Source organism: Artemia sp. Qi Xiang Cuo, chromosome 19 (assembly GCF_049724085.1).
Source record: "Artemia sp. Qi Xiang Cuo chromosome 19, ASM4972408v1, whole genome shotgun sequence".
Classification (NCBI taxonomy): Eukaryota; Metazoa; Arthropoda; class Branchiopoda; order Anostraca; family Artemiidae; genus Artemia; species Artemia sp. Qi Xiang Cuo.
In genome coordinates, this window is record NC_142812.1 from 35,167,116 (window position 1) to 35,228,847 (window position 61,732).

Consider the following 61,732-nt stretch of genomic DNA (forward strand, 5'->3'; position numbering starts at 1 on the left):
GAACTCCTAGAGTTGAAAGATCTGGTGAAAGATATCTGAATATATCTAATAAATATGAGGCAATCAAGCCAGTAGCTCTGTAGCCCACAGAGTGAAGCAAAAGGAAAAGGGCTAAATAGTTTTACTGAAAAGCCCGCCTGCTGTTAAATAGAAGAAGAAGAAGCTTTAAAATAAAAATAAGAACCGTTTTGTGTAATAAAAAGGGAGACACCTCCCTGCATCACCCTTAAACAAAATCAAAATGCTCTTATTGCATGCTGGTTGTCAAAAGGGCATATCAGCATAATCTCGGAAACAGCTGAGCATATTCAGTTGAAGCTTTCAGTGAATGTTGAGGGGAATATTGAAAAGTGACTGGAGGGCAACCACCTCTACCCCCTTTTAAAATGCCTGTGTCTGTACCAATCATAATTTGGAGTTAGCCATCTTGTTGAGAATAGTGAAAAGTTCCTATTACTTTGTCTACACAGATGACATGACCCCCACAAGCTCTAGGGCAAGAGTTGTAATTTATGCAATTTGTACATTGTTTATATATAGGATTTAATATTGAAAAAATGAAGTAATATTCGGTCCTTGGTGGGTCCAAACAAGCTAAGGGCATTAAGGTTAAACTTCAGGAAATGTTGAGGGGATGTTGAACTAAGTCAAACGACTTTACTGATATGTGCACCCAGATTACTACTGATCTAGACAGATATAGTTTCCTTAAATTACCTCACATCACACTTGTCAGCAATACTATGATCCTGTAGTTGCTAGTCAGTAAAGATAGTATGCTGACTGATCAGGTGATTCCCAAGCTAATAGCCAGTTTTTGTTGCACCATTCCTTGTCAACTGATGATTTAAATGATTCAATACTGGCAGAAGAGACTGTATGGTCTAATGAGTTCCATTGACTCACCACCCAATTAGAAAAGGATTTGCTATGCAACCTTGAGTTGGCATGCTTCTTCTCTTCTTCTTCTTCTATTTCACAGCAGGCGGGCTTTTCAGTTGATACTATTTAGCCCTTTTCCTTTTGTTTCACTCTGTGGGCTACAGAGCTACTGACTTGGTTGTCTCTTATTTATTAGATATTCTCATATCTCATATTCAATATCTTTCAGTAGATCTTTTGACTCAAGGAGTTCAAATATAAGATGATAGATATCGATGTCTGTGCTGTGTGCAGGAATAGTCGGCTAGGCTCTTGGCTGATAGTGAGATTTTATGGTGTTTGAAGCACTTTAACAGTTTATAATGCAAGGTATGCTGTGCAGACGTCAGCATATTACATTCAAATAGGCTGTGGTCAATTGTTTCACTATTCATAATACAATACCTGCAAAGAGGGGACAGGGGAACTGAACCACTTGAATTAGGAAACTGATACGAGAATGCCAGAAAGTTTAGTCCATTTGTTCCAGAACAAATTCTGTGATAAATTTTAGAAAAGTACTTATTGGGAAAGGGGGAAAGAGTAGGATTTTTCTTATTAAACATAATATCTGATAGTCTCCATCGGTACATATCTCTAATGGGGATTGGTCCCCCACTTGGCTGGTCAATATTTATAGCATTTTTTGCAATTTCATCAACCTGATGATTACCACTTATACCAGAGTGTCTAGGAATATACTGAAGATAAGTTCTTATGCCACTTGAAGCAAGATTATCTATAATACTAAGACAATGATAAGTGTCAATATCAAGCTTATACTGAGGAGCTGAAGACAGCAACTCAAGGCTTGATAAAGAGTCAGAATAAACTATAATATTGTTTGAATTAGCAATCAAGGGTTTATTTTCCATAAGGTGTTCTAATGTCATGATTATGGTAATTAACTTCGCAGACATTATAGATGCTTTGCTTTGCGATTCGTCAATTATGGTAATTTTAAGGTGAGGAGGGAAGGCACCACTTGCTACCTTCTCTTTAATTTCGGACCCATCAACAAATATTTGCACATGGTTTTTATAAGTTATTGTATTAAGTTCAGCAAATTTTTTCTGGACAAAAGCAATGGGGGTTAAATCTTTAGTCCACTTTGAGAAATCAGTATTTATTATGGGGATTGACCAATTCCATGGAGGGGATTGGGGGAAAGTAGGTGCAATAGACTTTGCGGGTACATGGAACTTCTTCTGAATATTGGCATACTCATCTACAATGCCTCTATACATGGCTGGATTTCTTAACCAATTATGTAGGGTGTGTGAGCTATTTGATTCAATTTTTGTAAGATGTATTATCAAGAGAAAGCTACGTCTCTCCCTTATTGTTGTTAATCCACTCTCCATAAGCAGAAACTTGGTGCTTGTGGGTTTCCTAAGACCAAATATGAGACTTATTATATCGTTTTGTATTGTTTTATTTGTTTGCATCTGGGTCTTTGCAAATGCACCATAGACGATGAGCCCATAGTCAATATGGGGTCTTATATGTGATTTAAAAAACTGGAGTAAGGTTTTCTCCTTACATCCCCAGGGTCCGGAAAGAAGTCTTTTTAGTATTTCTATAGCATTTTTTTATTGTGTTTGAAATGTGGAGGTGGAAATTAAGTTTTTGGTCAAGCATGAGACCTAGGTAATTAATATGATTATCTTCTGGAATAGTTCCTTTTAGAGTTAGTCTTGCATTAACATGATTTCGCTTTCGGTGAAATTGGATTATTTTTGACTTGGTAGGTGCAATGGGTAAATCTGAATGTTGAGATTTTTTCAAATTGGAAAACTGACTTTTCCAGCTTTGACTGTGCAATCTCAAAGATGTTGCCAGATGGGAATAGTACCAGATCATCAGCATATTGTAGATTCGTGTCTGGGAGATTCATGTCCCAGAGATACAGGGCATAAAGGAGGCAGCTGAGGACTGCTCCCTGAGGAAGGCCTTTGGTTATTGTCTTTTGGGGTGAAGAGGCTGAACCTATACAAACAATGAAACTTTGCAATTCTATGAAAGATTTTATAAAAGATACTAGCTTGGGGGGCAGGGTTACCAAAACTTTTAAGGACAAAAGTGTCCAAATCAGTCAAAAATGGACACTTTTAGTGTCCCTCTAGAAAACTAGTAAATATACAGGGTTGCCGCTATGAATTTTCAAAACCTGTGAAAAAAGTGCCAAGAAATCTGTGAAATTCGTCCTTCTTAGTTCCGCTACCTCTCGGTCTGTTACCTGCATGAGTTCTGCAAGTATTTCCATCTTTGTCATTAACGCTACCAATAAATTAAGATTAGTACTAGTTCAGTTTGAAGATATGTTATAAAAAAATCGTCATTAGAATGCCAACAGAACGAAATTTTATATGGATTATCAATACCGCTACCTATCTTATTCGAAAAGTAAAGAACCAATCATAGAGATTCATTTTCACTTCGGCATTTTCATAAATTATGCGAAAAAGACGCGAGTCTTTGATCTTCGGTAGCTATTAAGTATCTTTGGGTGCGACAAGGTCCAAACGGCTGTAGCAACAAAATGTCTATTTTGACCTACATGGTTTTAAAGTTCAACAACATACGTCAATCTCCTTAACCACTCACTAAACTGGTTGGTCAAGGGGTTAAAATCATTTAACAACTCCTATCTTGTCGTTTTCTGAACATTTAGAATTAGCCCGGAGAAAAAATGACGTTTTCGAGAACTAAAAAAGTGAGAAGACAAGGCCAATGGAAATAAATTCGCTTGAGTTATACTCTGTTGAAACTGACGACAACAGTTAGACAAAAAATCACAGCTGAAAGTATAGAATATAAAACAGAAACATTCGCTAGCGGCTACAAATAAAATTGAGCCGCAACACAGCTTTTCTGCGAAACTCCTTTCTTTCTATGACAGCAGTATAATAACAACCTTGTGCTTACTTGTACTTGTTGCACGTTAAAGCCGTAACCAGACTCATCGCGGCGCCCAGCAGATGACGACTTGTCTCCTTCCATAGGTTTCGCTCGAGAGTGGCAGGCTCCACCATTTCAAGCCACTGGCGATCCCAGCGACGGCCGTATTTTCGGAATCCTCCAATTGGCTCCACATCCGACTTAACTATTGCTAGCCAGGTCTTCTTTAAGCCTCTTACCCTCTTCTTCCATTCCGAAAGTGGCAGACCTTTGAGACATATTTTGCTTATATGGTCATGTGGTCTGCGGATTGTGTGGCCAAACCTTCTCAGTCTCCCGTTCTTAACAATGTCAGAGACAAGTGGGCGATCCCAAATCTTCTCCTTACTTCTTCATTCGGTATTCTATCTGAGAGGTGGATACCAAGGACATAGCGCAGGCATTTGTGGTTGAATATATTTAAGCTCAACGCTTCGGCTACTTCAAGTGACCATGTTTCACATCCATAGAGGAGGACAGAGAGAACCATTGCTTCATACTCTCGGAGCTTTGTATGTGCTAATATTTCGCTCTTCTTCCATGATTCCGTAGGCTAAGGAAGACACTACAGTCTGAGGATACGCCGCTCTGGACTTCTTCTGAAGATTTGCCGGCAATGTTTACTATCAATCCGAGGTATTTGAATGACTGGACGTCCTCTATCTGATTACCATTTAGGGAAAAAGGGGTTTCATCCATCCCATCTGTTCGCATGTATTTTGTTTTTGGTAGGCTTATTTGGAGACCAGTCCAGAGTTCCTTGACTGCCATGTCATTTATCATAGCCTGGGCTTCTGTAACAGATTCAGCAAGCATTTCCACATCGTTAGCATAGTCAAGATCTGTGACGGAGGACGGGCTCACTGCAATACCTTTATACTTGTCCAGGACCCTGAGGATCCAATCGATGACAAAGTTGAACAAAGATGGTGAAAGGACACAGCCTTGACGCACACCTTCCTTGATCAGGATCAGATCTGAAAGATGGCCATTGACTCTTACCCAGGCCTTTGTTCCAGCATAGTATGCCTTGAGCAGATTGATTATCTTCTCAGGCACACCGTCCTCTCTTATTGCTTCCCATATTGCATCACGATGGAGCAAATCAAACGCGGTAATGAAGTCTATGAAGATTTGGATTGTTTCCTGCTGGTGTTTAAATCGGTTTTCAAGGAGTTGTCACAGGCTAAAAATCTGGTCACAGCAACTCAGCCCCGGCCTGAATTCTGCTTGGTTAAGGCCCACTCGTTTGTTCCGGGTGTCTCTGAATCTATTTAAAGGTATGATTACGAACAGCTAGGTATCAATGGGGATAAGGGATATACCTTGGTAGTTTTTACGGTTTATTAGGTCTCCTTTTTTGAAGATAGGGACAATTATTGAGGTCTTACAGTCATCTGGGACGTATTCATTGTCCCAGCCTTCAGTTATCACTCTATGAAGTTTATCCATCACCACCTTCACCACCTACCGAGCTTTCAGTAGCTCGGCAGGAATTCCAACTATACCTGAGCTTTTATGGGTTTTCAAAACCTTGATCGCCTTAATAACTTCATCCCTGGAGGGTGGGCCCGTAAATACAATTTCATAGGTCTGGTTGTATGGGAGGTTCTGTAGTGCTGTAAGTGGTTGCTTTTGATTACTATTGTGTTCTGGTCTCAATAGCTCTTGGAAGTGAGTACGCCATCTTTCGATATGCTCCTCGCTGCTTGTGAGTATTTTCCCATCTTTCACCTTTAGCGAGAGGATGGTAGTTTGCTTCTTCTTCCCGGTGCATTCTCCAAGAATCTGATAGAGTTTTCGTGCATCGTTCCGTTATGCGGCTCTTTCCATATCACTGGGAGCATTAGACCAGTAGGCTTTTTTGTCAGCTCTTCCCGATTTGTGACATTCTTGTCGTAGCACTTTGTATGTGGGGGATTTCTTGTTGGTCATTTCTTTTTTCTTGGCAGAGTTTGAGTGTCTTTTCTGAGATCCATTTCTTGGTTTTATGCTTGACAAACCCAAGTATGTTTGAGGCAGCTTCATTGATGTGGTCCTTGAGTTTGCTCTATTTCTTCTCAATCTTTATCTTGGGGCAGTTGGGGCACTGATAAGTCGGGGTTGCCTCCTCGGTGTCATCTTGAAGGACAACGAATCGGTTTGAGAGTTCTAGGACAAACGCTACTCGGTACTCATCAACTTTCAGGTTCAACACGTCTATTTTCTGGTTCGGCATAGTAGTCTTCCTTGAGCTAAGTCTGTACTTTAGCCTTGTCTTCAGCAAGAAGTGGTAAGATCCATTTTGTGATTCCGTGTCAGCACCTCTGCGCACTCTTGAGTCCAACACAATGGATTTCTATCATCGGGATACAAGGAGATAATCTATTTGTGCCGTTACTCTTCCATCACGAAATTTCCATGCATACGTAAGACACGATTTGTGCCTAAACCAGGTGTTAGCCACAGCGAGATTGTTCTGCATTGCAAACAGCAAAAGCCCGTTTCCATTTCTGCACCGGTCTCCGAGGCCGTGCTTGCCGATCGCCTGTTCCAAGTTATTCAGCTTTCTGCCGATTCTGGCATTGAAGTTGCCTCCAATTAGGAGGATATCTTTCCGGGGAATCTTATCAATGACTGTCTGCAGGTCACCGAAAAACTTATCTTTTCGCTGTTCAGTGGCATCTCTTATTGGGGCGTAAACGCTAAGGATAGTCAGATTGTTCGTGCGACCTATAATTCTTGCCCGTACAACTCTCTCAGACACATGCTCATATTCGATGAGCCCAGTGATTGCTTTTGGGGGACAACAGGATACCTACTCCTGCCCGGACAGATCCATCTAATGGTCCCGAGTTAAAAAAAAGACCGCCTTCCCAGCCGAGAATTCAAGGGCCAAGATGTTATGTCTATTTAGTCTCGTGTCAGAAACACACAGATTACCAAAGTCATAAAGATAATATTCATCAGCTAGAAAATATTGTGTCAGTAAACATTTAATCGAGCACGGGTTACAGCAACCGATGTTCTGGTCTTGCCTTCTTGATAGAACGGTAGCTAGCATACTTTTTGACGAGAACACCATTCTCGTCGCATTGCATAATACCGGGGGTGCCGTAGCCAAACTTTTAATCATCATATTTGTCATCATTATTGAGCGTTTCTTGGGGATAAGGTACATCACAAGGTCCCCAGTCTTGCGGTCACCCAAAGCGGGTTGGCCATCACCTTGCTCGGCGTGGAGCTCGGTGATGTTTACACCCCTTCACCACCTTGAGGTGCGCTAGCGGACTTCCTATGCAGCCTTGGGACGGAGAGTCAAGCCTCATTGCCTGGATGCCCACCACCGCCGTGAAAATTTCCAGGCTTAGCTACCCCTTTGCTCCCACTTAGAATCAGTAATAGGCTTCAGAAGGCTTATAATGTCAGCCATATGCACACGGCTACACGCCAAAGGGATTTACTCGGAACATTCTTGCAGGGAATGGCCATTCAATTCCTCTTTCATGCCTTCTCAGTGGCCTTGGTGATTTTCCCACCAGCAGTAGGTAGGTCCTTGAAGTTGACCGACTTGACGACAAACGTCAACCGTAAGATAGAAGAAGAGGATAGATTTGATAGTTCTAGCATACCACATTGATTTAGACTTAAGGTCCTTTTCTGTTAATAAATGGTGCTTCCGCAGGGCACAAAAACATGTAAGAAAAATACTCAAGCTGTTACAAAAGCTTAGAAGCGAAGAAGTAGTTAAAAAAAAGTAAAAAAAAGAAGGAAATAAAGACATTTGATTTTTGATTTGGAAAAATGTCCAAAAAGTGTCCTTTATTTCAAAAAGCTGCCTTTTTTGATCCAATAGTGTCCCGGTTTCCTTCAGAGTGAAAAAGTGTCCAAAAGGCACTAAAAGTATCCATTTGGCATCCCAGTTGGGGGGTAGTCCAAGGTTTGCAAGTTTAATTAAAAGGATTTGGTGGTTCACATTGTCATATGCCCCTTCAAAATCTAGGAAAGCTGCAACTAGGACATTATATTTTTAGAATGATTCCTTTATTGCATTTGTTAACAATATGAAAGCATCTGTTGAGGAATGGTGTTTCCTGAAGCCAGTTTGCATGTGAGGGAACATATTATTTTTTTTCCACAAACCAGAGGAGTCGGTAATAGATCATTTTCTCCATTATTTTCCCCATCACAGGAGTAATTATTATGGGCCTATAGGACTCAGGGTTATTTTTGGGTTTATTTTTCTTTAGGATTGGTAAGAGGGATAACATTTCCAGATATTGGGGAACATAGATGAAGCCCAAGCATGATTATAACAATTTAGAAGTTCCTGTTTGTATGAAGGGGGGAGATTCTTTATCCATGTATGGTGTATATTGTCATAGCTGCCGCTAGTCTTAGTCCTAATATGATGGATTGCATTGTTCATTTCCTGGATTGAAAATGGGCTGGTTATATGCTCGGATCCTGGGCGAGGTTGGTAACTTGAGTTCATAGGAATTGGGGGTATTTCGCTACAGTTCTTTGATGTTAGCTTATTAACAAAAAGAGTGGCAAATAGCTTAGCTTTTTTATTATCATTGTTATAATGGGTATTATTATGTATAGCTCATACAGGAGTGGGTTGGGGGAAGTTTTTTTCCCACAGATGTGGCTTATGACTTTATGTATAATTGGCTCATGTGTTGCTCTGGAGAGATTATTTGCAAAATTATTCCACTAGTTATATTTAGCATTTATTATGGTCCTTTTTAGATTAGATTCTGCTTGTAATTTTTTTTTAATATGTAGTAAGTGATGTTTTTTTTTAAGAATGTTCTCCTAGCTGCCTTTTTTGTTCTCCATTTATTTTGGCACTCATTTGTCCACCATGCTTTGGGAATATGTTTAGGGAAGGTTTTCCTGGGTGTTGTCCTTGGGATAGCATGATTAGCTGTATTTATTAGTAAAGATGCCAAAACTTCAGCATGTGTGTCAGCTGTTGCGTTTGAAATGCATGAATTTTGGGTGAAACTTGCAATTTCATCATTTAGCTTATTTTGGAACATAGTTCAATTTGCTTTAGTGTTGATATATATATTTGGAGGTATAATAATATATATAATATTTATTGAAAACCCGTCGTATACAATAAATGTACAATGACAGAGTATGTGATAGGGTTTCAGCAGGTTCGTTTAGGGAGCAAACTATGGCAAAGTGGTCAGTACATAGACGATCAATTTTATTTATATAAATCTTATTTAAAATATTTGAAGACACAGTTTGTAGGTCAATTGTAGAGAAACTGCCACTTTTGGGGTTGAAATATGTATTCAGGTTTGGAGGGGTAGCAACAGCTAAATCAATATTATTTGAAGTCATATGTTCAGTGAACTTACCAGCTTTATTTGCTGGTTTATTCCCCCACAAAAGGCTGTGGGCATTAAAGTCTCCACAAATAATAATATTTTTCAACATATTAGAATTATTTATATAGCTGAAGAAATCCATGGCATCTGTAGTTTGGCCCATTAGGGTTATAAAAGCTTATTATGTAAGTTTTTGTATTATTCAGCCAAACACTGATACCAATTGCATCAACATCATTTACAAAATCTGGAAATCTGATGCCACAGAATTTTATATTATTATTCTTAAATATTAAAGTAACTACGACTCCTTTTCTCAATTATGATCTATCCTTTGTCACGATATTGTAACCTAGAGACCTAATTTGTTGATTTTGGATTAAATGAGTTTCCTGAAAGCACGCAATAATGATGGAATTATTATTTATAAAAGATATTAGTTCATTTAACTTATGTTCTCTAAGGGATCTTACGTTCCCCTGGAGTATTGATATGTGTTGTGTTGTTGTTTTATTTGGCATATGACTGTGTATCAATGTTGAGCTTTTTTAATAGTAAAGCAAGATCTTTTTTTGCTTAAATCAGCATATGGTTAGGGATATGGATTTTTGCCAATTTATCAATGACTTTTGTTTGCTGTTGTTGTATATTCATGGCCTTAACTGCATTGCGTTTTAGAATGAATAAGCATATATTTGGGGGTTGCATGTTTGGCTGTGCATCCAGTTTGTCAGTTAAGGGTTTAATTCCTGGTAGTGTTTCTGGTTTGTTTCTTGTTGGGAGGGGGTGCCAGGCCGACCTCATCTCACTAGGCAAGGAGGCTTGTTGGCTTGGTGATTCTTTCTGATAGAGATGTGAGCTGGGGGGCTTAAAAGATGGTGTTTTGTATGGAGTACTTGATGCATTGGGAGTGTTTGACTTGGGGGTTTTATTTAATTTCAACACGAGTTATTGGTGTGCGGTTTGACAGTATATGCTTAAAATGTTGGAAAACGGTACAAACTGGCCTTTTTTATTTTTATTTAATCCGTTAGTACTCGTGTTATGCTTACAAAAGCGCGTAAGTTAGTGAGAGCTTTAGAAGGACCTTTACAATTGATACCTGTAGGCTGAGTGTTGTTGCATGTTGTCAACTCTTTAGGATGGGAGCCTTTACAATTACTACGGGCTAGGAGAATTTCATTGCATTTTTTTGTTGTGTGTCCCAGTTTCAGACACTTCTGACACTGGATAGGCTTTGGCTTGTATTCCTTGTGCGGTTTGATTTGCCCAAATAGGAATAACTTTTCCGGGATATTAATTTGTTCCTTCGGTGTAAATAAGAAAGATCTACTTGTTTTTAATCTATTAGAGTTGGGTTTACCCAGTTGAGTGACATCTTCTACAGGGATTGTGTTACCAGCTCTATCTGAGAGCCCTTCTTTTAACTCCTGAATTGATATTTCTAGGGGAACATTATGTACTATTATTTTTGTTGGGGATTGTTTTGGGTTCCATTTAGATGAGTTAATTGGGGTATTCAGAAGAGATATTAGATTAAGTATTATATCAGCTGATTTCTGATCTTGGACAGCTATTAACAAAGATCCATCACGGTGAATGTTAAGAGAAAACATTGATTTTAACATTTTGAAAATTGCAACCCTTATTATAGTAATCTTTGTTATTTCAAAGGGGGTATTTGGAGAGATGTTGAGGTAAATTCCTAAGTTTTGGAAAGGATAATCTTGGAAAGCAGGAGGGGAAATACTTTTGATTGGGGATGTTTTTTTCCTTTTTTTGGAGCTCCTAGAAAGGACCTCTTGAAAGCCATTATCATCTATAGTGACATTTGCTCCAACACTGATCATTGTCCTATTCTCAGAATTTCAGCTATCATGTGAGGCACCAGCCAGGATGGGGCAAAAATGGATCAAATTCATTAGTATTTGGGGTGGGATCCGGAGGGACCTTTTTTAAGGGGGAGTTCTTTGCATTGCCTTTTTGAATAAGCTTTAAGCTGAAAAGGAAAGGATAATAGTATGATACCAGACCGTTTGCACTCTACAGTGGGGAAAACTTCCACAAAGGAAACACCACAGTATGGCCCTGAGGAGGATTTTGAGCACGAGGGGTTCAGTACAGCTACTGATTAATCGAGACAATAATTCACAAGAAACTTATTTTTAAAATTTCTTGAAGTGTTGCTGTTGTGTGTGATTGAAACGAAAAGTTCAATGAAAGTTTTCTGCTACTTTAACTAAGCTCGGGTGGTAGGAGTTTCAGAAAACAAGCTCCTCTAATCTTTTGTCTTGAGCTAAGCAAAAAATGAATGGCAACTTTCATCAGCCGGGAATAAGATTTTCTCTGCTTCTTCTAATTTGAAAAGTTTTTGATCATGTCTTCTTGTTCTTGAAGAAGTATCCAGTTGAAAGATGTTTGGAATAAGTTTTTTTTATGATTGAGCAGCTTGAATGTCATAATCATATCCCCTTTCTTTTAGTGATTAAATAAAAAAAAAAAAAATAACTGAAAGTAAGGAGTGACGTTAAAACTTGAAAGGGGCTGTCCCCTCCTAAACGCCTCACTCTTTACGCTAAAGTTTTTTATTGTTTTAAAGAGTAGAGTTGTGACAAAGAGTCAAACTATAGCGTAAAGAGTGGGGCATTGAGGAGGGGACAGCCCCTTTCACATACAGAATAATTTCTGTTTGTTTTAAGTTTTAATGTTGCTCCTTACTTTCAGTTTAAAAAAAAAACTTTTTTTTTATTTAATTTCTGATTATTTTTTAAATAATACTGGGGAATCCAGCACCCCCTTCATGGAAAATTCCTCCATGGAAAGATCCTCCCATGTAATCTTCTCCTTTAAATTGTTGCAAAGAATTCTTTTTGTAAATTGTGAAAATGATGACCCTATAATTAATTGTTGATATTATAACCCCCCTCCTTCTCCTGATAAATATTTTGAGGGGTGTATTCTTCAGGAATGGTTATCATTCTGTTGTTTTGAATCTTTAAGCTACAACTTTTTCTTACTTTCAGCATGCAAAGGCAGAGCAAGAAGAAGAATATATTAGCAATACATTAATGAAAAAGATTCATTCATTGAAAAAAGAGAAAGAGACTTTGGCCTTGAACTTTGAACAAGAAGAAGAATGCTTGACTAATGATTTGTCAAGGAAGCTTATGCAGGTATTTCTCTTTTATCTGTAATGTTTAAAGAAGAAGAATATCATAAATTTAGAATTTTAATATTTACCTAGTTTTTGCAGATCTATTAAGTTCTGGTAGAAATAAGCAGACAAAGATGCAAAACCAGTGGCCTTTTTTGCTCTTTTAAGGGGTTTCAAGAGACTAAGGAAGCATTTTGCCATAATTACCTTTTTTATGTTCATAAGACAAGGCATGCATCTATGTTTAAAAAAATTGTTTTTTTTTAGGATTAATTTATTATATTGAGGTATCAAACTAGAAATAAAGTCTTTTTTTATGCAGGGGAAGAGTGACTGAAACCTACAACCATAAAAATTATGATCCAATTGAGGTGGTTGATGTCTGTCTCAGTTGCTTATTAAGCATAATAGGATGTAAGCAGCTTTTTCCTTAAAACAGAAAGAAACTGGAAGCCTTTGAGAGATACACTTTAATCTATAGCTTGTATCCATGCTGTGTTTAATTTTTGCAATCTTAGTATCATAAGGAAACGGCAAATTATATCTTGTTACTCATGGTATATAAATTGTTTGGGAATTATTTCGTCTCAACATCCAGGAGCCTTTATCAATTTGAAAAGAATAAAAATAAAGTTAAATTAAATGCAACATAAAGGGAGACAAAACAGAAACACACACAAAAAAAGAAAACAGGTAAATTAATAAAACTCACAAGTTAATAACGTCCAAAATACTGCAATCACTGTAAATAGTCTGAAGAAGCACAAAGGAAATGACAAATAATTCTGTTACACCAGATTGTCTCTTGTATAATATCAGTTTGGGAATGAGATTGAGCAAAAATGAAATACTACACTTATTTGAAAGAATTTACCCTTGATTAGTATTACAAGGTTAAGATTATTGGAAGTTAATAGGCAATCTAATGTTATATGTAGCAACAGGTCAAAGAAACGTGTGTATTATATATTGAATAGATTGTTTTTTGCTAACTTTCCTGCATTGACTTCATCCCGACTTTTGCCCACAAGGTTGACACTTGTTTTGGGAGTTTGGGACTATTATGTAACACATTACTATTTGAAATTTTGACCTTCCCCGTAATTGGTGTAATCACCATTCTGGCGTACTAGAGACAATCTTGTCATTTCTGTATGCTTATTCAGACTTTTTACAGTAATTGCAGTATTTTGGAGGTTATTAAGATGTGTTTTTTATTTGTTTGTTTGTTTTTGTCTTTTTCTTTATATGTTGTGTTTAATCTAACTTTAATTTTTTTTTTTTTTTTTTTTTGATAAAGGCTCCCACACATGGAGTCGAAATATTTGGATTGTTATTATTTAAAGTCTGTTGTTGTTGTTGTTGTTTTTTTTTTTTGTTTTTTTAATACCCTCAGCCATTCCTTAGATATTGCTGATATTCCCTTTTCACAATCAGCCAAGATAAAGTGTGTTTTGATTGTGTTTGGCATCCCTATCAACATTTATGTCACCGTAATACTGTAAGTTTTTTTTAGATTCAGGAACAAACATACCCTCTTCTCTTGACAAAAGACCTTATATATTAACAATGGGCTACTTGCATAACTTACACCCCTTGCACCGGGGTCTTAGGGGGGGGGGAGGGTGTCAACCTTAGAAGCATAGTTTTTGGCCTTTGGACTATTTTGAACAAAATGGCATTCTCAAAATCTAGATCAAATGTATTTGGGGGGAAAGGTGGGGAAGGGGGGGGGCTAGGTGCCTCTTATCACTTTTAACTCTTAAAAAGGGCACTAGAACTTTTGATTTCCAATCAGTTGATATCCTTCCAAAATTTATACAGCCACCTTTTCCATAAAATCTTCATATGTTAAAAATGGGTAACTAGCATAACTTATAGCCCTTGCCCTCGGGGGAGGGTGTCAACTCAGAGGCATAGTTATATAGCCTATGAACTATTTTTACCAAAATGACTATTTCAAGATTTTTATTTTATCCATTTGGGGGAAAAGGGTGTGGGTGTGGTGACTGGTTGCCCTTTGATCACTTTTGACTCTTAAAAAGGGAACTAGAAATTTTGATTTTCAATTAAATGAGCCTCCTCCAAAGTTTGTACCACCACCCTTCCATAAAAACCTTATGTGTTAACAATGGGTAACTTACATAACTTACAACCCTTGCTCTGGGCTGTGGGGGATTTTTTTCAACCCCAAAGACATAGTTATTTGAATGTTGGATTATTTTGAACAAAATGACTATCTTAAATTTGATCAGATGCATTTGGTGAAAAGTAAGCGTAAAGGGGGGGGGGTCTAGGTGCCTTCCGATCAATTTTGAATCATTAAAAGGGCAGTAGAACTTCTAATTTCCAGTCGAATGAGCCCCTCCGAAGTTTAAATGACCCCCCCCTTCCATATGAAGTAGCTCTGGGAAAAAATTATAATAAATACTAGTAATAATAAAACATTAAGCTTTATGGCTCTTTGCTATTGGAAATGCTACAGCGTTGCCTCTGATAATTGAGAAAGAAAACAACATGATTAGTGACTCAGATTTCTTTGATCAGATGCTTCCACACATACCTGGAATAGTCACTACAGTTGCCACAATTAACGTTTTTTTTTTGTGTTATTTCTATTTTAAATCTACTGAAATCTACTATATCTTAAAACCTTTCTCTTTGTGAAGTCGCACAGACAACTATCTTGATATCTTGTCCAAATCGTTAGTTGAGTTTTTTTTTCAAATTTCATGGTTTAAATTACTTGGAAATTTTGGAAACTAATCTCTTTTATTTAAAACTTGAAAGTAATATTGAATAATTTCTTATGTGACATGCTTATCCGTGGTGAAGGTCTTCGTTTTAGTGGCTGGGAATGAAGAAAAAGGTTCAGTGTGCTAATACATTACTTGTGCAATATTATTTGCTTGTTGTCTAAAAATATTGCAACTATCTTTTAGCTGCGCCATGAAAAAGTGGAATTGGAGCAGTCACTTGAACGTGAGCAAGGACACATTGTGAATAAACTAATGAAAAAGATTGAAAAGTTGGAAGCCGAAATTAACTCAAAGCAGAATATATTAGAGCAGCTTAGAAGAGAAAAAGTTGAGCTTGAGAATACTTTGGAACAAGAACAAGAAGCTCTGGTAAACAGACTTTGGAAACGAATGGAAAAACTTGAAGCAGAGAAAAGGTTTAATGTTTATTTTTAATTTTCTAGTTTGAAGTCCCACAAGAGTGTAAACTCCATTTTATCTCTAATATGACCTGATATTTAAGTATATCTATCAATAAATAGGGTACCAAAAGCTCTAATGGAGCTAGATTCACAATATTGAGTAAAAATATATAACGTATAAACATAGAACAAAAAAAAAATTGAGGAAAAGCCAATAAAAGAACACAAAATATTGTTACTTGAAGCGGAAAACTGATAAACAGGAAAATGGAAGATCAGTTTTAAGCATAACTAGTAGAATTCTGTATGGTTGCCATTAGCATAAAGAAAAGCCTAGCAAATTGCAAACTTGCATTGAAAGTTCTTTTTTTTACCTAAGTTATCATACTCTAACTAACAAACTTTGTATAAAGAATCAAATAGATTTGTTACTGTGGATATATTTTAATTGCCACAACAAAAGCAGTAATATACCATTGCATAGTTAATTCCATGGATAGCCCAAAGATCTATCACTGTTTAATGAACTGTTGTTCATTAAACAGCAGTTATCATACTCTAACTAACAAACTTTGTATAAAGAATCAAATAGATTTGTTACTGTGGATATATTTTAATTGCCACAACAAAAGCAGTAATATACCATTGCATAGTTAATTCCATGGATAGCCCAAAGATCTATCACTGTTTAATGAACTGTTGTTCATGCTAGCTAATGGAAAATGTACCATTTGATTTAGCTATTCCAACTGTCCAGGCTTGCTCTAGCTATGTAAATTCTGGATGGTTGGCTATCTATAAGCACAGCACTTTTCTACAATAAAGATGTTTTGACAGGTTAGGGTTTCAAGCTAATTTTCTATAGGATGTAATAGAAATCATTTGTCTCTACCCAGAATAAATACAACTAAAGAGTTTACCAGTCATCACTGTATGGAAGGTAATTGTCCGTCTGTGCTAATCATAGATTCCAAGTTAAAACTGACTTTTTGAAGTAACTCAGTTTTGATTTTGGCAGTCAAAAATCATCAGGATAACAGACTGACATTACCACCTGACTTATAACAATCTAGATCAAATCCTTTGCATAAGCATGGGGTGCCAAAATCACCAAAAAATGTACATTGAGCAAGAACTTTTTGGTGGGGGTCCTAAGGACCAAACGCTAACGGGTGTGCCCGACAGTCCGCTTTTCCCCCTCACATATTTGTTGATATGCTTAAAGCGTACTTAGAACGTCAAACTATAACTAGAACTTCTGTCTATGGATGCTGGATTGGACACGGATTCCCAAACATCTTTTCGAAGAATGACTTCCCTGACCAGATAGGTTGTAGTTTTAGCAGTTTGATTACTTTTACTTCCTCAAGCTATGTTATTGGCTACCATAGAAAGCCTATGACTATCTACCTTAGTTCTGCCCTAGGAATGACCTATGGATGGATGATAAATAGACTTATATATCAAAAAATAGCATGATATAATTTTAATACGATCCTAACATGGGCTTATCCCAGATTTGCCTCTCAATTACTCGGACTATCTATCTTGGCTTTTTCTACAACTAGCCATGTCTTGATACCTACTGCAAAATACTTGATTTTCAATTCAAAATCAATGGTCATTTGTCATTGTAGAATTGCCATACAGGGGGGCCAGTGCATAACTATTTTTGAACAAGGACAGACTTTCAAAACTAAAAAATCCTGGAATTTCAGAGAAGGTAAAGTGGGCTCTTATAAGCGCCCTCTTTCCACGTGTATACATGACTGGGCAATTAGTTAGGACTTCACCTCTGCAGAGTGGGGAGGTGAAACTAAAATATTATCTTGAATTTACCTTTTTGTATTTGATTTAGACATTATAGAGGATATTCAATCTATTCCAAAAATTGTTTTTGTCTTTCTTTATCCTTGATTTTATTTTATTTTTCCTTTCGTCCTAGGAAAAAAATATGGTTGCATTGTTCCAGGGCATCTACATCTTCATTGCTTAAATAAAGTGGCAAGTTCAACTGTATGCTATGAAAGTATGGGTAGCTTTTAGATAATTACAGAATGGTGGTACAGCTAATTTGTAAAAACGTAACAATTTGTGCTAGGTTATTTTTTTGTTTTTCAAAAGGCTCAAAATAATTTTTTTCCAGGAAAAAATTTACCATGGTGAAAAGTTTTTTAATACGTAACGGTTTTTGTGTTAGATTAAGCTATAATACAAAATGCAAATGAGTAGGCTATATAATACAAAACATTCAGTACCTTATCATAATTCCTGGATCTTTGCACAATCATTTTTTAAAAATATTAATTTAAATAATTGGATCAATTGGAAAAAATGTCAGTACAAATATGGTCTTTTCTAGGAACCTGCAGATTAAGCTAGACCAGCCAATCTCTGCTCCAGCGTCTCCTGCCGGATATTATGGTGAAGCCACTTCAGCTACCAGTGGCTCTCAGCCTAGTGAAGAACAAGGTCTCTCAAATACAGTCAAAATTCAAAGGGCCCCTGAGCAGCTGACTTCACATATTCAAATGCTACGTTCAGAAGTATCTAGGTTGCGGCGGCAGCTTGCAATTTCCCAACAAGAACGTAAGGTTTATATTGATCTTCCCTCCGTATTTTTTGAAGTTAAGAAGTAAAGGAAAATTTTTAGTTGTTAATGCAAAACAACTAGTAAAACTGAACACTAAATTTTATAAAAAAAAATGGGACATGTTATTAATTGTCATAACCGCACACAGGCCTAATAACATGTGGAGAAAGAGAATTTTACTTTTGTCAGAAATGGGAGTAAGGGCCTTTTTGAGCCACTATTTGGATATATATATATATATATATATATATATATATATATATATATATATATATATATATATATATATATATATATATATATGATGATTTGAAGTGTACTAAGCTGTACTAGTACTAGTGTACTAATACCGTGCCTTTTTGGAGCTTAATCATACAAGAATATTTCAATGTGTGTGACTGGTGGCAAATACAGAACTTGTAGCTCTTCCAAGACCCCCCCCCCCTTACCACTAACTTTGTAGATGAAAGGCTGGCATGTTTTTGTTTTTCCTTGATCGGTTTTAAAGTTATGGGTTAATTAAATTGGGTAAATGGAATAGAAGAGTGATGATTTTTAAAGGTATGCTTCTGTACTTTTGCTTTTGCGCGAAAATAGTTTGCTTAAAACTTGTTGGGTAACGGAATTTTGGCTATGGGGACAGAGGGAATGGATCCACCTACCTTTCGTTTTAGGGTCTAGATTCATTTTAAATTTGGTGGGCATGCTTCTGCAGCCATGGAAACTAAAAGCATGACATTTTAGACCACTGACCATACAGTGCAGTTGTCAAGTTTCTTTCTTCAAATATTTCTCCTCTATCACGGAGTGAACTTGTCAGCAAGAATTGTAAAGCATGTTTATTTTCAGGGGTGAAGGATGACATGAATGTCCTTATGCACTTTTATTCATTTCTGGTACATTTTGGGCTTAAAAACTTTGTCTTCTTGAAAGTGGTTTAGCAAATATTATAAATAATACTGCTAAACAGTGACATAGTGTCGTAATTATAGTAAAATGTGTTGGTGGAATTAATTGTTGATGGACATAATCAAATTCTTCTTACCACCAAGTGCATCAGAAATAAACAATAGACGTTATGCTTTAAGGCAATGTAGCCATATTTGGGCTATCATTTATATTTAAATAAAAACAAAGATTGGGTTAGTTCTTTTGTTTTGGGTAAATAAATGCAACTTTAGCCTGTATAAATGGAGCATTTTAAAGTGTCAACATTTATTTGGTGTCAGGACTTAGAGAAAAAAGTTCGTTTTTAGTAGAAATAGTGTGTTTTTTTTATAAAATAAATCTTTTTTTGACATACCGTTTTGAAACTTTTGGGTTAACATCACTGCGTTTAATTGATGACAAAGAAGCACAATCAAAACATTGCTCCCGTCACATTTTTCTTGGCGAAGCCATTTAAAAGTTGCAGTGGCCCTTGACATTGACCAAGCAATGTAAATCCAGTTCATCTCTAAATGCTACTATGCTACCTTGACTCATAAATTTCTTGCCTTTAGGTGGATCATTAGCTGGGTTTCATCCACATATTGCTGGTAAACAAACATATTTCTTTTCAAGGTTCTGTTTGATTCGCCAAGGGTATTAAATTTGAAGCCTAAAACTTGGGTGGCCTTGAAGGATCATAGAGAACTTTTTGACGTCTGTTGTTTTGATATGTTAAGATTAGAACCAAACCAGACCGAAGCAAAGTTTTATTTGAAGCCTTGGGTGTGCGTGTAACTGAACCACCGTGTAATTGGACAACCGTGCAGCTGAACCCTATTTAACTAAACCCCGTGCAACTCAACCCCATTTGACTGAACCCCCGTGCAACTGAATCACTGAACTCAGTTTTTCAGTATTCTAAAAATATGAGGCAATATCATTGGGTAAAACAGAAGTTACAATTATTACATTTTCAACCTTATTGGAATTGTTTGTATCTTAAAGTCTGTTGTTGTCAAGATCATTGTTGCCTGTCAAGATCATTCATAAAAAAGTTGTGTTTTATTTTTGCAAAAAAAAAAAAGATGAAGATCCGATGTCACAAACCCTTAAAGCGGATTCATTTCTCTTTTTTTTTCAGATGAATCAGACCTTTCTGGACGTTAAGGAATGAACATATGTGTTTGAAATATTTGACCTTTGTGAATCTAGATAACGAATTTTGATCAGATGTCTTTGAGGAGATTACAGCTAAAAAGGATATGGGAGGGGACTGGTTGCACTCCAGCCTTTTTTTTTTCAATATTCCTTCAGCATGCCCTGAAAGTTTAAACTTCATACTCTTAGATTTGTACCCTCAACTGTTCTCTACACATTGCAGATGCATCGTCTTGTAAAACTGGATGCACAAAGTCCCTCTTGATTTAGTTGAAGATGCTCCTAAACATTTTCCAAACGATGTGAGGGCCGATACCATCGGCCATTGTAGATATTGTCGGTATTTCCTTTTCATAACCAATAAAGGAAAAAATGTCTTTTGATTGTGTTTGGCTTCTTGACATTTCCCTAAGGTTTTACTTTAATGCTCCATGCTTTTTTTATTTATTGGATCGAACATGCCCTCTGTTCTTGATTAAAAAAAAAAAAAAAAAAAAAAAAAAAAAAAAAAAAACTGGTATTTCAACAATAGGCAACTTGCATAACTTACAGCCATTGCACCAGGGGCTAGGGATTGTGAACCCTGAAGGCATAGTTATTTAACCTTTGATCTGTTTTAAACAAAATAGTCATCTCAAAATTATCGATCGGATATATTTGGGGAAAAAAGAGGGCGGGGTGGAAACCCTTCGATAATTTTCAACTCTTAAAAAGTGCACTGGAACTTTTGACTTACAATTGAATGAGCACCCCCTCCCCTCAAGTTCATACAAAAAACATTTCTATAAATACATTATTTGTTAACATAGAGTAACTAGCTTAACTTACGGCCCTTGCTCCAAGAGCTTCTGGTGGGGTTTTAAACCCCAGAGGCATGGTTATTTGACCTTTAGACTATTTTAAAAAAAAACCTTTTCTTTCTTTCTTTTTATTTGATCGGATGTATTTCGGGGAAAATGGCGGTTAAGAGGGAGACGCTGATTGTCCTCTGATTACCTTTGATTTTTCAAAATTGAACTTGAAATTTCAATTTCCAATTGAATGAGCCTTCTCCAAAGTTTGTATGACCATCCCTTCTATAAAATCCTTAAATTTTAATAATGGGTATCTTGTAATAACCTACAGCCTGTAATAACCCTGTAGACTGTGGGGTTTTTTGTTAATCACTTTTAATTGTTCGATGGAAATTGAAAGTTTTAGTGCCCTCCTTAAAAGTAAAAAGTAATTGGAGGACAACCAGCCCCCCCCCCCCCCGAGAAAAGCACCTCTTGTGGAAATTACCTCCAGGAAATACCACCTCCCGGAAAATACCTCCCATGAAAAATCTCCCCCAGAAAAAAAATCTTGTGGTTCGTTGGCATCCAATCACTTTCGACTTATAAAAAAAAATGACTAGAACTGCCTGGGGATTAAAACTAATTTCTACCTCCATCCTCATCTTGTCTCTCCCCTAGAGCTAATGCTGTATTTATCCGAATGTTCAATGAGAGTTGAGATGTTTTGGCAATGCACCCTTTGTGGTATCTCTCTCTCCCGAGCTACAAGACAATCAGAGAACCCCATTGCAGATGTTTAAGCACCTTTTTAAGTTTTGTAATTTGTCCATTGCTTGCAGATAGTGTTTGTTATTGATTTTCCATGAGATCAACATTTTTGCACGGGGTGGGGGGGGGGGGTTAATACTTGCACTTAAATTCCTCTTTTCAAATTTCCTTAGCACTTCTCAGCTAAACTAAAAAATAACAGAATCCAAATAAAATATTCCATTTTAAAAAACCATATTTTCCGCGAGGGGGTATTTTTCGGGCGGGGAGGGTTTTTCCTTGGGAGAGGGGGGGAGTAAACGACTATACTCGTAGAAAGTGACAGGGCGAAGCGAAACCCCATTAACAGACATAAAAAAAGAGAAATAGATCTGGCTTTAAGAGTTTGTGATGTCTGATTTTCTTTGTTTTTATGACAACAAAACAGAGCTTTTTTTTTATTAATCATCTTGACAGTCGTTTACATTAATACTTTAAAAAACAAACAATTCCAACAAGGTTGAACATGTAAAGATTCTAACTTGTGGTTTACCCAATGTAAGTACGGTGTTTGAGTTGAATGAGAGTTCAGTTATACAAGGGTTCAGTATCACGGGGGTTCAGTTGCACAGGGGTTTGGTTAAATGGGGCTGAGTTGCACGGGGTTTGAGTTGCACAAGGGCTCAGTTAAATAGGGTTCAGTTGCACGGTGATTCAGTTGCATGGTGGTTCAACTGCACGGTGGTTCATTTGCAATGGAACCGAAGCCTTTTCATTGATCGCATCCACAGGATAGGGACAAGTGGCTTTTGTATCGACACAAAATCTCAAGATGTTTATTTTTGTCTCACAATTTCTGAGATATCTTATCATATGATCTGTCTCTTTTCAGTTTTTTATTCGAAGTCTTATTTATATTGGTTCTATGGTTGTAGTATTAGATTGAATTGGAATAGCTATCCAGATCTATGATTTCTTCCAGAAGTGTCTATTTCTAGTTTTTTAATTGTCTATTTATTTGTGTGTTTTTTTAGACCTGCAAAAAACGAACCAGTTTCAAAAGGAAGAGCAGACCATCCGTGAAGAGAATCTTCGACTTCAGCGGAGACTTCAACTTGAAATGGAACGTAGAGAAGCGTTGTGTCGTCATCTTTCTGAATCTGAATCAAGGTACAGCAGCATCGTTCTGGGTTACATGAAGGGTTGGGAATCCTTAAGAATATTTGCTTTTCATAATCTTTATTATGCTGACGCTTGACTCTTTGGTGTTCGTATTTGTCACCTTTCAGAATTCTTTGGTTTGCAATATATTTTATGTACATCCAGTTGAATTTTTGAGATGATTGGCCATGAAAGGGTTGAATGTATAAGTACGCATAGCCCTGAGTTTGGAAGAGGGAATGGGAGGGCTACTAGATATTTTTCCAAACAAGGTTGAGCTTACGAAAATGTGCGCTTTCAGGTTCAGATTCTATTATCGGAGATTTCGGATATTACATGAAATTTTATATTTAAAAAATCACAGTCACTTGCTTAAGCCTGCTTAGTTAAAAAATTTCCAAATATGCGCCCATTACAGGTCATGTTGTTACCCTAAGGAAAATCGGTCTCAATAGAGAAGGCTCTTAAGTTTAAGAAAGTCAAAGCTCGCCTTTTTTCCTTCTTTTTCAGGGTTTTTAATTCTTCTTTTTTGTAATTTGAAATATTTTTCGGAAAATCAGATTTTTTTGGTTCTTTTAATTGATATTTATGTATTTATTAAAACAAAACTGCTGTAAGCCAAAGGCTTTCGCATTCTCTGATGAGAAAGATTTATTATGATGTAGAAATTCCACATATATAAAGACTTCTTGATTAGTTCATTGATATTTATACCTCTATGGCTTCTGTCAATCTTGTACTGTTTATTTATAGTTTGGAGATGGAAGAAGAGCGTCACTATAATGAAATGCACGTCATTCCTCCGGTAGGAATGCATCCCGGTGCTACAAGAGGAAGGAGTACCTCCTCCCCTGGTCCCCAAGTCAGTTTGAATCGATCGCCTAATTCTTCTCGTCCTCACAGTCCAGGTAACAGTTTTTTTAATCATGCAGAACCATACCTTCAAACTAAGATTCGAATAAAAATAAAACATAATATCAATAACAGTATATATCCTAGAAGTGAACTTGTTAAGGACCATAACCTTTAGACCCTGGGTCTAAAGGCCCACTCAGAGTACCAAAAGCTAAGCTTTCGAGGGCATGCTGCTAAACAGTGACTTAAAAAACGCTGAGTGTTTAATGAAATAAACGAATTTATTTTTAATCTCTTATTATAAGAGTCGATGGGGGGGGGGGGGGTTCAAGCCCTGAATTGAACACCAGCAATCCAGCACGTATACAAAACAATACATTTCATAACCCAGAATAGTGTACTAACTGTAATTTTTCTGCTTTTTTCTTTGTTGCTTTAAATATTCAGTAACTCGTCCTACTACTTCACCTAGAATATGGTCATTACAACACATCCACACAAAAAGGTAGAGGGACACCTCTTTAAGTTTTGTTTTCTGAAGGGGGGGGGTTCTAAACAACAAATAATGAACATATTAGAAAGAGATTGTAAAGTAGAATTGAGAAAAGCTTCAAATTTTCTTTTTTGATTGGGGCAGGACTGCTACAAAGTCCCTAAAATCGAGTGAAGTTGGTCCCTTAAATCGATAAAGGTCTCGAAAGTCCCTTTTCTTGCTTTGGTTTAAAGCTCTATATCCTGAAGGCTACTAATACCTGTGAGTACACGGTTTTCAGAATTTTTGTTTTGATTGAGATTCTTAAAACCCGTTTTTGCTTTTCTAAGAAAGACAAATATTTGGTTACATAGGCTACAGCTTTACTGTCTGGATACAGCAGACAGGCCAGTAATGAAAAGGAGTGATCCTCTTTACCTCTGGAGTCAATAAGCTAGAAGGCGACAGGGTTCGGTTCGCTTTGTTAAGTACATAGAAAACTCTTTTCTGGGTGTCACGGTTACATACAGAGAAAAGGAAAATGAGAGAATGGCTCCAAACACAAAATACGAAGGAGGCGGTGTTAAAACCAGGATCCTTGTACTGAGCTTACTTTCATTTCTCGAACTATTAGACTACTTCCTAGCCCCCTATTTTTATTTTAATGCATATCTGATAATAGCCTATATATTGTTCTACTAACTTCTTTCCTTTTTTTAAGGTTTAGCGTTTGAAGTTTCAGTTTGAACAAGAATGGGAAAGTGCAAATTCAAGGAGACTTGGTTGGAAGAGAAAGATGCAACGGAACACCAAATGATAGAGTGGTGCAGGACCGTTCAGGGAGATCTGTTCTCTTTTTACTGTTCTATCTGTAATACATCACTTGTCTGTCATAAGGGCTCCTAATGTTTACTGCAGCACGCCAGAACTATTTAACATAAGAGGAATGTTACCGTAAAGCTAACGCCGAATCAGCTTCGTCTCTCGGCAGCATCTTGAATGAAGAGCGGTGAACCGGCAAAACTGCCCATGCACTTAAGTGCTTAACTAGTGCGGGATGAAACAATAGTTGCAGAAATTACATGGGCTCTGAAGATGATTGAGTCTTACTATTCTGGGAAATCCACAGACAGAATAGTAGATGTATTTGGAAAAATGTTCAGGAATACAATGGTCAAAACTTCTCCTTTGGGCGAACTAACTTTGCTTATTTTTTAATCAGAGCTCTTGACCCCATTTCTGGAAGAAGGCTTTTGACGAAGTCGGCAACAGTTATTATGTTGTCGATTTTGACGAAACGACAAACTCAGATAGTAAGAAAGAGCTTCAAATGAGGATCCGGTTCTGGCATGAAAAGATGAAACTAGTGATAGAAAGACATCTGAAAACTGCATTTATTGGACATGCCTAGCTGAAGTCAGAAATAGCCAGAACGATCGATGAGACTGGTTTATCTATCTCTAAACTGCTAGCTTCAATTTGTGACGGTCCAGACGTGAACAAAAATCTTCTGGCTGATTGACAGTGAAAAAATTGAATTGACAGGTAGCGAAGGTCTCGTTGGTATTGGTACCTGCAAGATCTATTTGGTATCCAACTTTTTACGGAAGGGTTTGCAGGAAATTGGCGAGAATTTTTCCGATCTGATCATCAAAGGTTAGTAATTTTTAGTGGCTGCTCGGCTTGACAAAAAAAAACTACGGGAAGATTCAAGAGAAAACTGGCATTCCCAAGTCCCGCTTTTTGAAACACGTACCCACCAGATGGTTAACAATAGGACCTGCCGCTTTGAGGCTAAGGGAACAGGTGCCAGCTCTCTCTAAGTACTTTGTTGGCTGTATTCCAAAGAAAAGCCCTAGTTTTATGAAATCAAATGCGTAAAAAGAGATCACCCGGCTGATAAAAAAAAAACACCATGAAAGCTGAGTGTCAGTTTGTTGTTGATAGTTGGAACCTCTTCACACGTTTCAACGGGAAGAGTCCCTAGTGCATGAACTCTATACGGAGCTGAATCTGCAGGTCTTGACACTGGCTGGACGAGTTTTAAAACCCGAAGCGACCGAAGAGCTTAGGGATGAACTAACGCATCAGCCATTCGAAGATGAAGAGAACTTTGTGCCCCTGCTACAGACAGGTGTGAGTGACGAGATTTTCGACTGTCTCGAGTCAGTGGACGAGCTTCCAAAACGCTCGTTCAAGCAGCGTGTTCAGAAGCATTATTCTGCGGTCGCAAATATACCATTAAGCAAATACTCGGCGGAGATTTTTGGAGTTCTTGAAAGCGTTAATTTTTGTGCATCCCAATGAAGTTTCAATGCCAGTTTCTGCTCAGAGTCTATTATATGTTGCCTGGAAGTTACCCATCGCGACGCAAAAGGACGTGCTAGTTGATGAGTTTAAGCTAGTCTAGTTATCTGGAATTCCACCGGAGCCGGGTTGGATCGACGACAAGTGGAACACCGTGATTCAGGGAGGGAAATATCCAAACTTGTCTGAAGTCGTAAAAAATGCTTTGACCATTACACACGGGTCTGCCAGTACTGAGCGGGGTTTCTCCCTTTCCGGGTGAGTTCTCAGCAAAGAAAGAGCCTACATGAATGAGCGAACTTTGAATGCAAAACTGTTTGTGATAGATGGGCTGGGCAGATTTGGAGGACGTGCGCAAAATGCTGCTATCCCCGAAGACTTGATAAAACTAGCCAAATCCGCTAGAAAAAGCTGTGATTTGTACCTACTGCAGGAAAAAGCCTTGTAAGAAAAAAAAAACTGAGAAAGAGCAGCAGGATCTGGAGGTAAGAAAATGAATGAGAGAGATTGTAGATCACTGAAACCTCTTTGAAAAGACAGACAATAGAGACTCGAAAAATCGCTCAAAAAAAAAAAAAAAATAAGCGGTTGGTTCCCATGAACAGGCCGCAAACGACTTGCTGAAGGAAGTATTATAACCGGCTGAAAAAAGGCATTGAAAAGAAGGGCATGATCGAAATACAGATACAGCTAGATACAGCATGCTATGATAGATGGGACTCTGTCGATGCGTAATGAACAAAAAAAGGTAGCTGCCACTCTTGAAAACGCCCAGCAGCAGTTAGAGTCAAAGAAACAGTTGCTGATCACATCTCTGTTCCAGCAGAAGGCAGTACAAAAAAGGGAAAAAAATAGGTTTTGTGTTCTAGTTACCGTACCCTTATCTCTTTTATCATATTTTTGAATCTGATTTTCTGTATTCGAAAGTAAAGCGTTCAGAAGGAAAAAAAAAGGAAAAAACTCCTCCCATGACATGATGATTCTCAGGTGGTCGGTTTCTTAATTATTACTTGGCATCTGACCACGGAGAGATGTCTGCAAAAGATCATTCCCATTTTTTTTTCTTAGTCAAGTGCCATTAGGTGCTGTGTCACTTCCTTTTCTTTCAAAAGCCTTCTGAAAATTGAGTTTTGAGGTTCATTTTGCGTCCAGACTGGTCCCTAGAGAGGTCCCTAAGCTGCTATTTTTTATCACTGAACCTGTGGCAGCCCTGATGGGATCCAAGGGCTACTCTAGAGTGTATACCTGGGAGAAGGAGCATGTTCTCCCCTTGTAAACGCCTGAGCGCTCTTTTTGGTTCAGTTCTGTAAAGCAAGGTTAAACTATCACCTTTGTGGAAGTTAATTCCTAACTCTCCTGGTAAAAAAATTTTAAGTAACCCTTTTGCCCTTTGAACTTATTAAGAAAAATTCTAATAACTCCTGATCTTCTGCGCTGGATTTTATTCCTACTTGGTATACGTCATCAACGACAGTAAAATTAACGTCGAATCTTCTAAAGGTCTATGGTAACAAAAAAGCTAGTAATTATTCTAGGTAATAACTTCCGAAACAAAAGCCTGGAGTTGGAATTTCATGTATTGCCCACGGATTCATTTCCAATTTAAAAAACTTGCTTTTACGATACGAAAAAAAGGGGGAGGGGGTGGAATATCTTATGGACTAAAGCTCATTTACCTAAGCTGAAGTAATCTTAGGTTGTCAGTAATATTCTAGGCATTATTGAGCAGCTTGGCAATGTAATAATATTAATAGTAAGCCCTATATTTTGTATTATGACAAAAGAAATGCTCCAAAATTACCAATTTGCTACTTTAAAATACATCCATTATTGTACTTGCTGTTATTATATTTTAATTTTTATTAATTTTAATTAAAAGTCGCCCCACAATAAAAATTTTAAGTTTGAACCGCCATTTGCCACAATCCAAATAGTGTCCATGTTGGGGATTATATGTTATGCTGCTTTTCTTTAAATAGGCCCCACTAATTCCTGAGAAGGAGTATCGCTGGTTGGTGCATTGTTGGTTTTCCTATTTGTCTTATTAACACTGAACTAGTCTCATTTTATAAAATTAGGAGTTCGGGTTAAAAAGGATCATTTTGACCTTAAGTCTGAAAATATTCTCTCTGTCTATAACCCATTTTCTTTTTTGTCGAATTTGATAAACGTTTGAGATTTTAATTAACTTCCATTATTTTTCTTCGATGTATTCTACTCAGTTTTTTCTAAACTTATCGCTTTATTCTTATTGTTTCGTTGTTAGACTTAATGGACTGTTTTGAAATTTTATGTCCTTGTGTTTTATTTTTCTCCATTTTGAGGGGGGCAAATAATAAATATCACAGCTGTGTTTCAAAATTCAAGTTAATGTCACTAATGGATTGGTAACTTCAAGAACCCCTCTATACGTTCATGTCCCACCGCATTAAATCATACGGGCTCGACTATTCCACTTTATTTTCAAGTCAGGTTTTAAGATCCCAGCAATTTTACCTTTTTTAATTTTTCTTTCTTTGTCTTAAATAGTTTTAGGAAAATTGAGTCCTAGCCACAAGGGCGCATCTAGGATTTTTTTGGAGGGAGGGGGGCTAGAAAAAAACTTATAACCCATCGAAATTCGTTTATATGCATTTTTGTTTCGTATTTACGAGTCGGGCAAACTTTTTTTCGGGGGGGGGGGGTCAAACCTATAACCTGCTACCCTGGATACGGCCTTGCCTGATTAGCCAAGTAAAAATAGCTCAAAAAAAGGCCCAACCTCAAACAAATTGCAACAAAAATGATTTTTACACCAAAAAATGCAGAAAAATCAGAGAATAACATACTAAAACCCCACCAAAATCCGTGGCAGGGGAAAAACGGGGGAACCAGGGGAAATTTTGCAAAATCCAGAAGTGTTCAGATTGATCCAAGTCAAGATGATTTCCGATGTAATTTTTAACGTAGAAACCAAATCATGCATAAGCACCTCGATTACTCTGTCCCCTGAACATTTATGAGGGGGAAAGGGGGGAAGAAGGGGAGATTTTGGTTTTCCAGGTCATTGCGATGTTAAGATACGACCATGCAGCTAGCAGGATATAGGCCTTACTTTTTGCCTGTGCACATCTTACTTTTTGCCTGTGCTTTCGAAGATACTGCTGACGGTCTAAGAAGTAAACCCGCACCCCAAATGGTGAGCGCAGCCAGTGTTTATACAGAGCTGACATCCGAAAATATTTCTATTTGCTGGAGACGCAGACCTTTCTGCGTCTCCAGCGGTGGTTTCACTTTTAGAAGAAATTGAGCAGGCAAAGAAGGAGCTAGTTGGCGAATCTAAGACTGCGAAACTGTGGCTTGAGCAGTATTCTGAAATGAATAAAATTCTTAGGATGTCAGTTCGCGCTGAACGGACTGGAGATTTCGACCTGTATTTTGAGAGCTGGTTTAGTATGCTTCCTTATTTCGCGGCATGTGGTCGAACTGCATATGCTAAATCAGCCCGTCTTCATTTACAAACCCTTGTCGGTTTGAAAGAATCGCAGCCAGAATTATACGACAAGTTCCAAACTGGTCACTTTTTTGTTAACAGAACCGAACATTCATGGTCAAGACTGGTAGCAGACTTTTTTATAAACGTAGTCTTCATGAAAACTCGGAGGACCGCCGGCGTTCTTCAATCGTGGGAGAGTTTTAAAGGAAGCGCAGAGTTTGATCTAAACTGTACCTATGCCAATGCGAGCTCAAATGAATGTAATCAAGTAAGACCTAACCGGATCTGTTTACCAGACAAGCGACAAGCACATTGGTACATCGGGATCCAGGATATTGAGAGACAGCGAAGATTTGCAGAAGTTGCTCAAGTTCCTTGAGCCTTTGCAGCCGTTCAACAGGAGTCAAGAGCTAATGAATGTTGCTACCGAAGTGAATGCTTCACCATTGGGCAAGGTCGATGAAGCAAAAGCCGTTGGCCTGTACATGCGGCAAGGTAGGTTTGGAAAGCCAGTAAAGACTTTTGTACTCAAAAGCGAAGGTAAAGTCGTACCTATGGCTGCAAATTTGGCTCTGAAGCTTGATGGTGAGCCGGTCGAGATTGACCAAACGTTATTGTTCTAGCGACTAGCGGCTGTAGCCACTGCCGACGGTCAGGATCTGTCGGATACTCTTGATTATGAACTTTGCTCTTTTCCTCCTGCACTTTTCGAGTCACAGCTGAAAAGGCTTTCCTCTCAAATGATCTCTGGAAAATGATTAAAAGCTGTTTTGCAAACTTTTCAGCGAGTTAAAAATATGTTATTGATGTAAGATAACTCCTACATAAATTGCCTTGGACAAACGGTGCTAAATTCGGAAAAATATGTCTGGCCTACGCTAGCTAAATCAAAGCTCATTTTGGAAATTCTAAGGTTGTGTTCGACAGATACGAAGATTCACCGTCAACAAAAGACTAGACTCACTTGAAAAGATCGAAAGGCATAAGATCTCCTGATATCGACTTTACTGGGACAAAAACGGTAACCCCCAAAAAAGACTTTTTCCTGAACAACCTGAAGAACAAGGGAAAATTCATCCTCCTGCTTGGTGGAGTGCTAAGCTCATCAGGATGTCGCGTGGTGTATGCTTCAGGTGGTGCAGATTTCACGATTGCGACAGCCGCAGTGACAAGTTGTTCTGAGGTAGAAACCTGTCTTGTTGGCAATGACACAGACCTGCTCGTCTTGCTTCTTCACCATTGCCAGCCAGGAAGCTACCCACTTTTCTTTCGAGCGGAGACCAAGCCGGGACCATCCAAACTCTACAACATAAGAGAACTAAAAAGCAAGCTTGGGGAAGTCGCAGAGGTCATACTGCCCAACCACGCTTTCCTGGGATGCGATACGACCTCTAGGTTCTACGGCGTAGGAAAGCCAGTGTCACTTTTATTGGCTGAGATCAATGAAGAATTCCGAAAAAATGCGGCGGTTTTTTGTCGGAAGAACTCAGAAAAGCATCAGATCATCAGTGCAGGCGAAAAGTTCACACTGCTTGTTTGTCGGGCTAAAGCTGATACCAACCTTCAGGATTTGTGTCACACCGTGTTTGTCACAAAACTGGCTTCTTCGACCTCGTTCTTCCGCCCAGAAAGCTTGCCTCCGACATTGTCAGCTGCGAAGTTTCACTTCTTCAGAGTTTTCCTACAGGTCATGGAATGGATGGGTTGCTCAGCTGATCTGGACCCATGTGACTGGGGTTGGCGGCTAGACAGAACCAAGTACGTACCTGTAACGATGGACTCGAAGCCAGCACCCGAAGCACTACTGAGAATGGCACGATGTGCTTGCAAGTCAGGTTGTGAAATAAAGCGTTGCAGTTGCAAAAGAAACGGACTTCACTACACAAAAGCATTTGCCGAGTGTCATGGTACCGACTGCCAAAATTCAGAGAGCATTGACCTTGATGATTATTTTAACAACAAAGTTCCTGTTTTAAGTTTTTTATTTTTTTATCTATTTTCTATTTCTAATTTGCCAAAATAGATTCAATCTACACCAATTTTATACACCGTGATGATTCTTAATATACTGTGATCGAATCCTTGTTGAAATGAGCTCTACACCAGTTTCGTTTTCGAAAAGGCCTCGGGTGCTTTACCTTCTTGCTAACATATTACTTGATTCTCATCTCTCGCGAAAAACTTTGATCTTAGGTCAGTATGATGTCAGGAGAGCTTTTGAATCTGGGATTCATGCCCAGATTATAGTAGAGCTGTGTAAGCGAGGCGTGCGTTTTTCTATTGTAAGGTCACTATGTGATATGTATTAATTAAAAAAACTGTTTCCACAAAATAAGTTTTTCAAAGAAAAGTAAAGAATTCCATTAAAGAAAAAATGAACGAAAATAAAATCAAATAATCTACCTAGCTCGAAACTACTACAAATCAGCATCGATAAATAAATGAAAACCAAAACGAACAGAAATTACAATAAATAACCGAGTAAAACTCAAAACGAACAGAAATTAACATAAGTTGGGCGAAAAACCCCTATGACTTCCCAAGGCCAGAACAAAATTTGCACTTTACTGAAAAAAATATAAATGTTTTTACTTTTATAACTTCAATAAGTCAAATAATTTTAACATTTTGATTACTAAATATCAGTATATGTATATTAAACTGACAATGCACATTCATTTGTGCATCAGCCCTTTCTATTTTCAATCGAATGAGCCCCTTTCGAAGTTCCCACGACAACTCCCTTCGATACTAAGTGCCCTGGTCTAAACAACAATAACAACAAAAAATATTACTAATCACTTTCGACTATTAAAATTTTGATTGAATGTCTTTGGCGAAAAGATGGGCGTGAGAGGGGGATTTGTTGCCCTCAGATCACTTTTGGTTGTTAAAAAGGGTACTATCCTTTTGACTTTCCAATTGTATGAGCACTTCTTGAAGTTTCTACAACAACTTTTTCAATAAAAACCTTATATGCCCGCAGGGCACAACTTATAATCCTTGCCCTGAGGGTTGTGGGGGAGTGTCCTCCTCAAAAATATGTTTTCTATCTGGAAATCAACTATCCTGAACAAAATGGATACCTCAAAATTTTTATTGGTTGTGGTGGGGGGAAGAATGGGTGTGGGGGTGGGGGGCGGGTTGCCCTCCAACCACTTTTGACTTATAACAAGTGCACTAGCCCTTTGAATTTCCTAGCGAATGAGCTTTTATTGAAGTTTCTACGACAACGCCTTCTTTAAAAACCTTATATACACCCAGGGCATAACTCAAAACCCTAGCCCTGAGGGATGTTGGGGAATGTCCTCCTCAAAACCATATTTTCTATCTGGAAATCAACTACGCTGAACGAAATGGCTATCTCAAAATTTTGATTGGATGTGATTTATAATCACATCCAATCAAATTTTGATTTTTAAAATTTTGATTTATAACTTCAATAAGTCAAATAATTTTAACATTTTGATTACTAAATATCAGTATATGTATATTAAACTGACAATGCACATTCATTTGTGCATCAGCCCTTTCTATTTTCAATCGAATGAGCCCCTTTCGAAGTTCCCACGACAACTCCCTTCGATACTAAGTGCCCTGGTCTAAACAACAATAACAACAAAAAATATTACTAATCACTTTCGACTATTAAAATTTTGATTGGATGTGTTTTGCGAAAAGGTGGGTGAGAGAGGGGGGTTAGTTGCCCTCAAATCCCTTTCGGCTATTAAAAAGGGTACCGGCCCTTTGAACTTCCAATCAAGAGAGCTTTTCTTGAAGTTTATAAGTCAACGCCTTCCATAAAAACCTTATAAGCCCTCAGGGCATAACTTAAAACCCTCGCCCTGATGGTTGTGGGGGAGTGTCTTCCTCAAAAATATATTTTCTATCTGGAAATCAAGTACGCTGAACAAAATGGCTATCTCAAAATTTTGATTGAATGTGTTTTGGGGAATGATGGGCGTGGGGCGCTAGTTGCCCTCCAATAACTTTCGACTATTAAAAAGGGTACTAGCACTTTGAATTTCCAATCGAATGAACCTGTTTTGAAGTTTCTACGACAAGCGACTTCTATAAAAAACCTTATATGCCCCCAGGGCATAACGTAAAACCCTTGCCCTGAGGGTTGTGGGGGAGTGTCCTCCTCAAAAATATATTTTCTATCTGGATATCAACTACGCTGATGAAAATGGCTATCTCAAAATTTTGATTGGATGTGTTTGGGGGAATGATGGGCGTGGGGGGGGCTAGTTGCCCTCCAGTCACTGTTGACTATTAAAAAGGGAACTAGCCCTTTGAATTTCCAATCGAATCAGCCTGTTTTGAAGTTTGTAAGACAACGCCTTCTATAAAAACCTTATATGACCCCAGGGCATAACTTAAAACCCTTGCCCTGAGGGTTGTGGGGGAGTGTCCTCCTCAAAAACATAACTGGAAATCAACTACGCTGAACAAAATGGCTATCTCAAAATTTTGATGGATGTGTTTGGGGGAATGATGGGCGTGGGGGGGGGCTAGTTGCCCTCCAATCACTTTCGACTATTAAAAAGGGCACTAGCTACTCCAATTTCCAATCGAATGAGCCCTTTTCGAAGTTTCTAGGACGACTCCTTCGATACGAAGTGCCCAGGTATGGAGAAAAACAAAACCAAACAACAACACATTGTGCCCACATCGTTCTTTACTTAGGCAGCGCTAGAGCGCTGCCTATGATAGTAACCTCAAGCTTCATGTTCATTTGCAAGATGGTGAGCTTAGTGGGGAGGTTTCCGTACATACGGGAATTAAGCAAGGGGCTATAACGTCTCCTACTTAGTATAAATGATGTACAACAGGTTATCTCTCCGAGTTATATTTTCAAGCATATTGACATGTCACTTCTGGGTTTTGCAGATGATCTTTTAAATCTATCTCGGTTACTTTCTTCATTAGAAAATAATTTCTCGCGTCTTGAAAAAAGTTATGCGGATAATGGTTTGCAGTTTAATGTAGAAAAGTTTGCTGTTTTGTTTTTTAATTGCCCTGAAGATAATGCTACAGTCAGGCTTGGTGGAATTACCGTAACACCGTCTAGTCATATTACGTACCTTGGCCTGCCGATTGATCGTAATCTTCGAGAAACCCAGTTTTTGCTTATTGAACACCTTTCCAAAAAAATGCGCATTGGCTCTGCGGGTGTTGTCACTAGCCGTCGCAATTTAAGCCGTAAGTATCTGGCTCGTCTTTATAATGCAGTAGCTTTGCCTTATGTCTTGTACCTGTCTCCTTTTTGGAAGCTTCTGAGTGCACAAAACAAGAAAGACAAGAGGTCGGTATTTTTCAAGTATCCCCGATATTTGCTTCAAGTGCCGCCTTTTGTTAGAAACCGCCATATTGTTGCGAAATATAGAATTGCTGAGGCTCTGAGTGCCGTGGAGGAGGTAATTCAGAATTACGTGAAAAAACTAGAGCTGCTGGGCCACGATTGGCTCAAATAGTTACCTTATTGTGTAGTTCTTTCTGTTTGTATTTGTTTTTCTTGTCAGTTTTGCTTTTTCTTTCTTTTCTTGTCTGTGTTCCGTCTTTTTCTGTTGATTGTAAGGTTATTAATAAAATTCATTCATTCATTCAGGTTTTTTTACTCTTCTCAAATCATTGTGTCTTATTTATTTGTATTTTTTGTAGTTTAGGTTGTGCGGTCTGCTGTATGTTAGCCTAAAGAAGATATACTTTTAATTGAACCTGAGTGAGAATACTTGATAGCCTCCATTCATATTCATGAAAGAATACGAATCTCCATTCATGAATCTGTTCAAACTACTAGGGTTTTGTACCCTAACCTCCTGAAGATTTATTTTGGCTCACCTTAGTCGGCTAAGTGCTGAAGGAATAAGATAGCCGGATCTGAAATCTTACTAAGTTAATTCAAGCTTAAACATACGTTTCGTACCATTAAAAGTTAAATTCCTTCGAAATTCAAAATTTCAGGCAAGTTGCAGAAAATCGAATTTTATTGACTATTGCTTGGATTCTTGTTCTTCTGTTGATATATTAATACTACCTACTATAATAATATTTAGTTCCAAATAATGCCAGTATTGAATTATAGGTGAAGATTTTAGTTATCTAATAAGCTTATTTTATATTTCAAGAAATAGGTTTAATTGATTTTTACATTCTGGAAAACTTTTGACAATATTTTATTGACTCTCTTTCCCCTTCACTCGTCAAACGTTCAAGCTAAAGCTTAAAATGGGTGTTAGTTAGCTTCACCGGGGGAGCGAGAACTTCAATCCAGACCGTGTGCTGGTTCGTTCAAGCGATGGCTCTCCAAATTCATATAGTCTAATACTGTAATGATTATACTGACTGAAAGACTATTGACAACAGTGGCGTCAAGTTGCGAAAATGTAGAGGGGGTAAAATGTATTTTTTTTTGTCATGGATAGGGGGCGGGGTTGTTTATTGGGGACAAATACCTCCCTCCCCAATTGACACCCCTGATCGGTATATCAGGCACTTGAATATGCCTGTGCTGGGAAATATGTAAAGAAGTGTTTCATCAAAAATAAGTTTTTTCATCTTTAGCCCTAAAAATTCAGTTTTTTTTTACCATTACTCTTACATGGCCTAATTACGTTTTAACTGCTATAAAAAATAGCCTTATTACGTTTTTTATTTGGTTTAAAAAACTACTTTAGAAGATTTTCATGATCAATCATACAAAGAATTAACCTCAAGAAACTAGCGCTAATTTAGCGCTAAATTCATAATCACATAAAAAATACTACCTGTGGTTCTTGTAAAAACCATCATGGAAATTTCTTATTTTACTCTTTTTTAGCTCTGTATGGCAGAGATGGAGCTGGTGGAATGCCTATTGCCTATGATAATATGAACCCGTCTTCACCTATTAGTCGATGTTCTACTTGTGGACAAGCGACCCCTACTATGGTGTCATCATCACCACCACAATTGGTAAGTTGCAGTGTCTCTTGGGTTCCCTTTGGTTTTGATTTTTTGGTTTTGGCTTCATTGGACCTACCACCTGATCTTGCTTTTGGCGAAATGTCAGATTATTATTTTTTTTAGATGGATGGTTTTTTAGAAATGTGTAGGGAGTGTTAAACAAAAAAAAAAAAAAAAAAAAAAAAAAAAAAGATTTATTAATAAAAAAAACAGCTGAACTGCATGGTAAATGTAAGAAACAACAAAGAATCTGTTGGAAACCGACGATTACAAGTTCTAGTTCGAAACCGGCACAGACGGTGGCTACAGCATGTTCGAACGTTTTGCAGTGCAGATACATGTTCATGGTTGCAAACCTGACAAGAATCCTGTCTTGATGACAGGATTTCAATACAGATGACAGGCAAACAGTAAATTGTCAAAATAAGACAGTATTTAATAATCTAGACAGGTCTCCCGCCTTATTTTGAGAAATGTGGGGGATTGTTTAAAACCTAGCATTCATTTAGAGCAACAATAACTTCAGTCATTCCAGCTAAAAAGGTAATTCGTACTATTGTTACATTGAGTTGTCGTCTTTTACAACCTGTAATGGAATCTTAGGTTTCATAGGTTTTGGCCCTTGCACCGTTTAACCAAAGATTATGGCTAATCGAAAGGCATAAAATTGCCCCAAAAACGGACACATTCCAATTATTTTAAGTGCAGAAATGACTATATAGTTAGACATTTTTACAATTTATGAGCATACAAATGGGTGAATCTGTTGTAATCCACCATTTTAGAATGAAATTAGGTGTATAAAAAAAAAATTGTAATTACCAATGATTACTAGCAATTTTCGAGGGAATATAGATGATTCACTGGGACTTTCCTTTTCCGAGCTTAGGCGATAAGTGAGTTGGTTACACGGTTAGCTATTTCCAGTCTCTTTTTATGAGCTGTTAGATAAATACTTAAAGCCACGAAGAAAGAAAACAACTATTACCCAACTAATTCACCTATCCTGTGTCTAAATTTACATGCTTTCTAGACTTCCTCTCTCTTTACCCTGGCTAGTTTTAATTCATTGGAATCTGTACACTAGTTTAATCTACGATGGTTTCGGTATTTAAGCTTTAGGAAAAATAAACTTAACCATGCAAATTGGCAAGTACTCATTTTTTAATCAGTTGTAATTTGACTTAATCAAATCAAACAAGGCAGCCCTAAAATCATTAAGGCCTTATTCAAGTAGGGCCTTAGATGGGACAGTTGACGTTATAGTTTCTCTATTGGTATAATTTTGTTCACTTTTGGAAGAAATGAGACTGAATTGGAAAGTGAGAACATACTTTCCAATTCGTATGAACATATCATATGAGAACATGCTTCTGAGATAAAAGAAAAACTTCTCTTAGAATCTGAAAGTACGCCATTCTCCACGTTTTCAAAAGATCAACTTTACATCAAAGATCCCAAGGTCAAATCTAGATCGCCTCTCTTTTAGTTTTCGGCTGTACGTTTCGTGGATTTTTGGAATGGTAGTTCTTTAACCTTTTCACTAAAAGAGAAAATTTATTCTATGGGCTGAGAGGCATGGTAAATTTTGAACTGCTACTTTTATATATTAATTCGGTTGTAAATATTAATTAAATTAGTCGGTTGCTTAAAGCTGTGTCTTGAGATCAAAATATTTTGCAATGTTTCGGTTCTTTGAAAATTATACTAAAAACTGTTGATTCCTTTTTAACTTTACTCTCTCCCAATGAAACTACCACTTTACTGATTGTCCATACATATGTCCAGATGACCAGACAGATGTCCAGACAGACGACCTGATGTCCAGGCAGATTTTCCTATGTTGTATTTTTTTTTAGACCGCACTACCTTTCTAGTTATAATTAAATTGAAAAGAAAACACAATAATGGCTAAAAGTTTTAGCATCCTAATTGTGGAGTTCGAAAAAAATAACACTTCAATGCGAATGCTAATAAAAGGCCGAATATTTTCAGCTTCGTCTTCGGAAGCCTTTATAAACGGGGGAAAAAGAGAGAGGAAAAAAAGATTCAATAGGTTAGTATATGCTAGAAAATAACCTAAAAGGATGAGAAAAACACATAAACCTTATACAAAAAAAAGGAGAAAAAGTGAATAGAACTTGCATATAATTAAACTATATTTTTTTCACATCCGATATGACGTTCAACATATTTTTGCGAGTTCTTTTAAACACATTTCTTGTGAATTCCTTTCGTTTTTTCTTCTTTTTTTTATAGCATATCTGTGTTTTCTCATCTTTTTATGCTATTTTATATTGTGTTTTCATTTGCTTGGGCTAATTTTTGTTTTCTGTTTTTGTGTGTTAATAAAGGCTTCTGAGTATGAAGTGGAATTCTAGGTCTTCTGTTAGTATTTAAAAAAAAAAAAAAATAAGTTCACTGTCTCGATTATAAGTTATATCCGCCATGACATTCATCGAAATTAAACTGCTGCTTTTGCGCCTCACAACAAGAGAAAATCAATAAATTAAGGAGGTTTTCTTTGAAAATGTATGGATTCCGAAGTCAAACAAGGCTTATAGCAATTTACCCTTCCCGTGGAGCATGAAAGTAGCTACTGACAACAGTAGAAGTCATATTATGTACAGTAATGAGTGCGTTTGGATCCTGAGGTATAGTGAAGAACATCTACCAACCTTCGCAAAAGTTTTCAACATCCTTCAGATGTGATTATGAAATTAATCTACGTTACTACAGAAATTGCGAAAAGTACTCTAGAGTAGTACCAGAGCTCCGAGGCAAGTGCTCAGAGTAGCTGAGTCTTGCTATTGGTAGGAGTGTAAAGCACGTGGAGTCAATTGTAGCTTCCACAGTTAACTACGTTTGATAGTCAAAGCACAGAATGTGAGGCCAGTACGTCAAATGACTGGAATTTGGCTAGAAATATGACAGGCTACCCGCTGTATTGCCTAAAGTGATTCTTTTAATATTACTTATTTGTTAGGTGCTACGGAAACTTACCAATTATGCAAGTTGAAAGTGGTGGATTTGTGGTAGGAAATATCCTATTCAATGACATTTTTATCACTGACAACCACATTGGCATTTTTTATCATTGACAAAAGCACAATGACTTGTGTGCTTTTGTTTTTCTTCTTCTTTTCAACTAGTCAGGTTTCCTATCCTTAAAATCAGAAAACGTCAATTCCATTAGTGACAACTCTGCCTAATTCCTTTATACTAACACATACATTTTATTCGAATAAACTGACTTATGATAAGATAAGATATTTATTTCAAAAAATGACTATCACAAGCCCCGAAGGGCCGAATTGGCATTTAGGGGTCATATAATAAAAAAATACATAGAAATAGCACAACAGCTAAAAAGCTGGCTAAACAATGCCAAAAACAACAATATCAGAAAGGCGAAGCCATTCATTAGTCTAAAAAACAAAAAGTGTCAAATGTAAGAAAGTTAAAAAGGCACAAATTAAAACAAAACCAAAAAATAAAATTTATATAAAAATAATGTTAAAAAGGTTCAAAAGAGAGTATATAAAAAGGGGCGGGAACGGAAGAGCCAAACGGACACCATCATGGGTATCACCAGTAAAAAAAAAACAAAAAAAAAAAAAAAAAAACTAGTGGTTTATTTGATCAGTAATGAAGGGGACAAAGGTTTTTTCATATCTGGAGGTTAAACAACGGATGGGGGACAAGATAGGGATGGGTTCAGATACAGTACGTGGCAGGCGGTGTCAGGATGGGGAGTGCCTTTTGGGGAAAATGTTTTCCGTGCGAGGGTTTATTATTGCATTTTTTGCAAAACGGAGGCACAGCATTCCTCTCCTGTGCTCAAGAGTTTCCAGCTTGGCCTTTTTTAGAAGGAGTGAATATGGTACCATAGCTTCTTTAAAAATTATTGTTAGGGCTATTTTTAGAATAGATTCAATTTTATCTGATTTATCACGGGAGATGCCAGGATGCCAAACTGGACAAGCATATTCAAGATGCGGGCGGACAAAGGAAGTATAAATCCTTAAAGAATGGGATGGGGGGATGTTAAATTTATTCAAGAGCTTAAGGAGAGACATGGACGCATTAGCTCTACGGACCATATCTTTCACGTGGATATCCCACTTTAAATTAGAGGAAATTGTAACCCCAAGTAATTTAAAGGAAGACACAGAAATATCTGGGGGGATAGGGTCAAGGAAGGCGGGAGGAAGATTTCAAGAAATTTATCGTCATTATATTTGATTTAGTGGAATTTACTTTCATATTTAGGTTCTTAGCTTCATCCGAAATGTGGGATAGAATTTCAAGGGGGTCACTTTTAATATTCCTGTGACATACTTCGAGGGTCGTCAAGTCATCCATCCACGTATTTCCACCTTTGGGGGAAGTCCTTACCAATATCGTTAATCATGACTAGAAATAAAAGTGGTCCCAATAAGGTTCCTTGAGGAATTCCACAATATATAGGGAGGGGGTTAGAGAAAATAATTTTGTATTTAATAACTTGGGATCTATTTGAAAGAAACGATATAACAATTTTTACTAACAGAGGATCAAGTTCAAAGTTAACCAGTAGTAAACGAATTAGGGTGGTGTGGTCCACCAGGTCAAAAGCTTTTTGGAAATCAACTAGGACAAGGTTCAGCCAAACATTTGGTTTATCAAGGTTACTTACGATGGTATGCATTAAGTGCACAAGGTAATGGGTGGTGGAAGTTTTCCTTAAGTTACCAAACTGCCGGGTGTCAATACGTGGACAAATTTTATCCTTAAAATAACCAAGTCACAGAGGAAACCTTCATAAGGTTTGGAAAAAACAGAAGTGAGCGTAATGGGGCTAATGTTGGCGAAAGTCAGGCTGGTGCATTTTTTAGGGACAGGTGTTATTAAACCTTGTTTCCAGCAACTTGGGAATTTACCAAATTTTGTGATATGGTTGAAAATATTTGATAAAGGCTCAGAAATTTTGTCCGAAAAGGCTTTAATGAAGTCAACTGGGATGTCCAAGGGGCAAATACTTGATTCTCTAAGCTTTAGGATTTCTTTTATAACATCAGAGGGAGAAATAAGGGGGGAGGAAGTATTGGGAGGAATAGTTTGACTTGAGCCAGTGAAATGGGGGAGACTTTGAACGATGGAATCAAGGTACAAGTTCAGATCGTTGGCAGTCTTACTAGGGGGTTCAGGGCAATGAAAATCAATTTCGGAATAACTTTTTCTGCTTATTTCTTTAATTTTTCTGTATCATTGCTTGGGCTTGTTAGCATATAGATCTTTGACTTTATTATTATAATAATTAGAAGCTGCTTTTCTTAATTTTTTCTTTAGGAACTTCCTTAGACTATTAGACTCAGTATAATACGACCTGCTTGGAAAAAATTTGATTTTTTTTCTTATAAGTTTTTCAAAATACTCAGTAACATAAGGCTTATCTGTAGAACACGTTTGAAATTTTTTCTCAGGGAAGTGGAATTCATAATTACTCCTCAATAGATTTTGGAGGGATAAAGCCATGCAGTCTACGTATTTTGATTTATACAGAGTGTACCAATTTCATTATTAATTCAGGACCCTAATTGGAATTGTTCTTTTTCTTTGTTTGTTATATAAGCGTTTAATGTTGTATAACACGACTGTTTAACTTTAGCCAGTAGAGATAGGAAAAGGTTAAAGTGGTAACTAGCCCCTAAAGGGGGCAGAATGGAAACGGGTTTGTAAAATTTAGAAAGATTAGTGCAAATTAAATCAAGAGTAGAATTGCCTTTTGTAGTAGGGATATTAACGACCTGTTTTAAATTAAAAGAGTATGCTACGTATCATGGATGCTTCCCTCCTAGTCTAAGCTGTAAATTTTTCCCTTTTCTGAAATGCAAGGTCTTTAAGCTTTGTCTCCAACCAATTGTTGTGACCACTTAGTGAAGAATGACTGTCATCCCTTTTAAGCCAGATTTAAACTATGGCTGGGAGATTATTGAGTAACAAAAAAAAAAAAAGAAGAAAAAAACAGGTCGGTGGGGTTCCAATATTTTTTTTGTCTCCCAAGAGACAAGCCATTGCCAGTAATGGAGTCGCCATTACCGGTAGTTCTCACAAAACAGATTGTATGACTTTGTAAAAAGAACAAATCCCACTTCTCTGGTTTCTGTCACAAGTAATCAAAGAAATCGATATTTTTACTGTTGAATCTATCTGGAAGGTAGTTTCAAAATTAATGTGCACATTTTCTTTATTTTTTCTGTGTTTTATTTTAATGTCCTCCTAATCAGAATTATTTAAATAAAAGTGGTTTAGGACAAATGTAACAGGCGTTGCAAAACCAATTGGGAATTATTAAGCGAAAAAAAAAAAACAGTTTCATAACACTGTTTTTCTCTAATTGCATGCAGCCGTATCTCTCTCCCCCTCTCTATCTTTCGTCTCTCTCTGTCTTTCTTCTCTCTATCTTTCTTCCCTCTCTCCATCTTTTTCTCTCTCTCTTTCTCGCTCTTTCTCTTTTTTTCTCTTCTTCCTCTCTCTCCCTCTCTTGCTCTCTCATTCTCTGTTATTCTTTTTGTATTTGTGGCTTATAATGTTTTTTAATATGCACTTAATATTTTATTCAGACCGGAGTTCAGTCCCGTGGTCTGCAACGTGGAAATCAAGAGCGCTTCGTGCGACCTGCCCCACCCGGAGGACCACCTAGCCCTGGTCAAGCTGTTGGCAATTCTAGAAATCAATCTGGCGCTGCTTCGCCAATGGATACATCGACTAATCGGTTATGAAGATGGTAGCATCTATCTTAAGCTATTAAGTTTCTCATCCTAATTGTGATCAATTCGCTATAAAGCAAAGAAAATGATATGCTGCTCGTGCTGATAAAACTTTATAGAATATCAGTGTTTGTGTGTTATTGACTTGTCGTAATTTCTTTTGGTGGTTTATATCAAGGACCTTATATTACTAGAACCTAGTTCAACTCCAACTTAAACTTAAAGGAAGAGGTGTCAGATATTTTTATTTTTAGGGTTAACTTTCATTATTACATGGGGCTCATAAGTACACCTTAAATGAATATACGGTTACTCATGTGTACTGGTTTGACCATACTCCAAATATAGTTAAAGATGAATTACTGAAAATTGATGGGTTTTTTTCTGGAAGCATATGATTGGCTTTGACCATACCCATTGAGACAACAGAATAGTGACATTATATAATCATTCACTTTGGTTTCGTTCTTCGGAGTGTATGAATCTGTAGACAATTGTAGACAGAGAAAGAAGGCACAAGGCCGTCACACGAAGTATAGGGTTTATGCTGTCTTTATTATAAAGGTCTTATGTAGCATAAAAGTAGTATAAGGTCTTTACTTTATATTTATGGTATAACCAGACTCCTCTATTTAGCCTTTTATTTTCTTGAAGCATACCGATGCATTAAAGCCATTTTGATCGGCTTATTAAGTGAGCCAACTAACAATGGGTCACTTTTCCGATGACAAATAAAGACTTCGAATTGCCTGGGAATTTCTGTTTTTATTTGGGCTCAATCTAGCTCATTTTTTTGTAAGCCCCAGAAGTAAGAAATAATATATAGAATTGCTATTTTCCTTTCTTATTGCTGAAGGTATTTACTAATCAAATCTCCTATGTTGGGGACATGATAGTAAATTTTTGTATTATTACAAGAGCTATACTTGGGAACTAAAGTCTATCCAGAAGTATGAAAGAAACTGGGAGTCAGATATTCTAATAGAGATGTAAGTTTTTAGTAGTTTGACCATACCCAATGAGAATACATAAATAAACAAAAACGAGTCTATAGTTTGTCATTAACAAAAACAAAATTGGACAGCTGTATATGAGGAGAGTCTGAGTGGCTCACTCCTTAAACGTAATTCTAAATCTTGTAATATACTCTACAGAAAAAGAACCTTAAATTGCAAAGGTTGATTTTTATGCTTTTCTTTTAAATCATCAATCGAACTCAGTGTTTTGTTTCTAATATTTTTTTTGGGGAAATTTTATTTTTATGCATCATGGTCTGTGTTTTGTTTTCTGAGAACTAGTTTGAATCTTAAAGTAAGCTTAAATTGCTGTCTAGCTTATTTTTTCCTGTGTCATTCAGTTGTTGAATGGCTTTTCTGTAGCGTATGCCAAAACGTATTATCACATAATTTGCATAGTCTATGGCTATTTGCCTACACTTTCATATTTATGTTCATAAGGTTTAGGTAATCAGTATGTATCTGAACTGTATATACCATTTGTTATCCCGATAATTGATATATGTTGGAATGTGCATTTCATTGAATATCCATTTCTTTTTCTGTTTTCTAATAAGTTTATTTTGCTGAAATTATCCTTTTCTTATATATACAATAAAATAATAAATCGCTGAAGTTCATCAGGTTGCGGTTGTTGCCTGAAGAGCGTGGGAAGAATCCATTTTACTTATTTTTCCATTATGTTGCTAATATTCAATGGACAAAAAAAAAATCTGAATTTCTTTGTCTTCATACTCGTAGAAAATATAAGTCAAGATTTATGAATGATCCGTGTTTTTGTCAGTTTTAACCTCACACTTGTATTTAATTAGCAGAAAATTGACATGGTCAAAACTTAGTTTGAAAATTCTTTATCAAGACCAATGTGTTTAGAATTTTGATTAATACATATTATGTATATTTTGCATTCACCTTACATATAGGAAAACTGCTTGTCAAAAATTTAATCTTTTTCAATTAAAAAAAAACTTAAATTTTCACTCTTAGTGGTCAGTCGTAAATTTAAAGTTGAACATAGCCCAAATTACCAAATTCTACATGAGGAATATTATGGCGCCTTATTCGGTCTTGATTTTGTTATTACTCACAGGTGTGACTGCTGTGGGGGAAAAGCCATTAATTCTTACTAATATGAAACTTGATTGTTTGCTTATAATTTAAGAGCAAACAAAGTACTTTAGCACTGAAGTTAAGCAGTTTACCAGTTTAGCTTTTGAACAGCTAATAGATGCAGTAAAAAAAAAATTATGCATTGGTAATTAAAAGACTGGTAATAAAAGTTAAACTGAGGTCTTGGCAATAGCTATGCCTTATCTTGCCTTGTATTTTGTTCTTATCCAGTTTGATGCGAATTATAAATTTGAAATAAACCTGAACCTATTAACTTCTTTCGAAAGTCTGAGTTTTAATCACCATTATCATCACCATTTTATTTATAATCCGTCACCGAAAAAACTAAGCACGGCCCAGAAAAAGACAGAGTAAAAATAACATAGACTAAAAAAGTATCAACAATCTTAGAAAACTACATCTAAAACAGAAAAAAGCAAGTGTCCAGTAGCTGGCAATGAGCTTGTATGAATGCAAAGACTTAATAAACCTTACATTGCAAGACACCAATTAACGCCATTTTAAGTGATCTCCATTCGTCTTTTCTTTATGGCGAGCACGCAGAACCCTAGTAAATATAAAAAAAAATGAAAAGAACGTGTTTTTGGACATAAAAATGCCATGTTTCAGACCATCTTTTGATTCGCCCTCCGCTGTCTCCTAACCTCTAAAGGGTTGTTCTAGCCTCTCATGGAAAATCTTGCTTTTCTCGGCTTTCCTAATGTAATTACACCAATAGTTGGAAACTAGTTAGTATAATGTCTTTGCTTCATGCTAAAGAGAACAAATTGCTAAATACAGTAAAACTTGAGACGTCTAAGATAGAACCTACTTATTTTTAATTACATTCATTGCTGATTTAGATTACAACTGTAACTGTTTACGCATCTCTTGCTAGAGAAAAAAATTGTTCGGTAATAAAATCTTGGGGGGTTTGAATATTCTTTTTTTTTAATCTCTGAGTCAATTTTTTTCTTTCGTCTTATTTCATCCGTTTCACTGGAATTCCGTGCTTAATAATTTACTAACTGACTACAAATGCTATAAATCGGCCGTTGATAATGCGTCCATTTCGAAGTAAAAACAAAAAACCTAATGTTGGCTGGTTGAAAAAAAAAATTTAATTCAGTAAAACCAATTTATTTTGTGAGAAGCTATCTTACTTTCGGGTGCCAAAAATTTTTATGTTTGAATTCTATTATGGTGTAAACATTCGGCTTTTTTTCTAAATTGCCTCTGATCCTTAGACGGATGGAATGGACCAATTCAATTGAAAGACATCAATGTAAAGTCATGTGTGAACCATTTAGTTTAAAAAAACAACAGCGTGAATGTTTGAACTCTTCGGGTATTCTGAAACAGCAGTTTAGAATTGAAGGTCGATTTTTCTCTACTGTTTGTTCTTCATTTCTGCTTCTGAAAAAGAACACGTTGTATGTTGTTCGTTTGGTTTTTCATTAATTTGCTTAATGTTCGTTCATTTTAAACTGTTGAAAACAGATCGGAAAGACATCAGAAAATAGAATAAGGTTTATTTTCACAAGGGCATTGGCATGTATCATATAAAGTAAGCTGAAGTTTAAATAAAGAAGTATTTTCTCTGTTTATGCTGCTCTCTGGGAAGTCGAGTCTTATTCGAAAAGTTCAGTGGTAAAATGAACCAAAATTCGTTTGTCAATTCCACAGTACAGATGCCCCAATATAATGTCAAGTCAGTATCTTTAGGACTCCAAGTAACTAAGTTTTATTAAATGAATTAACTGAGATGAAAAAAGTTGTCACAATGCTTTGAAAATGTGATTTTTCTTTTGTAGGAAAATTTAATCAAATCTACTTTATTACTGCTTTAACCAGAAAGCTATCATGCCTAATTTACTGCTATGCTTGATTATTTCTCATGGTTTCAGGGTTTCTTGTACTTTAAAAATGAAGTTACTGCTATTCATACTGCTCTTTGTACGTTGTATTGTCTATGGCGAATATACTGTGTTCGCTTTCATAGAATTTATTTTCGCTGCGTTACGTCATTGTCTAATCACAGCTTATAATTAAAAAAAACAATAAAGGTGTTTCTCTTGTTTAGTTTTGTTCATACTAGGATTTAAACTGCGCATTTCATTCAAAGTATTGTCGTAGTCTTATCATCATCAGTCGGTCCTATAGTTGTCTACATCAAGTACAGAATCGATATATATATATATATATATATATATATATATATATATATATATATATAAAAGACGTGTTTCTTATGAGTATGTATGTGCGTATCTTTTTTTTTCTGTATTATCTTGTAGATGGAAAGAGCGTATAAGGCTGGGTGAGGGCTTGCTCGATAAAAAAAAAAGTGGAGCCCTATTGCCCCTTACCCGACTAGACGCGCTATGCGCACCTAACCGCCCTTTGAATAGCATCGAGTAAAAGCATCAAGATCGTCATTTTAATTAGAATGTTTGAAAGGTTTAAAAATTAAACGGCATAGTAAGATTTGCTGCCAGCCGCCAGAAGGTCATAGCGCGAGATTATTCAATTTGAAAGTGAGGCTTCAAATGAACATTAAATAGACAATTAGGTAAGTGACAATTTTTTTTAAATCAAAAATATATGTCAAGACTGGTTATCTATAGCTTACGGGCCCCAACTGTGGCGTTAAGCTCTGAGCCACCGCAACCCGTTTGTGCTAACATGATACACCTTTAAGTCAGTCATTTTTGGAAACGACCTTTCAAACCCAGGCTCCATAGATGCAATCAGTAGAAAGGTATACATGTTACGTCACATTGAATTAGTATCATCTCACGATTGATAATTTGTTTAAGTTGAAAGGTCTTGAGAACCAAGCCTGTCTTTATTGAGGGAACGATTCCTGAATGAGTATTTCTCACTTACGACTGTATATATCATAGCTGCATCGGTAGATACAACCTAGTAGGGTACGAAACGAACCATGGCCTATAGTAACCAAAAAAAATGCATTTAAAAACTGGCAAATGAGGAAAAATTGGCATTCCTAGCTGATTCGGGAATGGTAACTATCATCGAAATTAGTCTTGATAGTAAAATTTTAGTCTAAAAGCCAATTTGAGGGAATTTCGAAAAATAGCTTTATACCCCCTAAAAATGGCGTCAGGCCGAAACAAAAAGTACTCCATTGGAATCGCCATGGCCAAAAATTCTATTCAGGAAATTTTAAAGTTCCCTGGCTTGAATAGCAAAGAAAATCTTTTTTGCAGGGTAGCACTGAGGTTTCCTCTTTGGCTCTAGGCGTTTACCCCCCGTGTAAAATAAGGCTTTCCAAATTTGAGAATTTTATTTGAGTTTTTTTTTTATTTCCGTGGGGGGAACACATTTTGGTACTTGTGTATTATGCACCACTCATTCAAGTTTGCGCTGTGTAAAATTCGAGAACACACCAGTTTTTTCGTTATTTTAGAAATAAATTTTGGCTATAGATTTGCATATTAGTTTGGTAAAGTTATTCTGCATATTAGATAGATAGATAGAGAAGTGTATTTTAAAGCCAAATATACGGTCATGAACATATAACAAGGCACAAATAACATAAACTTTGATCAGCGTTCATCATAAAACACTTAAATGAAACACTACATTAACATATCAATAGTACTTAATACTTGGAAAATCTGTCATTGAAGAAAAAACTCTTAAATGAAACATTACATTTACTTTTTTACTGAGATTTTTTTTTCTTCTAGATACCTCGCTATTCTTCTGTAATTTCTTAGTGGCCATACCTAGAAGGAATTGTTTTCTGACTTCAAACTGTCCAAATACTTTACCACCCCCCCCCCCTATGAGCAAATATATCCAAATAATATATTTACCATCTATTATGTCACTTGTATTTGTCTTTTTTCGCACTAATCTAAAAAAAAATAGCGAATAAACCGGTTTATTCTCGAGTTTTACATAGAATTGACTCGAGTGAGTGACACATAATGTCTACGAACCAAAATTACTTCTCCCTATGAACAAAAACTCAAATAAAACTCTCAAATTTAAAATGCCTTATATTCCACGGGGGGGGGGGAGTAAACGCCGGCCACCGTCCTCTTTTATTTTCTGGTTTTTGTTGTTTTCTCATAGGCAACGCAATAGCGCTGTCTAATTAAAGAAGGATGTTGGCACAATGTATTTATTTTTTGGTTAGTTTATTTCTTTTAGACCAATGCACTTCGTATCGAAGGGGTTGTCGTAGAAACTTCGAAAATGGCTTATTCGATTGGAAATTGGAAGGGCTAGTGCCCTTTTTAATAGCCGTAAACGATAAGAATCCTTTTTAATAGCCGATAAGAAGGCAACTAACACCCCTTCCACGCCAACTATTTCCTCAAACACATCCACTCAAAATTTTGAGATACTCATTTTGTTCAACATAGTTAAAAGATCTGGAAATTATATCTGAGGAGGACACTCCCCCCACAGCCCTCAGGGCAAAGGTTGTAAGTTATGCCCTTGGGGCATGTACGCTTTTTACAGAAAGCTTTTTCGTAGAAACTTTAAAAACGGCTCATTCGATTGGAAATTGAAAGGGCTAGTGCTCTTTTTGATAGTCAAAAGTGATTGGAGGGCAACCAACCCCCTCTCACACCCGCCAATTCCTCAAACACATCCGATCAAAATTTTGAGATAGAAATTTTGTTCAGCGTATTTGAAATTTCTCGAAATTAGTTCTTTGAGGATGACAGCCCTCAGGGCAAGAGTTGCATGTTATGCCGTGGAGGCATATAAGGTTTTATAGAAAGCGTTGTCGTAAAAACTTCCAAAAGGACTCATTCGATTGAAAATTTAAAGGGCTAGTGTCCTTTTTGATAGCTGAAAGTGATTGGAGGGGCAACTAACGCACCTCTCACGCCCACCATTTCTCCAAACACATGCAATCAAAATTTTGAGATATCCATTTTGTTCAACGCAGGTGAAAGTTCTTGAAATTAGGTTTTTGAGGATGATAGCCCCCTCAGGACAAAGGTTGTAAGTTATGCCCTGGGACCTATAAGGTTTTTATAGAAAGCGTTGTCGTAGAAACTTCAAAAAGGACTCATTTGATCGGAAATTGATTTTTAATAGTCGTAAGTGATTGGAGAGAAACTAACCCCGCTCTCACGCCCACCATTTCCCCAAACACATCCAATCAAAATTTTGATATAGCCATTTTGCGCAACGTAGTTGAAAGTTCTGGAAATTATGTCTTTGAGGATGACAAACACCCCTCACGGCAAGGGTTTTAAGTTAAGACATGGGGACATATAAGGTTTTTTTTTATAGGTAGCGTAGTAGTAGAAACTTCAAAAAGGGCTCATTTGATTGGAAATTGAAAGGACTAGAGCCCTTTTTAATAGTCGAAAGTGATTGGAGGGTAAATAACCCCCCTCTCACGCCCACTATTTCCCCAAACACATCCAATCAAAATTTTGAGATAGCCATTTTGTTAAACGTAGTTCAAAGTTCTGGAAATTAGGTCTTTGAAGATGATACTCCCCCTCCCACAACCCTCAGGGTAAGGGTTGTAAGTTATGCCCCGGGGGCATATAAGGTTTTTATAGAAAGGGTTGTCGTAGAAACTTCAAAAAAGGCAGATTCGACTAGAAATTGAAAGGGCTAGTGTATTTTTTATTAGTAGAAAGTTATTGGAGGGCAACTAACCCCCCTCTCATGCCCACCATTCCCCCAAATACATCCAATCAAAACTTTGATATAGCCATTTTGTTCAACGTAGTTGAAAGTTCTGGAAAGTAGGTCTTTGAGGATGACAACCCTCAGGGCAAGGGTTGTGAGTCATGCCCTGGGGGCATATAAGGTTTTTATAGATAGCGAGGATGACAAACCCCCCAGACTCCTCAGGGCAAGGGTTGTAAGTTATACCCTGGGGGCATATAAGGTTCTTATAGATAGCGTTGTCATAGAAACTTTAAAAAGGGTTCATTCAATTGGAAATTGAAAGGGTTAGTGCCCTTTTTAAAAGTCGAAAGTGATGGGAGGAAAACTAACCCCCCTCTCACGCCTACCAATTCCCCAAACACATCCAATCAAAAATTTTGAGATAGCCATTTTGTTCAAGATAGTTGAAAGTTCTTGAAATTAGGTCGTCGAGAATGACAATCCCCCTCCCTCCCCCACAGCCCTCAGGGTAAGGGTTGCAAGTAATGTCCATGGGGCAAGGTTTATTGTAAAAAGGGTTGTCGTAAAGACTTCATAAAGGGTTCATTCGATAGGAAATTGAAAGGGCTAGTGCCCTTTTTAATAGTAGAAAGTGATTGGAGGGTAACTAATCCCCCTCTCACGCCAACCATTTCCCAAAACACATTCAATCAAATTTTTTATATGGCCATTTTAACGTAGTTGAAAATTCTGGAAATTAGGTCTTTGAGAATGACACCCCTCCCCCCTTCCAAGTCCTCAGGGTAAGGGTTTTTAATTAATCCTTAGGGACATATATGGTTTTTATAGAAAGCGTTGTTGTAGAAACTTTAAAGAAGGCTCATTCGATTGGAAACTGAAAGGGCTAATGCCCTTTTTAATAGTTGAAAGTGATTAGGAGGTAATTAACCCCTCTCTCACGCCCACCATTTCCCCAAGCACATTCAATAAAAATTTTTAGATATCCATTTTGTTCAACGTAGTTGAAAGGTCCAGAAATTATGTCTTTGAGGATGACAAACCCCCCACAGTGCCCAGGGCAAAGGTTATAATTTATTCCCTGGGGGCATATAGGGTTTTTATAAAAAGCATTGCGGTAGAAACTTCAAAAAGGGCTCATTCAAGTGGGAATTGAGAAGGCTAGTGCCCTTATTCCTTATTATTATATATATATATATATATATATATATATATATATATATATATATATATATATATATATATATATATATAATCCCTATTATATATAATTGAGAGGGCTATTATGCCCATGCTCATCATTTCCCCAGGCACTTCCGATTAACATTTTAATATAGCCATTTTGTTAATCGTAGTTGAAGGGTCTAGAAATGATGCCTTTGAGTATGACACCCCCCCCCCAATCACAGCCCTCAGAGCTAAGGTTGTAAGTTATGCCCTGGGGGTATATAGGGTTTTTATAAAAAGTGTTGCGATAGAAACTTCAAAAAGGGCTCATTCAATTGGGAATTGAGAGGGCTAGTGCCCTTATTCCTTATTATATATATTTATATATATATATATATATATATATATATATATATATATATATATATATATAATCCTTATTATATATAATTGAGAGGGCTATTATGCCCATGCTCATCATTTCCCCAGGCACTTCCGATTAAAATTTTAATATAGCAATTTTGTTGATCGTAGTTGAAGGGTCTAGAAATGATGCCTATGAGTATGACAACCCCCCCCCCCTTCACAGCTCTCAGAGCTAAGGTTGTAAGTTATGCCCTGGGGGTATATGGGGTTTTTATAAAGAAACTTAGAAAAGGGTTCATTCAATCGGGAATTGAAGGGCTAGTGCCCTTATTCCTTATTATATATATTTTTATATATATATATATATATATATATATATATATATATATATATATATATATATATATATATATATATATATATATATATATATATATATATATATATATATATATATATATATATATATATATATATATATATATATATATATATATATATATATATATATATAACACTTATTATATATAATTGAGAGGAGCTATTATGCCCATGCTCATCATTTCCCCAGGCACCTCCGATTAACATTTTAATATAGCCATTTTGTTGATCGTAGTTGAATGGTCTAGAAATGATGCCTTTGAGTATGACAACCCCCCCCCCTCACAGGCCCTTAGGGCTAAGGTTGTAAGTTATGCCCTGGGGGTATATTCGGTTTTTATAGAAAGCATTGTCGTAAAAACTTCAAAAAGGGCTCACTGGATTGGAAATTGAGAGGGCTTTTGTCCTTTTTAATAGTCTAAGTAATCGGAGAGAGAATCACCCCCCCCCTCGCCACGCCCATCATTTCAAATTAACATTTTGATATGGCCATATCGTTCAACGTAGTTGAAAGCTCTGGAAAGTATGTCTTTGAGGATGACAACCCTCCCCCATAGCCCTCAGGACAAAGATTTTAAGTTATGCCCTTGGGGCATATGCAGTTTTATAAAAACTTTTTTCGCAGAAGCTTCGAAAAGGGCTTATTCTATTGGAAATTGAGAGAGCTAGTGCCTTTTTATTAGTCAACAGTGATCAGAGAGTAAATGCCCCCCTCCCCGCCCATCATTTCCCCAAACACATCCAATCAAAATTTTGAGATAGCCATTTTTTTCAACATATTTGAATGGTCTGGAAATTAAGTCTTTGAGGATAACAAATACCCCCAGCCCTAACTTATGCCCTGGGGGCATGTAAGTTTTTTTTAGAAAGTTTGGTCATATAAACTTCGGAGGGGGCACATTGGATTGGTAGTCAGACACTCTAGTGCTCTTTTTAAGAGTCAAAGGGATCGGATGGCACCTCCCCCCCCCCCCCGCACACACATACACTAACACGTGGTATTGTCCCGAAATGTATCTAATAGAAATTTTGAGATAGCCATTCTATTAAAAATAGTCTAAATATCATATAACAAGGCTTTTGGCGTTGAAACAAACCCCAGAGATTATGGGCAAGGGTTTTAAGTTGTGCCTAGGGGATATTTAAGGTTTTTATGGAGGGGATGGTCGATTAACTATAGAGGAGCCTCAGTCTTTTTTCCTGGAAAAGACAATGTCAATATAAAACAAACAGAAATTATTAAAAAAAACTTTTTCCACAAAATAAATTTAAAAAAAAAAGTAAAGAACTCCATTAAACAAAAATGAACAAAAATAGAATCAAATAATCTTCCAAGCATACAACTACCACAAATCAGTATAAATAAAGAAATTAAACCCAAAACAAAAGGAAATTAAAATAAATGAAAAAAAACGAGCAGAAATTAGTTTGAGTAGGGTTCTAAACCCCTATGCTTTCTAAAAACCAGATTATAATTCGCACTTTACTGAAAAAAATTCTTTTGAATCTTTTCATTTGTATAACTTTAAGATATCAAAAATTAATTAGGATTTTAAGGAATAAATATCAGTATTTTTATATTAAACTGAAAAAACACATTTTTTTCAGTAAATTCATTTGAATTTTTTTCAGTAAAGTACAAATTATATTCTGGCTTTACTGAAAAAAATGTGCATTGTCAGTTTAATAAAGCCAACATATGCTGATATTTATTCCTTAAAATCTTGATTAATTTTTGATTTCTTAAAGTTATAAAAGTTAGCCTCTTAAGCCTTTTATAAATTTAAACAACGATCCCTTCCATAGAATCTTAAATACCCCCTGGGCATAACTTACAACCCTTACCCTAATCTCTGGGGCTCGGTTCAACCCCAAAATCCTTGTTGTATGATTTTTAGACTATTTTGAATAGAATGGCTTTCTCAAAATTTATGTTAGATGCATTTCGGGACAATACGACGTGTGTGTGGGGGGAGGGGGTAGCTGGCCTCCGATCACTTTGACTCTTAAAAAGAGCACTAGAACGTCTGATTACCAATCCAATGAGCCCCCTCTGAATTTTATATGACCAAGCTTTCTATAAAAACCTTTTATGTTCCCAGGGCATAACTTACAACCCTTGCCCTGAGGGCTGGGGGGATTTGTCATCCTCAAAGACATAATTTCTAGACCTTTCTGATACGTTGATAAAAATGGCTATCTCAAAATTCTGATTGGAAGCGTTTGGGGATACGATGGACGGGTGGGGGCATATGCCCTCTGATCACTTTTGACTAATAAAAAAGGCACTATTCCTCTCAAATTCCAATCGAATGAGCCCTTTTTGAAGCTTCTACGGCAAAACTTTCTATAATAACCTTATATGCCACAAGGGCATAATTTGCGACCCTTGTCCTGAGGGCTACAGGGGGAGGGTTGTCATCCTCAAAAACATAATTTCCAGACCTTTCAACTACGTTGTAAAAAATGACCATATCAAAATTTTGATCGTAAATGTTTGGGTAAATGATGAGTGTCGGGGAGGGGTGATTCTCCCTTCGATTACTTTCGACTATTGAAAAGGAAATAGCCCTGTCAATTTTCAATCGAATGAGCTCTTTTTGAAGTTTTTACGACAACCCTTTTTATAAAAACCTTATATGCACCCAGTGCATAACTTACAACCATAGCACTGAGGGTGGTGGGAGGGGGGCTGTCATACTGACAAAAAAATTCCGGACCCTTCAACTACGTTCAACAAAATGGCTATATCAAAATGTTGATCGGAAGTGTTTGGGAAAATGATGGGCGTGGGGGGGGCATTTGCCCTCCGATCATTTTTGACTATGAATAAGGGCACTAGCCCTCTCAATTCCCAATTGAATGAGCCCTTAGAGAAGTTTCTATGACGACACTTTCCTTAATAACCTTATATGCCCCCTGGGCATAACTTACAACCTTTGCCCTGGGGGCTGTGGTGGGTTTGTCATCCTTGAAGACATAATTTCCGGACCTTTCAACTACGTTGAACAAAATGCCCATCTCAAAATTTTGATTGAATGAGTTTGAGAAAATGGTGGGCGTGGGAGGAGTGGTTAGCTGCCCTCCGATCACTTTCGACTATACAAAAGGGCACTAGCCATTTCAATTTTCAATCGAATGAGCCCTTTTTGAAGTTTCTACGACAAAATTTCTATAAAAACCTTATATTCCCCGGGGGCATAACTTACAACCCTTGCCCTAAGGGTTATGGGGGTTGTCATCCTCAAAGACCTAATTTCCAGAACTTTAAACTACGTTGAACAAAATAGCTATCTCAAAATTTTGATTGGATATATTTGGGAAAATGGTGGGCGTGAGAAGGGGGTTAGTAGCCATTCAATCACCTTTGACTATTAAAAACAGCACTAGCCCTTTCGATTTCCAATTGAATGAGGCCTTTTCGAAGTTTCTACAACAAAGCTTTCTATAAAAACCGTATATGCCCCCAGAGCATAACTTACAACCCTTGCCCTGAGGGCTGTGGGGGGGTTGTCATCCTCAAAGACCTAATTTCTAAAACTTTCAACTACGTTGAAAAAATGGCTATCTCAAAATTTTGATTGGATGTGTTTCGGGAAATGGTGGGCGTAAGAGGGGCGTTATTGCCCTCTAATCACTTCCTACTATTAAAAAAGAAACTAGCCCTTTCAATTTCCAATCGAATGAGCCCTTTTTCAACTTTCTATGACAACCCTTTCTATATAAGACCTTATATGCCCCCAGCGCATAACTTGCAAACTTTACTGTGAGGGCTGTGGGGGGGGGGGGGGGATTGTCATCTTAAAGACCTAATTTCAAGAACTTTCAACAAGTTTGAACAAAATGGCTATCTCAAAATTTTGATTGGATGTGTTTGGGGAAATGGTGGGCGTGAGAGGGGGGTTAGTTGCTCTTCAATCGCTTTCGAATATTAAAAAGAGCACTAGTACTTTCAATTTCAAATTGAATGAGCCCTTTTTGAAGTTTCCACGACAACGTTTTCTGTAATAAAAACCTTATATGCCCCCAGGGCATAACTTACAACCCTTACCTTGAGGGCTCTGGGGGGGCTATCATCCTCAAAGACCGAATTTCCAGAACCTTCAACTACCTTGAACAAAATGGATATCTCAAAACTTTGATTGCATGTGTTTGGGGAATGGTGGGTGTGAGAAGGGGGTTAGTTGCCCTCCAATCACTTTCATCTAATAAAAATGGCACTAGCCATTTCAATTTCCGATCGAATGAGCCTTTTTTGAAGTTTCTACGACAACACTTTCTATAAAAATTTATATGCCCCCAGGGCATAACTTATAACCCTTGCCCTGAGGGCTGTGGGGGAGGGGAGGGGGGTTGTCATCCTCAAAGATCTAATTTCCAGAACTTTCAACAAAGATGAACAAAATAGTTATCTCAAAATTTTTATCGGATGTGTTTAGGGAAATGGCGGGCGAGAGAGGGGGTTAGTTGCCCTCCAATCACTGTCAACTATTAATAGTGGCACTAGCCCTTTCAATTTCTAATTTAATGAGCCCTTTTTGCAGTTTCTACGACAACACTTTCTATAAAAACTTTATATGCCCCCAGGGCATAACTTATAACCCTTGCCCTGAGGGTTGTTGGGGGGGGGGGTCATCCTCAAAGACCTGATTTCCAGACCTTTTAACTAAGTTGAACAAAATGGCTATCTCAAAATTTTGATCAGATGTGTTTGGGGAAATGGTGGGCGTGAGAGGGCGGTTAGTTCCCCCCCAATCACTTTCAACTATTAAAAAGTGCACTAGCCCTTTGAGTTTCAAATCAAATGAGCCCTTTTTGAACTTTCTATGACAATCCTTTCTATATAAGACCTTATAAGCCCCCAGCGCATAACTTACAAACTTTACTCTGAGGGCTGGAGGGGGGGGATTGTCATCCTTAAAGACCTAATTTCAAGAACTTTTAACAAGGTTGAACAAAATGGTTATCTCAAAATTTTGATTAGATGTGTTTGGGGAAATGGTGGGCGTAATCACTTTCGACTACGCCTATTAAAAAGGGCACTAGTCCTTTCAATTTATAATCGAATAAGCCCTTTTTGAAGTTTCTACGACAATGTTTTCTATTAAAAAAAAACCTTATATGCCCTCAGGTCATAACTTACAACCCATGCCCTGAGGGCTCTGAGGGGACTACCATCCTCAAAGACCCAAACTCCAGAACCTTCAACTACCTTGAACAAAATGGCTATCTCAAAATTTTGATTGTATGTGTTTGGGGAGTGGTGGGTGTGAGAGGGGGGTTAGTTGCCCTCCAATCACTTTCAACTATTAAAAATGACACTAGCCCTTTTAATTTCCAATTGAATGAGCCTTTTTTTAAATTTATACGACAACACTTTCTATAAAAACTTTATAGGCCCCCAGGGCTTAACTTACAACCCTCGCCCTGAGGGCTGTAGGGGGGGGGAGGGGCATGTCATCCTCAAAGACCTAATTTCCAGAACTTTCAACAACGACGAACAAAATGGCTATCTCACAATTTTAATCGGATGTGTTTGGGGAAATGGTGGGCGGGAGAGGGGGGTTAGTTGCCACCCAATCCTGTCAACTATTAAAAATGGCACTAGCCATTTCATTTTCCAATTTAATGAGCCCTTTTCGTAGTTTATACAACAATGCTTTCTATAAAAACCTCATATGCCCCTAGGGTATTACTTATAACCCTTGCCCTGAGGGTTGTGGGGGGGGGGGGGGTTGTCATCCTCAAAGACCTAATTTTCAGAACTTTTAACTACGTTGAACAAAATGGCTATCTCAAAATTTTGCTCGGATGTGTTTGGGGAAATGGTGGACGTGAGAGGGGGCTTAGTTACCCTCCAATAACTTTCGACTATTAAAAAGTGCACTAGCCCTTTTAATTTCCAATCGAATGAACCCTTTTTGAAGTTTATAAGAATGACGAATCTTATATGCCCCAATGGCATAACTTATAACCCTTTCCCTGAGGGCTGTGGGGGGAGTGTCCTCTTCAAAGACATAATTTCCAGATCTTTCAACTACGTTGAACCAAATGGCTATCTCAAAATTTTGATTGGATGCGTTTGGGGAAATGGTGGGCATGGAAGGGGTGTTAGTTGCCTTCCAATCACTTTCAATTATTAAAAAGGGTACTAGCCCCTTCAATTTCCAATTGAATGAGTCTTTTTTGAAGTTTCTACGACAACTCCTTCGAGTCGAAGTGCTGGTCTAAAAAAAAAAATAAATAATACATTGTGCCAACATCGTTCTTTACTTAGGCAGCGCTGTTGCGCTGCCTATAATATAAAATTGAAGATTTCAAACCTTCGAAAAATTCGAGAAACGCGAGTTTCTTCGAGAAAACCTTCAAGAAATTTGCATTAGTCAATAAATCATATCTGACACTCGATGACTCTATATTAATTCACACAGTCACTGAATTGTTTAAACTGCCTGAATTGAGAAATAGCACATTTTGTTGCTAGGACCCTTCCTTATCTTCAATAAAATGTTTTGATATCTCATTTGCATCGGAAACTAATTTGTGTAAAACTTTTAATGTTTATATAGTGTCCTCCCAGTGAACTTAAAAGCAGCTAAAGCTCATTACGTACGTTTGAAGATGAATGTGCCATTAATAGCTATCAATTCTAATTTGCGTGTTTTTTTTAACCTTACCCAAAATCTATTTTACTGTTTTTCCTGTGCTGTTTTGACCTGAAAAGCTCCATGGAGACGGGGCTCAAGGTTATTCATAAGAGCCCCTGGGCTTGTCCGAAAGACTTTTAAAGCAACAATCCAATAAAAAATCCAACGAGATAACCAGCATTGTTGTCCGAAATCTATTTCGCAGAGTGTGCTTTTTTCTGCAAAATATTGCAAACATATCGATTTAAGTATTTAGAATTAGCGTTAAAATGTGTTTTTAAGTGCTGTGTTAAAGTTCAGCCAAGCGAAATAATAGACAAATTGTAGATTCACCTGCTTTTCAGTGTCCCTGTTCTTCTTTAAAGCTGATTTTGGTATTATTTGGGATTATGTGCCAACCAGGGTCGTTCCTAGCCAAAACGTTGGGGGGTGGGGGGAGCAAGAGATTTTATCGACTGGCTGCTCATTTTTACTGACTGTTTTTGTCAAAAATTAACGTAACATCCGTTTCGAATACAGTACGTAAAATCACTGCTCGAGTCAGTAGAACTGCTGCATTTACCAGCCGAGATTCAGATTTTGGTACATATCATGTCGCTATTTTAATGCTGTTTATTTAACCAAATGGAAAATTGTGGAATCATCTGTAAAATCCTAGCAGATGTCAGTAAAACTACTGCATTTACCGATCAAGTTCGAAATTTCTGTAGACGACATGTCAGTATTTTCGTGGTCTTTATTCAAACCAAACAAAGAATTTTACCGACTTCTTTTGGTACCGAGTGACCAAAACATTGGGGAGGAGCGTCCCCCTCCCTCCCCCTCCGTACGTGACGGCCCTGGTGCCAACTATTATTGAGAAACTTGGACAAAATACCCGAAAATACATTCTCAGACCACACTGGCTATACATGACAAATGAAACTCAGAGAGGAAAGAAACTAACAAAATGCAAAATAAAATCAAATAAGGTGAAAAAACGAGGATTTTGTCAGCCAGTGGCGAACTATGAAGAAGAAGAAATAAGCAAATATTTCGACAAGGACCTCCGCCAAGTCGTCCTCAGTGCGAAAAAAAAAAGAAAAGAAAAAACGAAAATCTAACCTTTCAAAGTTTACCCGACAAAGACAGAACAGACACTCATATTGAGTGTCGGGTAAACTTCGAAAGGTTATATTTTCGTTTTTTTTTCTTTCTTTTCTTCTTTTTGTTTAGCACTCTTCTTCTTCTTCTTCTTCTATTTCACAGCAGGCGGGCTTTTCAGTAATACTATTTAGCCCTTTTCCTTTTGCTTCACTCTGTGGGCTAGAGAGCTACTGGCTTGATCGCCTCTTATTTATTAGATATTATCAGATACTGAGCACTTCTTCTTCTATTTAACAGCAGGCGGGCTTTTCAGTAGTAGGGGAGAGTGGGGTTGGTTCGGACACGGGGTGAGTCTGGACAAGAGCCTCTCTTCCTACAGCGCCCTCTAAAATTCACCAAAAAATACCATAGACGTGCCATCTAGTACCCTACTTGAGTATGTAGTTTGGTTATCAAACGTGCAATCGTTTTGGAAATATTTGAGAAAAACCGAAAAAAGGTTGGTGTGGCGTCCTGTATCTTTCTTTGTTTGTGATTTTATTTGGCCGTTATTACTAGTCATTGAATTTTGCTGACTGTTGCAGCGTTTAACTAGGGCATTGCTAAGTTGTTTAAATTTTAGTTTTTGGCGGCATCCATAGTA

The 61,732-nt window shown here is 37.2% G+C and overlaps 1 protein-coding gene across 1 annotated transcript; it reads left to right on the plus strand.

Moving 5' to 3' along the window:
• Positions 1-4,845: 4,845 nt before the first annotated feature.
• Positions 4,846-47,883, plus strand: LOC148940776 (uncharacterized). Its single transcript, XM_089105071.1, has 9 exons — positions 4,846-4,975; positions 7,206-7,384; positions 12,215-12,364; positions 15,288-15,520; positions 17,868-18,094; positions 22,744-22,879; positions 23,624-23,778; positions 36,803-36,936; positions 43,533-47,883. Exons 1-9 carry the CDS (start codon positions 4,846-4,848, stop codon positions 43,689-43,691), a joined length of 1,503 nt encoding a protein of 500 aa, XP_088961197.1. The 3' UTR covers positions 43,692-47,883.
• The last annotated feature ends 13,849 nt before the right edge of the window (positions 47,884-61,732 follow it).

Excerpts from the sequence above, each read along its gene's own strand:
- LOC148940776 (XM_089105071.1), top strand. The coding sequence starts at position 4,846 with ATGGCCATTGACTCTTACCCAGGCCTTTGTTCCAGCATAGTATGCCTT. Across the intron at positions 18,095-22,743 it reads TGCAATTTCCCAACAAGAAC|ACCTGCAAAAAACGAACCAG; the intron begins GTAAGGTTTATA and ends GTGTTTTTTTAG. Across the intron at positions 23,779-36,802 it reads TTCTCGTCCTCACAGTCCAG|CTCTGTATGGCAGAGATGGA; the intron begins GTAACAGTTTTT and ends ACTCTTTTTTAG.